The sequence below is a fragment of the Ambystoma mexicanum genome, chromosome 5q (assembly GCF_040938575.1).
Source record: "Ambystoma mexicanum isolate Mex_15411 chromosome 5q, UKY_AmexF1_1, whole genome shotgun sequence".
NCBI lineage: Eukaryota > Metazoa > Chordata > Amphibia > Caudata > Ambystomatidae > Ambystoma > Ambystoma mexicanum.
Window position 1 is genome coordinate 537,854,180 of NC_090933.1, and position 72,089 is coordinate 537,926,268.

The window sequence follows — 72,089 nt, forward strand, 5'->3', positions numbered from 1 at the left end:
AAGAACATATTCAAATGGCTAAGCTCACAGCCCATTTATATTTCCATTTGCAATTATTGGATGAGTGATTACAAAATGAAGTGGCTAGTTTGCCAAATCAGACTGAGAGCCTGAAAGAGTTCAAGAAAGCACTCACACAGTTAGAAGATAAAGCACCCCAGAGCCACATTTTTTAATTAAAACAAGAAAACTTCATTCAGCAACTTCAACATGAGGTGAAAACCCACCTACAGGCCAGTGCAGAGCGAGAGATAGAGTTTGCTGCACAGCACCATACATGCAAGGGAAACTGTGAGCCACCTTCAAGGACAATTGAAGGATCAGACGAGTTCCAGATGATACTAGATGGATGACATTATGGCCTTCAAGGAGATCATGAATGCAGATCATGAAAGCAGATCATGAATGAGTTGACATGGCAAAACAGTCAATTCATAATAAAAGAGATTGACTAACAACAGGAGTTTGACAAAATCCGTCAGGATTGAAACATTCTAAAGCAACAGAAATTACAGCTGATCAAAAACTAAAATGCATTAAGGTTGAAAACCAATGCATCAGTCAGGTTCTCAGGTACTGACCAGAATTAGGGAAGATACTATAGAGCAGGTGCAGCAGGCAGAAGCTGACCTATCACAGGCAGCACATTGTAGGGATGCGCAAGAGAAACAGATTGGTCCCTTGAAAGAAATCACTTTGAATTTACATGCTTAATACAAGACTCCCAAAGAGAAAATAAAGCATTTCAGGATGAAGTACGGGAAATTAAGGGTTGATTAGTGGTTCCGAGCAGGATGCTCGAGGCCAGTCAAGCCTTAGTGTCAGAGTTAAACATTAATTTCTCTGAATACCAACCGGAAATATGGACAGAGAGAAGCAGGTTTGAGAGTTTAACACATGAAATTGATAAATATAAACAGGCCTTGAGGCACCCTGACCAATCAGGGTATGGGAAAGGGATGTCTGATCAAGGAGAGATGGCCCTCCCATCAGGGACCTCATGCCAGTTATCCACCACCTCCCATGTACAAATGGGAACTGACCTCATGCATACCACCTTTAAATAACAGGGAAACATGAGGCAGCTGGTCTTACCCAAGCCTAGCCAAACTGACCCAGAAGGCCAGTACCTGCCTGACATTGCATCTCTACCACACAGAAGAGAAGAGGGCTGGACCAGTGTGTCCTGGGACACTAAAAAGAATCATGTGTGTACTTCTAACCCTAAAAACTCCTATGATGAGAAAAACAGGTAGTTAGATTTGCAGAAGATGAGATTACAAAGAAAACACCTAGCCCGCTTCGCTGGAGGAGAAAAGCAAGAGCTTCAGCTTAGGAAGGGCATACTAAAAACCTGAATACATTCAGGGGAATGGGAGGATTTCCCCAGACTACCAGGACGGAGGGATGAAGAGACTGTGTTTTATCCTGGGCCTAAAAGTGACAACAGGGAAAGTGACCCTGAGAGTTCACGGCAGCCCAGGTGAGAGGATTCCAGATCCTATAAGTCTCTGAGGTATTCCCAATGTTACAAAGATAGGGAGTGCCTAGAGGACATGAAATGGAGTCCAAATTGCAGCTCTGAGTCAGAAAGTGAATGTACTCAGGGACAGAGAAAAATAAAGACAGCAAAATAGGGAAAGGGTTTTAATAAAGACCTGATCAGGCAGATCAAGGCCATAAAGAGCTTAAAACTCCATATCATAAGAATGATAACTATTTGGTGTAGGAACACTCAAAACTTTATGAACAAATGATGTCATCATTTGAGATTAAAAAAAATTATGTCCATTGCACAGCATTTGCCAAATGGGCATTCTTACCTGAGCACTCCAGTTTCTTCACAGGACTGGAGGACCTGGATTATTATAAATGGTCCACCTATAAGGGGCCATTTTGAAACATTTTGCCACACATAGCACAAGAGGCACATAAGGCTGCCTATACTTTGCAATGTTGGGAAGATCAGGTGCCTTGGGAGTTCGTGCAGGAATTAAAACTGGCATTTGCACAGACTTTCAGCCGGGTAAATACAAATGGTAGGGAGTTTGTGACCACATATTTCTATGCTCTTTCCAAGTAAATAATTACTCAATTAGTGCATGATTTCCATTAGCAAAGAACACTGAATTGGGTAATTGAGCAAGCCACCAGGAAATATGAGGCCCAGAGCCCAACAGAATATAAAAAATCCCCCAAAACCATTTCCCATACCTGCAGCTGAGAAGGTGGCTAAGGTGAAGACTACCTCTCCGTTGTACATGTAGATAGGGGTCCTAAAAATATTCCTCCTGCCAACAAGCAGATGAAAGGCAGAGGGGACCTCATTCCCTGGCCCAATCAAACGACAGTCAGACAGGAGTCCAGAACAGTGACCCCTTTAACACTTCCACCTCTGTAAATCCTAGGTATATGGGTACTAAACCAATCCTGGGGTATGTGTACAATACTTCTACAGAAAGAGGGGGGGCAACCAGGTAAGTACCTCCCTGGGAAACGGCCATCCACATGCCCCCCAGAGGGAAGTACTACTCCATCTCCCATCCTGAATTGTTTCCACAGGTACCCCCAGAATCAAAAATTCCAGAATAATCATCTGTTTTCTCCCCGTTTCCAGGACAATAGATACCTCAACCAGGGAGAAGGGAGAATTAGGATGGAAAATTATGGGGGAAATTTCCTGTACCCAAGCTACTCCAGGAGAAGGGAAAGTTATCGTATTCAGTAGCAGCAAAGGTATGAATTGAGTCCTCACTACAACCCAGAAAAGGTTTTACAGCTGGAGCAACAGGTCCAGCAACTGATCAAAGACCAAGGGTGCATGCTGAAGGCTCAGTCAAACCCTCAACCTAGCAATGCTTCCCAGAATTCTCAATACCTGGGTTTCATGCCCTGAGTGCGATGATGGGAGGAAACATCTGACAAGCAGCAGGTTCCTGAGGATGGGGCCTGGGTGGAGGGGAAATGCCAAGCCCTAGAGAAAGCTTCCTTTCTCACCCAGACAGAACCCTTGGACACCTCTCAGCCCGAAAATAGATCTTCTACCCCCGGGAAGTTAAACAACAAATAGCAAATGGTAAGTAGGAGAGGCCCAAGAAGAGCCCATATTGTGTCGGAACACAAGATAATCCCCTTTGAGAGAGAAGAATCCCTGGAGGATTCAGGTAAGCAAATGTTCTTGTTCAGGAATGGGGGGATCCCTCTCAAAGAAAAATGGGTCCCAAAAAACCCTGAATTGGACAGGAGAAGTATGGAGACCGACACAGATCAAGAAATTCTTAGACTCTAACAATGTGAGCCAGATAATACCAAAAATGAAGAGGTATCCTCCGCTAAACTGGTTCTGAGAACTGTCTCCAAGTAAAGAGGTACATCAAAGAATCGGCGGAGAAAGAGGATGCCCCAAAACCACAAATTGCCTGATATAAAGGTTTTCTTACAGATTCCCGATCGCCGATATGGAAAATCGGCCAAGAGCACACAGTGTCAGAGTTCAATATCAAGACAATGGGCTTCATTACGGGTCGGGCAGTCCGGAAATAACAGTGGCGGTAAACCCGCCGCCACTGTTATTTCCGGACCGCCCGATCTCGAGTCCTGCAGGCTGGAGGTGGTGTTCCCACCAGGTCTGACCTGGCGGGTTTAACACTGTCCTCCTGCAGGCAGACGTGGAAACACCAGCACCATCACGAGATGGTGCCTGTGTTTCCACTTCCCCATTCCCATTGAGCCCCCATTCCCATTGAGTCCTATGGGACTCAATGGGAATGGGGATTTACCGAATTCTGCCTCCGGAATTCGCGGTACACCAGGGTCGTAATGCCCTGGTAATTCCGGGAGTCACGTAGGCGGAATGGTAATACGAGTCCGGTGGTAACCGAGCCGGAAAAACCGGCTGGTTGCCGCCGGACTCGTAATGAGGCCCAATGAGTGCTGAGCTGCCAAATAACCCACACTTTCCTTGCACCCTTGAGGAGAAAGAGGGCAGATTTTATGCCTTGGTCAAGGTACACGGTCAGTGTAAATTATCATCTCTGGCGGATACTAGATCCCGAGCCACCTTCCTGTCCAAAAAGGCATTTGATTAACTAAACTCAGAAAGGGAGAGGGTCACCATATTTGCAGCATAGCTCTTCCCAGACAAAGCCAACATTTCGATGGGAATATCATTCCCATCAAAGGGACTGGAGACCTGGAAATCAAAATTGGTCAACATCGGTTGAAACAGCCGGTGATAGTTGGGACTCCAGAAGGCACACCTTGTTTACTGCAAAACAATCTCCTTCGGAGATTATCACCTCTAATCAACTGTGTAAACAAGGTCCTCTGGACCCAGAATAATTAGCCTATTAAACTAACCAGATTTCTGTTTAGCAACCCTTGATGTCACAGCCTTATACTCTAACATTAGTCACGATTTAGCGATTCAGGCCATAGATCACATCTTTCATAACTCCTCTGTCTCTTATAATTATCACATACAAATGATCAAGTCTTTTCTTAGATTTGCTCTATCTAATAATGCATGCTTATTCAATAACATCTATTACCTACAAGTCAAAGGAGTCGCCATGGGTGCAAAGTTTGCACCATCTCTGGCAAATCTCTTTATGTCGCATTATGAAGAGATGCACATACTGAATCAATCAGAATTTAAAAGCAAATTGATCTGTTGGAAGAGGTATATTGATGACATTTTTATTATATAGCAAGGCACTTAGTCATCTTTTGATAAGTGTGTTACTCATGCTAATCACAATAACTTTGGTATCATTTTGTCTGGACACTGCAGCACAACTACAATCACTTTTCTTGATCTTTACATTTTTGTGGAAAACAATAGGTTACAAACCAGAACATTTAGGAAACCGACATCAGTTAATGCCACACTGCACGCCAGGATCTGTCATCAGAAATCACTATACTTAATATCCCTGGGGGAGAATTCTACAGGGCCAGAAGAAACTAATCGAAAGACACTGACTTTGATGCTGAGCGCATGCAATTGGTTGAGCGCTTTAAGCAAAGAGGATATTCATCCTTTACTGTGTGCAAGGCATCTTTTATATACTGTCATTACAAACAAAGTGATCTACTGGTCGCGAGACCCCCGACTGATACCAAAACCAGGTTTATTTCAATTATTACACAATACTCCAGAGATGCACCAACCTTGTATAAATTGGTTTCCAAACATTGGCATCTTTTACATCTGGACCCAGATCTTACACCATATATCACAGAGAAGCCCAAATTCACTTTTACTAAAGCCAACACTTTACGTAACAAACTTAGCCCTTCATTTTTAGACTCACCTAAGGACCATGCGTCTGTTATGTGGTTGAAGAAACCAGTGAGCTTTTTTCAGGTGTTGTAACTTTAACCAGTGACAATATGCCTATCCCAATTGCCAAGAATTTTCTGACAGTACAGGCAACACAGTTGCTATTAGAGATTTTATCAACTGCAAATCCAAATTTGTGGTTTATGCGATTATAAGTGTTTTTCAGAAGATATACATAGGCAGCACTATTAGGCAACTTAGAATATGCATCAGAGAGCATTTATCCAGTCTTAACAAGACAGATGTGAATTTACCCCTGACGTCACACTGGCAGTCAGAGCATCAATGGGCCAATAAAGCCGACATCCGCTTTATAGGTCTGATTAAGGCCAAGGGTGGTAAGCATGGTGGCAATCTAACCATTAAACTCAGGCAACTTGAAAGCAAATTAATCTGCCATCTATGCTGTACCAGCATTGGCCTTAACACAGACAATGAAATGCATGTGTTCCTATAAAGATGGGTGTTCATTAATTACTGCAATTAAGGGGCACTGATTTTCCCCTAGTGTGATTCCATTTGATCTTAAGTCACATGTGTCAACTCTTATGCTATTTCCTATAAGTTAAACAGTATGCTGTCTAACTAGTCTAAGTTTTGTTGTATTGCCCTTTCTTCTGATTTGTGCTATTTCCCATTCTTCTGATTTTCCGGCAAAAAGTTATACATGCCAATCTCAAAAAGCATGCAATCTTGCATTTTTCAATTACTATGGTGTTAACTGTATATCTTTCCGCTGTTATGCTCCAATTTGTCCTACTTTAACTCTCTGGCATTATGTCATGTACATTACTTTTATGAGCATCTCACCTGTAACTGTATTAGTATTGATCTGTTAATTGCCTCTGCATCCCTTGTCAACTTGTTGATCGTAATTTCCTCGTATTCTAATATACTAGCATCAGAATTTCACTTTACTGCATTTTAGATTTTCTCCCAGCTTTTCCCTTAGTCAGCTATGGTTTATCACCCATTTATAATTTTGTTCTATAATTATGGAATTGTGGTGGGAACATCCCTGGGTGGACACACCTTGCGGCTCAACATTGCATCCCGCATTCATTATATATAGGCCATCTGTCATTGCACTTTTAATGTCCAGTCTGCTTACAGCATTTTTCTTTCACAGCATATTTGTATAGTACTGTCTTCTTTCTTACAGTATCACAATAATTTAGCCTTTGATAAGCCATGTGGCTTCAATCAATAATTAACCGACTCACTTTACTTGCAGGCTAGTAGTCATTCTACCCTTTGGAACAAGTATTCTCGACTATTGTGACGTCACAGACGCTGCGATGATGCGCGTGACATCATGCGTTTTGTCTACGCATGACATCACGTACACTGCGTGCACATTCGTGATTTACCGCTCGCCATTCTATTTACACACAGATCGCGCTCCTTTCTCTCAATAGATTTTGCCGCTACATGTCCTGCTGATCATTAGCTTCATGCTTTTTCTAGGATTTCAACCTATTGGACTCTTTTGGCTCCACATTTTACAGTTACCATTTTCCACAACAGGGTAAGAGAGCTACATTATTTTTCCAAGTTTTACTTCTCGTAATTTTGCCATTGTTTTGCCTGCATTACCTAAGGATGTTGTGTTTATTTCTTTTAAGGTGGCTACATACTTTGCTTTTACAAAGCCATTTCCTTTTTATTTCTGGACTACATATAAGGACTTACGGTATGCTCTCAGTACTTAAATTCAGACACGTTTTCCTTTTCAACACGGATTTGTAATCCACACGGGTGATTCCTTTCATCCAGACCTTTTGGCAGTTAGCCAACAGTAATAATCACCAGTGCACATGTCTCTACCCATGGGATGTCTCCACACACTATGAGCATATATTATTTGACATATCACTTCTGTGACTTACAACAACCATTGGTAGTTTCTACCTAGCAAAACCGTCAAGTGTTTCTTAAGATTATGGTGCTTATCAGTATGGCTTGACCTTATTTTTCCTTTTATATGACCCCTTCTTTTCCATCATTTGTATCATCTACAACATTGAACACCTGAATCATGGTTTGGAATTTTATATTTTCTTTTGAATTTGCAATATTATGTCTGGTATTGTCATTCATATATATCTCATGTTTTGTTAACATTGTTTAAATTGTTGTGATAATGTTTTCTTTACATTTCCTAATTTTTGAGCACCTGTACAGCCTTCATAACAACCTTTCGGCTGTTTGTACTCAACATATGATGCCGATATAAAGACTCTGTTTACCGCATCCTCAGAACTGTTGTGCAGGACTTAATTTTTCTAAAGGCATTTGGATTGACCTAATCAATATCACCAAGGATTTGCATGTTAGACTTGACTTTGCTTTATAATTTGTATTAAACTAAGTACCAACTATGTAAGCTTAAATGGTACCTGCCATTTAATCGAATGACGGACTGAGAAAGTGGAATTCCATTTCCCGAATGATCAGTTCTCAGAGATCACCAGCATCTCTGTAGGAGAACACACTGGTGATAGGAACCCTTGTCCATTCTTGAAAATCAACCTTTCTCCCAGTTTTGAGTGGCATTCCATACTGGAAGGGAACATCCTGAAATGCTCCACCAGTCCAAAGTCAGAAGAAACCATGAGACCCCTGATGAAAGACGATGAATAACCAGCTCAACGTCTGACTGACATTAAGAAAAATGCTGAATAGTTGTGTTTCCTCATTCAGATACATGATGGGGATGAGCCTGTGCTCGCCGGAGTATGCCTGAATAATGGAAGAAGCTTCATCAGCGAAGGATTATTCAGGAAACTCCCAAAAGATCAGACCATTGCCACATTTAAATTGATTGATAAATGGGAAGTGGACCTGTAAACCCCAAATTCCAAACATTTCCTGCCTGGCAGGTGTATGCTAAACATTTCCATTGGCAACAAAAGCATAGAACATAATGGTTGGGTCATGGGAGATGTCCTTTATGCCTTTTATTTGGGTGGTGACATTCTCAAACAATTCGCAATCAATTTGGATGTAATTAATAATAAAGCCTTGTCACGACTGGGCTGCGACAAAACCAAAAAAGGATTCCGTCAGCTCAGCCGCTGCCTCATGCAGTTTAAGTTCAAGTGCGAGAAGAGGTTACCATCCCAAGACAGGTGCAACAATTCACTATTCCCCTCAAAATTAAGCAAGTACAGAACCTCAAACATCAGGACGCCAATATAAATTTGAATTCCCATCTCCAGCAACAAGGTTTCTATTTAAATCCAACACCTCTAGTGGATTTAGAACACAGCACGAAGGTATGGTATCAACAGTAGACACAGACACAATAGATGCAAGTTTTGAAAACGTTTATTTTGGTATTTTGGTTGGGTTGGTAGAATTCCTAACTGGCCCTAACTCTAAAATGGGAGTAGTCTCAACCACTAAACAAACAACAAACAAGCCCAAGTCAGCCTAGTCAAATTAAAATGGGATATACCAAAAAAAAAAAATACCTTGCCCTCCTTCTTAAATGACAAATGTGTTAAGGGAATACAAAAGTTAAAATGGTCTCTTAAAAGAAATGTCGGAATGGCCTAGGTAAAAACTCCCTTCCCCATTTTCAGCAGCACAGGGTCTCAGGAGTTTCTTAAAAAGAAAAGGTGAATGGCACATTTCTATTGGTCTTGCACACTTTGGCTTACTGGTTCAATTCAACAGTTTAGGCTTTGGCTTCAGAAATTTGTCAGTTCAATCAGTTCATTAGGCTTTGTCTAGCTTGCCACAAATACACAGTTCTACTCGTGATGTTCACATTGCCACAATACAACAAAGGCTTCCCTCTGCCGCGCTCGAGCCTGTCTCTCTTTTCTCAATTACCTTTTCACTTTCTCACAGTTCAGCACAGGCTTCTCTCTGATGGGCTCAAGCCTGTCTTTTCTCTTTGTGGGGGTTCCCTTTCCCACTGTCCTTCACTTGCCACAATTCAACACAGGCTTCCCTCTGCCAGGCTCGAGCCTGCCTCTCTTTTCACAATTAACTTTCACTTTACCACAGTTAAGCTCAGGCTTCCCTGTTGGGTCCCAGCCTGACTTTCTCTTTGCTGGGTTTACCTTCCCCATGATTTTTATCTTTATATCTTTTCACTGTCAAAGACTTTTCAAACTGCAAGTATTTTACGTAGACCTCTGCATGATCACTTCAACCTCTCTTTAAACAATTCAGCAATCAACAATCTTCATCACTTCACAATACCAATGCTACTTGGTACTTGTAGTTTCTTATTCTCTTTACTTTTGGCCTCCTGGCCTATTTCTAAGTTCACATACTTTGCTTTTCACTTATTCAACTTACATTTAGGATCACAGTTATTTTCTTCCCTTCAGTTTCCTTTTTATACACTTCAACTCAGAACATTTCACAGAGAATTTCAAATATGAGATTCCGCATAGAAGGTCCACTCTGTTACTTTGTATACTTTCCTCGGAGTTCAACAATTATCCTTTCCATTACGTGTTCTATTGGCACATGCGCAACCTTCAACTTTTGGTTACAGTTTCTTTTACTTTTAACACAAACCATGCTTTTGTTGCCTTTGATAACTCACTGGTCGTGTTAGTTGGACTTCTTTCTTCAATGTCTTTCATCTAGCAGTCAAGGACGTTATCCACACTTCCTCTGCTTCTCCCCAACTCTGTCTTTCACCCAGGAGGGAAGTGGGGCACTTTGAAGCACCTTGAGGTTTCTCCTTTTTCGCTCACTCGATTTCAGTCTTGGAATGTTTACGGCTTCCCAAAAGTGTGGAACTCTCATCTGGCTCTCTCTCATTTTTCACAACTGCCGATTAGCACCTTGGCCTCCAAACATCCATAGCCTGATTTGCCTCAGCCCTGAAAGAGCTGCTCCTTCTCGTACCCAGTGGCGCTCAGAGTGTGCCTGTGCCACCACCTTTTACACTAACAGGGAGTGTTAACAAGTGGCAGGTGTGTAATTAGGATGATGTGCCTGACTTTGCCTGGTCTCATTAAAGGTACAGAGCGATTGCAAGTCAGTAGAGGTAATCTTCCTGCCCTCATTAGTCATCTTCCTCGGCTCAGTAGTGTCAGTGGTGAGGAATTATGAGAGCTGTAGTATCCCATAACATAAGCAGTGGTAGGGGTTAAATGGGTTGTGGAGAAAGGGGTATACCATGTCTCACCATCAGGTGCTTCTCCCCACTCCCTGAGGACCCCCCATCCAGGGGATCCATCCTCGATTGTCCTCCCCCAAGCAATGGCCTTTCCCTGGTCACCTGAGTACGGGATCCACGTGGGCTAGGTTGTGAAACACACTCTGGTTTTCACAGTGGATAACAGCGACCCTCATAGTATCACTTTGGGCGGAGACACCTTTACTGGAATGGTGGTTGTTGCCCAACATTATTTCTATTCATTTAGTTAATTCAATCATCAAACCAATCCCAAACAACAGTTTCAACACCAGCAATGGTATTCCTCCAGAAAATATTTTTACCAGGCAAGGGGGAATTTCTTGGTGTACTCTTATTGCACTTGTGCAGTGGAAGTGGTGACCTCTAACATCAGGAGGGATGATGTAGTATTCAGTCAATAACAACTACCTCAAATCCATGGAACCTTATGTCCAGGTTAAGACCATAAAAAGAGATCTCTCTCCCCAACTGGAGAATACCGCTTAATTTGCCAAGCCCAAAGTCTTTCCAGGTTTCGAGCAGATGGTCGAAAAAATAAATCAATCTTGTTGGTGCCTGTGAGACAAAAGCTGAAACAGGTATTCCCGGGATTCCAGGATTTCTTTTCAGTGGACTCATAAGACTGTGGAACCACATCTATTCATTCAACCACCTTACCCACGGACACAGAGTTGGCTCTAGTGTTTGTGAAGCAATACTGGTACCTCTCGCATCCATGGCGTCGCTCACAGAGATTATTAAGAATTTAGGATCATGTGGGATAATTCGTCTGATCTACAGTACCTTTAACAACCCGCTATAGGGAATACTAAAACCAAACAGTCAATGGAGACTATGTGCAGACCTGAGGGATGGCCGCTTCCCTACATCAATCAAGAGCTAGCACAGATCCAAGGGTCAAATGTGTACACAGCCCTTGACTTGACAAATGTTCACTGGACGGTACCCGTGAGTAAGGAAGACCAATACCAGCTTGCCTTTTACTTCGGGGGGCAGCAACATATGTGGATCTGCACCCCCGTTGGATACATACAGTCTAGAAATGAGTTCAACATCTTTCTGCATAAGGCCATGCCTGATTTGGGTGAAATGCGAAACCTGGCCTATGTAGATGATGTTCTGATCAAGTGCTCAACTGTGGAGGAACATATATTGTTATTGTTATTGTTATTTTGCACTTATATAGCGCCTTATATACCGTTGGTATGGTCTGAAGGCGCTGGTAGGTTGAACGCCCTTGGGAACCGAAGTTCAGATCAGTAGAGAGAGTAGGGAGAGTCAAAACTCTGCTATGTTCTGACCCAGTTGCAGAAAGCTGGAGAAAAACTGTCCTTTCAGAAGGCATAGTGGTGTAAACACAGAGTGAACTTCTTAAGTCATTGTGAGAATCTTGAGGGTTTCCTCACATCTACTCCCCTTGGGACCTCTTCTCAGGTGGCCAGGGAAAAGCCATCACTTTTGGAGCACAACCCTGGGGTTGGAGAAGCGAGGGAGTATCTCCTAGAGGGGAGGTTCCTTGGGGATTGGAGATGAGATATCCTCAGGTGAGGCACAATACCCCTCATTTCCATTTCAGGAGTACCCCTCAATCCTAGATGCTGTTATGGGGTATTGCTACCCCTGTCCCACTGACCAAGAAAACCCCAGGTGATATTACCAATATAGAAGCACCAGGAAGTGGGTGAAGAAGAGAAGGTTTAAGGGTGAGAAATGCTAGACATGGGATCCCCCTTTCCCTTATGATAACCAACCTAAGCTTCCCCTGGCCTTTATGGGCTATTGTAAAACAGCTCCCCTCAGTTTTATGCATTCAACCTATTACAGTTCTGGGATGAGGAAGAGGTGACTAGTAGTGGTGAACACCAGTAGGTAATTTCACCACTCTAGTACTGAGAAGAGGAAGATGCCTGAAAAAGTATTGTAAAGGTCATGCAAGCCCCTTTAATTGCAGTTAGGCAATGCCAAATATAGAATTCACACCTGCAACCTGTCAAGTTATTGCAGGTGTATAAGAAGGGACGAAACCAGCAACAGAGAGACTGACAGAGACAGTGTTTCATGCCTTGAAACACTTGTGTATAGGCACACTATAAATAAAACAAAATATTATATCAGGGAGACAGACAGGGAGAACAGCAGGGTGTCGTGTTTGCGAGGAGGCAGTCATAGTGGGTCCTGAAGAGAAGCCAGGATGCTGTCAGGTGATCCTGAGGAACTGTGGAGCCCAGTAGGAGGCGGGCCATACAACACCCACATGTTTTGGAGCATCTGGCGCCAGAGATTTGCAGCCAGAGGTGCGGATACAGAAAGGGAAGCAAAACAGCTGCCAGCATCTGCGGAAGGGAAGCAGAGCTCCCGGCGGGATCAGAGAATGTTCAGAAATGTGAGCAGGGCTTGCGATGAAAGAAAAGCCAACAGGCAGAGAGGAAGGGAAGCAACGCAGCTGCCTGAAAGGAACGCAGAGGACTGGTGAGTGAAGGAGAATGTCACTCGAGGCTGGGGTGCTCCTAGGGGCTGGGTGAGAGTGAGCCGAATGCCGAATGACCCGAATAACGTGTGCAGATTAAAACAAACCAGAAGCCACGAGTTAAATGAAAATTAAGTGGTGAAGTAAAAAGTCCCTAAATTGAATTCCTAACTAAATGAAAACCTTATATATTGAATACCATACTGAATGAAACTTTATGGCCAAAGCTACGATCTGATGAGAGATAAATGTGTAATTGCCCATTGAAAATCAATGCAGCAATGCATGAAATAAGAGAGCAAGTGTGGAAGCCTGTGAAAGAGCCTGACAGAAAGGTGCAAAGAAGTAAAACTACCCTTAGGTGAACGTTATGCATTAATACAGTGAGCCAAGGCCAAAGACTGTCAAAAAGATATGTGACACATTGTGGTAAAGCCAAGAGGCCAACCAGGAGAGGCCAAGTGAGGGTGAATCTTCACATAAAGCCAGGAGGATGATAAGAAGAAGTAACGGTAGTGTGAACCTTGACACAGGGACAGATACAGAAGAGCCTGTGCAGGCTGAAGAGCCTAGGGGTTCCTGGTTGCGCAACTTGTGATGGGTGGACTGTGTGATCCGACAACTGCACCTATACCAGGGAACCCTCAATTTTGAAAGCCAAAGTTATTGTTGACATAAACCAAGAATACAATATTTAAAGTGAATTGTTAATCCAATCCAGAAGGAGTGTCAAATTGATCTGGAGTTGTGTTGAACATTGAAAGACTGAAATCAAGTATAATTTGGCAAGTTGAAGTTTTGAGGAAGGGAACCCTGAGACTTAATGATCTTTAATACTGTCTTGAGGAAGGAGCCCTCAAGACCCTTTTCCTTGGAACTGTGTTGCTTTGAACTTGGCAAAGGCAACCCCAAGGATTTGTGGAACTGTGTTGCTTTGAACTTGGGGAAAGTAACCCCAAGAATTTGTGGAACGTGTGTTAACTTGGGAAAGCTAATCCCGAGACTCTTGTTGAACTTTCTTGAACGTGGAGACGAGAAGCTGAACAGGAAGCTAGGAACTTTGTTTTGATCACCATTTTGTTTATTGTTGACATCCCTACACATTGTTTAGCTTTAGTTCTGAGGGCAAGGATAGGTGTTGGACACGGACAGACATTTAAGTGCAACTTTCTAACTCATAGTTTCCTTAGTTTCGTTCAGGTAGGCAAATTGCACCTTAGCATAGGGCAAGTTAGGTCTTCAACCATACTGACATTTTACTTAATAAACCATTTTGTTTTGAACTTTTATTCTGTTGTCTGTGTCTAGCTTCATGATGCCTTCACAGCACAAAATCATCCCTGAGGGTCCTACCCCCTAGGCGAAGAAGGTGGAAGCATTACTGAAATTAAAAGACTCTGCATGAAGTCTTCTTGGGTACACCAATTATAGTCAGAGGTTAATTGAAGACTGCGCAGAGGTCACTCGACCCTTGGTCCATTTGTTGAAGGCCAGAGTCAAGTGGGAGTGGGATCTGGAACAATCCGAGGCAGTTAAACAACTAAAAAAAGAAGCCTTTCCCAAGCTCCTTGTACTGCTTACACCATCAAGAATAAGGAGTTCTTCTTGGATATAAGGTTTTCAGATGCTTGCCAAATTGTGGTATTGTACCAAAAGCATGACAAGGTAAACAAAGTTATCTCATACACAAGCAAAACGTTGTCCTCTGTGGAGGAAAAATGCAATGGCTGTGCAAAGGGACTCCTTGTAAAGGTGTGGGCATTTAAAAACGACTGCCTATTCATTCAGGGGGAGACCATCATCATAGAGATGCCTCATCAACCCTTATAATACTTACAACGTGACAGAATACAGGCAGGGAATGTACGTAATTCCAGAATTACTTCCTGGATTCTGGCAATGCAAGGCTTTCCTGTGGAGGTTAGATATTGCCAAAACAAGAAGAGTCCTCTAGTGCAAGGATTGGATGACTTGCATGATTGTGTGCAAGAAAACTGTCTTGAGGACGAAAGTATAGTGACCAAAAACAATATGGAAGTGTTTAACTTCCCCACATAAGGTCTATGAAGAAGACACGTGTCAGGGGATGCCCACAGTTTATAAGGATGGGTGCTCCTGCCATGTTGGTAATAATGGGGGAAAAGAACTAGTGGCTGGCATTGGGAATACCTATGTGAATGATACCCCAGAGCCCTCTGCTGGTTACACAATAGGACCCTGAAGCAGACAAGTGGCAGAGTTGATGGCCTTTTATCAAGCCATCCTCATTGCAGTACACCACCAACTCAAAGAACTGGTTATGATTACCGACTCTGATTATGGCAGGGTTAGTGGAACACCTGATTAACTGGAAAAAATCAAGGCATGCTTTGTGCCAACAACACACCGTTAAGGCGTGGGATGCTGATCCAGTCAATTTATGATCTGCTGAACTCTAATGAGGAGTTATTCTTGGAGAAAGGGTTCTCAGATACTTGCCTAACAGTGGTATGGTACCAAAAGCACAACAAGGTAACCAAGGTCATCTTGTATGTGAGCAAAACGTTGTCCTCTGTGGAGGAAAAATTCAACGGCTGTGAAAAGGCACTCCTGGCAATGGTGTGGGCATTGAGAAACTACTGCCTATTCATCCAGGGGAGAACATCATCACAGAGACTCCTCACCAACCCTTGCAATTTGTACAAACTGACAGAATCCAGGCAGGGAATGTAATATCTGTTGTATCTGAAATTATTGCAGAAACCATAGCCAGAGCCATCATTGGCTCAAAAAGGGATTATTGTTGTAGCCTTCTCACCGGCATCAAACAAGTAGACACCACACATTTACAGATCATTCAGAATGGCAAAGTTAGGGTGGTGAAGGGTCTGAGATGGAAGGACCATGTGTCAGAGGCAAGACAGATCATGCAATGGCTCCCCGTCAAAGCCAGAGTTCGTTTTAGGATGCTGCTCATCACACATAAATGTGTCGCAGGTCACATGCTGGCCTATTTATCAGAGGCGATTGTAAAAAAACAGACCTCAAGATCCTTAAAATCCAACAACACCAATCTCCTAAAAACACCAGATCTCACAGACTTCTTTAAAAAGAAACTGAATACTTTCTTGTTCTGCTGTTTAATGAAATCTGAGGTCCACCTCACCGTTACTCTGAACTCATGTGCTCGACTCCATATGTGTGTTTGTATTGTTCTGTGTCACGTTGCATCCTTAAGCCTTCGGGTACCTGGACAGTGGTACAAATACAAAGTAAAGTAATGACATAGTTACTTCCTCGATTCTGTCCATGCTAGGCTTTCCTGTGGAGGTCAGATTGGATCAAAACAAGAAGAGTCCTCTAGCGCAAAGATTGGCCTACTTGCATAATTGTGCACAAGAAAACTGTCTTGAGGATGAACGTATAATGACCTAAAACTATATGCAGGCATCTAACTTCCCTGCACAAGGTCTATTTAGAAGAGACTTGTCAGGGGTTACCCACAGTTTATATGGATGGGTGCACCTACCATGTTGGTAATAACAGGGGAAAAGAACTAGTGGCTGGCATTGGGAATGGATGCGTGAATGATACCCCAGAGCACTCTGCTGGTTACAAAATAGTCAGGTGGCAGAGTTGATGGCCATTTATCAAGTTATCCTCACTGAAGTACACCACCAATTTAAAGAACTGGTCATGATTACCGACTCTAATTATGGCAGGAATGGGTTTGTGGAACATCTGAATAACTGGAAAAATCAAGGCATGCTGTGTGCCAGCAACTAACCCTTAAGGCATGGGAAGCTGAGTCAGTTGATATATGATCTTGGGAACTCTAGTGAGATGAGCATCCAATGGAAGAAGATATGAGATCACTCCAAAATAGAGATAAGACTAGGAATGACCTGGCTGTCCAGTTGGCTACAAACAGAGCCCGTCAGGGTGATTTCATGAATACAGAATCCCTGCTGGGTGTAATCAAAGTCAATGCTGTTACCAGGTCACAAACATGCGCAAACAGTGAACTCCCAACTGCCCAGTGGAGTGAAGATAACGCAAATGCAGATTTGAGGTCTGCAAAGAAAGAGGAAATGATTGAAGAACCTGTGTGTTTCCCTGTAACAGAATCAGATTATATTAATAAAGATGATTTCCGGGTGTTGATGAAGTTTTCCAAGAGGTTCTGCATCAAAGGCAGTTTGTTGGTATGGATATCCATATCTGTATGTGACCAGTGGATGGTGCCTACCTCATTCCTGATGTTGAATCATGTCCATGACGTGGCCACTGCCAGTCAGAGAGGATGTCACACAACATTGGAAATCGGTTACCTACTGTCCCCACATGGCCGGGAACCTCGACATTTATTTAAAAGGTTGTCTTGTGTGTGCTGAGTTTCAACCAAGTGCAGCTCTCCTAAAGACAAGGTGAATGACACTGCCTTGGTCAGATTTGTAAGTCGATTTCATTAGGCCAGTCATTTGCTCCTCTAGAGGAACAAGTTCATGTTGAATGTAACATGCTTGTTTACAAAGAGAGCAGAATGTCTTTCTTCCCTGAATTGTAAGGCAGAGACAGCTGCTGTGCTAATGATGAACCATATCTTCTCTTGTTTTGGCCTACCGCAAAGGATTGAGTCAGATGGAGGAAGTCATTTTAACAGTGAGGTGATGGCAAAGAAGAGGGAGATTCTAGGGTAAAAAGAAAATTCCACATTGCCAACCTCCTAGAGTGGGCGGGGGGGTGGCTGGGTTGAATGATACAAAAAGATGGTTGTGAACATCTTGAAGAAGTTCATGGTAGACTCTAGGCCCAGTTGGGTTATTCAGTTATCACTTGTCCTGATGGATATTAGGTCTACACCATCTTCTGCAACAAAAACGTCTTCATTTGAGCTTATGACTGGATGAAAAATGGTGCTGCCTCAGCATCAGCTCTATAGAACTTAGGAACAGACATTGATTAATGCTTCCACTACTCATTAATACATTGAAAATGTAAGGAAGCACATACAGCATGCTGTTGCTTATGCTCAGTGCAATTTAAAATAATCGGCTGAAGGAATGACAACATAGCATGACCTAAAGAACATGATGAAGGAGTATGAGGTAAATGGCAAGGTTTACCTGTACAATTTTCAGAGGAATCAGACCAAGGAGCGGACATTTCTTCAGTCTTGGTGTGAAAGCTTTGAAATTGTAGACAAAATGTCCCCTGCGATCTATATGATCTGCATCACAAAAGAAGAACAGGCGGAAGAGAAATGTGTCCATATCAATCAGTTGAAAAACTGTAATTCAAGACAAGCTTTCTGGGTGATTGAGGAGCCTAATGAAGATAGAGTTGAGCAACCATCTGAGGAATGAAAGGAAAGAATGAAAACCCTTGATGGAAACTAAAATAGGTATACAGGGAGTAATTTAATGAATTCTCGTCGGTTTTGAAAATGCAAAGTGAAAATGTGATCTATGTCGTATAATTCTATCAAATATCATATATGATAATTATGTGATGTTGTCTCATAGGTGTCTGTAACATTCCAGGGAAATGTGTTTCGTACAAAATACTGAAGTTCTCTTTTTACTCTTATCTATTGTAAGGAAGGCATGGTATCAAAGGAAGATATACAAAAGTGATCACAGTTCAAGGGTGTTTATTAAACTGTAAAATGGGTGAGATAAATGCCTAATCGAAACCTAAATCTAAGATGGGAGCAAGCTACGACCATCAAATAATAATAATACAGTCCTAGTGGAGTCTTGTCAAATAAAAACGGCCTATACAAAAAAATAATTGCCAATCCTTACCGCTATGCTACTAAAGTGTTCACAAAAGAATAAGTCAGGATATCATGGCCGGGGTCTCCCTTGACCAGTTTTCTAGCAGGGGATAAGTCAGGACTCTGGAGCAAATCACACTCCTGGGATTCTCCGACACACGTTTACAGTTCAATTTTCTTAACATCAGGGCCTTCTGGGCCCAAGTATCTTTCATGCAAAGTCTCTTGCTTCAGAGGGCCTGATATGCCATAAACAACAACAAAAAATGTTCCTTCTATTTATCTTCACGTCAGGTGATTACTGTTCACCCTTGAATCTCCCTCAGTCGGGCTCTGATCCTTCTCTCAATGTTAGCCTCCCACAGTCAGACTCATACCAACTACTCACTGTGGACATCCCTCAGACGGATTCACACTTGACATCACAATATTCACGGGTGTATTAATGCTCACCCGAGTTCACAGAAATCCCTCAGTTGGGTTCACACTTGCCACATTTACATAGTTCACTTTCCTTAGCTTTCTCTTGGCATCCCTCAGTCAGGATCACATTTGCCTCCACAACGTGTCAAAGACTTTTGACTGTATAAGGGGTTCGGCTTGACCCTCGTATGACCACTTTGACACTTCATGCAGGCCTCCCATAAGGTCTCTTGGTACTTGTAGTTTCTATAATAACCAAAGACTTTCGAATATGCACTGGATTTAACAAAACCTTCTGCAGGACCATTCTGATTCTCTTATTCAACACATTCTCCTTGTTCAGGAGCGGGGCACCGGTTAGAGTCCTTCGAATGAGCGCCAACGTGACGGCCGGCCTACTCTAACTCGGTTGCCAATGTTACTCACAAAATATATTTGTATTTTAGTCTTCTTTCTTCATACAATGTTGCTCTTCACAACCTTAAGCCCAACACAGTCCAGTCTAATATCAGTGCTCTTCAATTTACCGCTTGTGCCAAACTCTGTTGATGTCCTTGCCTCTAGAGTCAAGGTCGGTACCACGATGGCAACCGATTCTCCCCATGCTGGCTATCAGTGTGGGAGGGTCCCATGTACCGCTGACATCCTTCGCACCAATCGCCAGCTGAGATTCGCAGTCTTACTGTTCCCTTCTCGGAGGCTCCACAGGGCTGGCTTGAAAAGAACAAGCGCAACTCCCTCCATGTCGCCCTTTCAGGTCTCGCCACCTTTCTCTTCCATTTGAACTGCCATCCTGGAATAGCTGCTTCCATGTGCGTTTGGCCTTGCTCAGAGTGTGCTTTCGTGCTCTGCCTTTTATCCCTATGGGGAAGTGAAAGGGAAGTCATGTGTATGTAGCTATCGGCAATTGCCTGACTCTGCCTGACCCTTGTGTTGGGACATGTCAGGTATACGGTCCTGGTGTTAGTCAGTTGTCTTTCACAGTAATCTGTCTATGTGAAAGTGTTTGTACCAAGAAAGGGGGGTTGAGTTTCTAGATATTTTACTAGGTAGGATGGGGAAAAGGTTTTATTAGGAAGGGGATACTGCGTCTCACCCTTCAGTGTCCAACTTCCAAACCCCGAAGACCCATCATACAGATGATCCTCCCGCACTGGTCCACCCGCAGGAACTGGATCCAATAACGATGACCGTGTCCTGGTCACCTCTATGACAGATCCCTGGGGACTAGCGGGTGAGACACCTTGAGGTTTCTCAAATACCCTTCCTCCATGAGATGTAGCCGCATCTGTTTCACAGGGAAACCAGGAAAGGAAATCTAAATTCCCCTGGTCTTTATCTTTTCAGTGTTCCACGGTGAAACAACAGGGTTGCATGTCTAGGAACCATCGCATGACACAAGCGTTGGAGGGGAGAATGGTCCATGACGAGTGTGAACTTTCTTTATGAGAGGTAGTATCTGAGGTGGATAATGCCCCACTTGATGGCCAGGGACTCTAATTCCAGCACAGAGTAATTTTGTTCACGTGGGAAAAGCTTGCACTTGTATATGGGATGGGATGTTCTAGTCCTTCACAAACTTGTGATAGGACTACTCCTAACCCTGTAAGGGAGGCTTCCGTTTTGCAATATGAAATCTTTAGAGAAATCTACTACCTTTAGGATTGGGTTCTGGCACAGGGTTTGCTTTGAGGTGTTATAAAATATATTATACTTGTCAGTCCAATGGAGTTTCTGGGGTTTGGATTTCTTGAGTTTATCTATCAGGCTAGCTGTTTTGTCCGGAAAGTTTGGGATCAACCTACGTTAATATCCTATTAACCCTAGAAAGGCTCTGAGGTCTCTTTTAGTTTTAGGTGTAGTTGTATATAGGACGGCTTTCACTTTCTCATGTTGGGGCTGCACATTCCCATTCCCTAAAAAGAAGCCAAGGTATTTCATGGCTGATTGGGACAGTCTGCATTTGGATGGATTGGCAGTTAGGGTGCCATCTCTGAGGACTTTCATTATAGTATAAAGATGGAAAAGATGATCCTCCCAGGTTTTGCTATAAATGACAATATAGACAATATAAGCTCCACAGAAATGGGAATAGGGTTGCAGTAATTTATCCATGAGACATTGAAAAGTGGCTGGCACGCCGTGTAAGCCAGAAGGGAGGAATTTGAATTGAAACAGTCCTAGGGGTATTGAAAAAGTTGTCTTTATCAGGACCATATACTGGGTTTTGCCAGTACCCTTTTGTTAGATCTACGGATTATAGAAAGGTGGTGGTTCTGAGTCTATCGATTAGATCATTGATGCATGGCATGGGATAGGCATCAAAGTCCGAAATTGCATTAACTTGATGGAAATCTATGCAAAAGCTCCAGGAACGGTCAGGTTTAGTGACCAATACGATAGCGGAGGACCATGGACTCAAAGAAGGATTGATGAGATTTTCTTTCAACATTTTATTTACTTCCTCACCTACTATCTGTTTACAGGCTTCCGGGCGTCTATATGGTTTTAGATGAACCACTTTTCCCATATGTGTTCAAACACTTGTGTATGAGTGCAATAGAAATAAAATATCAATATCAATATCAATATCAATAGAGTGGTTTGCCCCTTTTATTCTTCCCGGTTTTTCTGAAAATACATCGGGAAACAAAGTCGCTACATCATTTAAATCTTGTTGTTGTTGAATAGATAGCTCTGGAGGAATTAATTCAAAGCTGTCTATTTTTTCTGGAGCCAGAGAGGATAGTACTTTGATATGGGTGGCTGACGGGTTCCCTTTCCACGCTTTTAAGAGGTATATGTGATACAAATGGATCTTTTGTTTCTTGTTCGGTTGGGCTACTTTATAACTACAGGGTCCCGTTCATGCTAATATTTCATGGGGCCCGTGGCACTTAGAGACAAGTTTATTTTCTGAGGTGGTAAGAGCATCAGCACTTTCTGTCCTATGGAGAATGATCTTAAGCTCACATTTTTGTCATAGGTGGATTTTTGTTGGCTCTGGCCTTTTTCCATATGGGTCCAGAACAGATCACAAACAAGTCTCATATGTTCTCGCATTCCAGTAGTGGTTTGCGAGATGGGAAGAGGTGCCTCTTCTTGTTCTTCCCAGGTTTCCCACAGCATATCCAGGACATCTCTAGGCTCTCTGTCATAAAGCAGTTCAAAAGGAGAGAATCCTGTAGAGGCCTGGGGGGTTTTCTTACTGCAAATAGTGCCCAGGGGATTATTCGGGCCGAGTCTTTTTCAGCCCTTATCTACCAGTTTTCGTAGGATTAATTTCAGAGTTTTATTACATCTTACTACCAAGCCATTAGTTTGAGGATAGTACACAGAAGTTTGTAAGGTGGTAATATGGAGTAGCTCTTTGACTTGAGGCATAAGCTTGCTCATAAAATTTGAACATTGATCGGTTAGTATTTCCTTGGGAAAAAGACTCTGGAAAAACTTGGTAGGCAGTGTTTGAGTACTTGCTGTATGGTATTATTTTGAATTGTGAATGCTTCAGGGTATCTAGTTTCATAGTCAACAATTACGCTGACATATTTGTTGCCTAGTCTGGATGTTTCTAGAGGTCAAATAATGTCACTCCGAGTCTTGAAAAAGGTACTTCTATGATTGGTAAAGGATTCAGAGGGTCAGGGAATGGGATGTGCATGCTGGTTTTCTGAAATATTTCACACATTTGAATTCAGGTCTTTATAGCAGCGTGGATGCCTTGCCAGTAGAACATACCAATGATACATCCCTGGGTTTTAGATTGTCCTAAGTGCCCCCCCATAAGATGGGAATGCGCAATCTCCAATACAACCTTTCGTGGGTCTTAGGGATTACTAACAGAGTCTTTACTAAGCCTTCTGTAGATGTTCCTCTTCTATTTAGCAACCCCTCCTTTAAGATGAAAAAAAGGGCTCCCTTTTTCTATACCTTCTCCTTCTGGAATAGCTTGTAGGAAAGCTTCAGCGAGAGCAGGATCATTTTGCTGGGCAAAGGATCTGTCGGGATAGATGGTAGGCTCTTCTCCCTTCCTTTCTTTGATGTTAACAGGTTTATCAGCTTTCCCAAAGCCTAATGTACCCCTTTCTGTTTTGTCTGGTTCACTTTCTTTAAACTGAGTAAATAGAGCCCTTTCTAGAATTCCTTGAGCAATTAGATCCCCACAATGTACTTCAAATGGGATTTCACCATGGTTATGTAAATGCACCTTTATGTCTCCCCGGAAGGTGGGATCGATGACGCCTGCTAAAACATCTATACCAAACTTCCATGCTAGGCAAGATTTTGGGGCCAACCTTATGTAACACCCCAGAGGGAGTATCAAAACCAAGTCTATAGGATTTATTCCTCTTTTCCGATGGGGGATAACAGCTTCCCTACTGCTACAGATATCAAAACCTATTGATTCTTTAGTGGCAACAGTGGGGCTGGAAGTTCTATGACTACATTTTTTAAATTGTAGGCGTCCCCAATTAGTTTCAATTGAGTCACATCCCATTACTGACACCATATGTAAGTAAGGCATGGTATCAAAGTAAGACAGACAAAAGTGATCACAGTTCAAGGGTGTTCATTAAACTGTACAATGGGTGAGATAAACACCTAATCTAAACATAAATCTAAGATGGGGCAAGCTACAACCATCAAATAATAATTATACAGTCCTAGTGGAGTCTAGTCAAATAAAAAGAGCCTATACTTAAAAATAAATATTGCCAATCCTTACTGCTATGCTACAAAATAGTCTGGGATAATGTTCACAAGAAGAGAAAGAAGCGTTTACAAAGGAATAAGTCAGGATTGTATGGCCGGGTTCTCCCTTCCCCATGTTTTTAGCACACGACAAGGCAGGACTCTGAGCACAGCACACTCCTGGGCTTCTCCGACACAAGGTTACAGTTCCTATTCTCAATATCAGGGCCCTGTCTGACCAAGACTCTTTCATGCAAACTCTCTTTCTTCAGATGGCCTGATATGCCATAAAGAACAAAACAAATTTCCCTTCTATTTATATTCACGTCAGGCAATTACTCTGCACCCTTGGATCCCCCTCAGCTGGGCTCCGATGCTTCTCTAAACGTTAGCCTCCCTCAGTCGGGCTCAGACCAACCACTCACCGTGGACATCCCTCAGTAAGGTTAACACTTGTTGTCACAATGTTCACAAGTGAATTACTGTTCACCCTAGTTCAGGCATCCCTCAGTCAGGTTCACACTTGCCTCATTTACATAGTTCACTTTACTTAGCTTCCTCTTGGCATCCATCAGTCGGGTTCACATTTGCCCCTACAACGTGTCAGAGACTTTCAACTGTACAAGGGGTTTGGCTTGACCCTCGCATGACCACTTTGACACCTCACATCTTGGTACTTGTAGTTTCTATAACAACAAAGATTTTTGACTATGCACGGGATATAACATAAACCACTGCAGGACCACTTCAATTCTCTTATTCAACACATTCTCCTCATCCAGGAGTGGGGTACAGATTAGAGTCCTTTGAATGAGCGCCCATGTGATGCCAGGCCCCTCTAACTCTGATGGCCATGTTCCTCACCAAAAATCTTTGTATTTTAGTCTTCTTTCTTCATACAATGTTGCTCTTCACCACCTTGCGTCCAACACAGTCCTGTCTATTATCAGTGCTTTCCAACTCACCATCTGTGGTGGAATTTGTTGGCATCTCTTGCCTCTGGAGTCAAGGTCAGGACATGATGGCAACCTCTTCTCCCCGCGCTGGATATCAGTGCAGGAGGATGAACATGTACCGCTGACATCCTACAGAAAAATTTGCAAGCTGCGTTTCCCAGTCTAATGATTCCCTTCTGGGAGGCTCTGCGGGTCTTGTTTGAAAAGGGCAAGAGCAACTCATTCTCCTTTGTTTGAGCTACCGTCCTGGAATAGCTACTTCTTTGTGCGTTTGTCCTCGCTCACAGTGTGCTTTCGTGCTCTGCCTTTTATCTCTATGGGAAGTGAAAGGGAAGTCATGTGTGTGTCGTTATCGGCAATTGCCTGACTCTGCCTAACCCTTCTGTTGGGACATGTCAGATATATAGCTCTGGTATTAGTCCATTGTCTTTCACGGTAATCTGTCTGTGAGAAAGTGTTTATGCCAAGAAACACAGAGGGGTTGAGCTTCTGGATATCCTACAGGGTAGGATGAGGCAAAGGTGTCATAGGGACGGGATACCACGTATCACCCTTTGGTGTCCCACTTCCACTCCCTCATTCAGGGGATCCTCCCGCACTGGTCCACCCCCAGGAACTAGGTCCAATAGCGATGGCCGTGTCCTGGCCACCCGGGACTAGCGGGTGAGACACCTTGAAGTTTCTCACACTATAGAACAATTAATCTCCTTCTCTTCCAGCCTGGGAATGGAGGTCTTCGAGTCTGGGGGGACCTCAGGGACTTGGGAAAGGAGCCAAAGGAAAAAAGAAGAGAGGGAGGAGCTCCATGACCATACCCCTGAATGCAATAACAAGGAGCCAGAGTTCACTCCCCAAGATTTTTTTTTTTGATTTTTTTTTTTATTAAAATGTTTTGTTTGAATTAACAAACTTTTCATTTGTCCACACCTATAAAAATTGTCAGACGTTACCATTCGAGTTATTCATCTACGTTTCCTCTAGTAAAGTCATTCCAAAATTTAATCACAGTAAATATTAGGCGTTGGTTGCTTCCTTCGAGAAGTTCCACCCATCTTTCCTCTGTTGTCGATTGTTTTTCAGAAATGTTAAAGAAATCTTTATATAAGTCTCTTTTCGCTTTCAAGGCTGGACATATCATGATCAGATGAAAGAGGGTTTCTGGTCTAACTTGGTTGCAGAAGCGACAGGCATCAGATTTATTATGTGTTTTATCTATCAATGCTTGATATTTGCGGGTAGGCAATATATTTAGTCGAAAGCGCAGGAACAAATCACGAATATTGCAACTGGGGAACTGTACCAAATATTTAGGTAGTTGATTAAGTGCCCTCACCTCTGTTTCTGCTTGAAGGTGCCGTTTGTACATTTTCTGCAATTCGACTGTTCTTATCCAATCATTCGTTTGTATTTTCCGTTTTGCATATTGTGGTCTATTAATCAACAATTCCTCTGAGATGTCTTCCGCTCTCTTTTTCACTTTGATTTCATTAGACTATTTCAGTAATGCTGCTCTTTTGAAAGCTTTGTTTTTTTCTTTTAGGATTTCCAAAGCTGGTATTTCATCTTCAGACATGATTTTTCTTAGCAAGTTGTTTTTTTTCCATAGTACTATTGATTGTACCGATTGTACGGCTAATTCGAATCTTAATCTGTTCATAGGAAAAGTTTTAGGTAAGGCAAGTGTTTTCCTCCAGAATAGTGCCTCATAAACAGGCCATCTCATTATTTTTTGATTAATGAGTGTTTCGCTTGCAAATGTCAAAATTGGAATGACTTTTTGTTTAAACTGCAGAATCGTGGCTTTTGCCGAATAGGTTCCGTATTTTAAGTGAAAGAGATGTCCTTGTTTCGCCAAAGATCTCGCTTTTGCTTCAAAGTGTTCTTGCCACTCTGCTTCGTTAGCTGAAGGATTGATTATCACCCCTAGATATTTCATTGTTTTGGTTGTCATGATCACTTGATTTTCTATCTGAATCTTCATATTCTGTTGTGTCTTTGTTTTTAAATTAATCAGTTTCGTTATTCTTGTTTTGTCGATGTTGATTTGTAGCTTGTTGTCGACCATGTAATCTTGTGCTTTATTCACTGTTTGCTGCAATCCTTTCAATGTTTTGTCCAAAATAATGATGTCGTCTGCATAGGGTAACGTTTGAATGGTTTCGCTATTGATTTTTGGTGGGTTCGCTAAGTTGGTTTGAATTTTTTCTCCGAAGTCGTAAGTAAAAAGGTTATAGAGACACACGGCTAATGGACAGCCTTGCTTTAGGCCGTTCTCGGCTGGAATGAAGTCAGTCACTCTTCCCTCTTTTGTCAAACGGACACATATTGACGTATTCGAATATAGTTCTTGTATTGGCTTCAGAATATTTGAAGGGCAACCCCAGTCTCTTAATTTAGCCCTTAAGAGTTGTCTATTAACTGAATCAAAAGCAGTTTTTAAGTCTATGAAGATAGCATAGAGTTGTTGTGATTTAGCCATTGCTTCATGTTTCAACATATTCATCAGTAGGAGGTTGACATTGGTACCTATGTGTTTGACAAAGCCTGTTTGTCTTTTGGCTTATTTATTATTGTCTTTCGCCCATAGATTCAGCTTTGTTTGTAGGAAGCCAGCAAATAATTTACCGAAAGGGTCCAGCAAAGCTATAATTGGCCGGATCTTTTCTATCTCCAGTTTTGTAAATTGGGATCAAAACCGCTGTAGTCCAGGACTGAGGTATCTTTTTCGTCTTTACAATTAGTCCTAATAGATGACTCATAAACTTGGCCCAATGTTCTGGGGCTGCTTTTAGATCGCTGTTTGCAAGCCCATAAGGTCCTGGAGCTCTCGACGATTTGAGTAAGTTGATGGTATTAATGATGTCTTCAATGTCCCATTTAAGGTCCCACGGCTCATCATCTCTTTCTCTAACATTCCTAACTGTTTGTACAGTCTTTTTGTATACTGTCGAATAGTGCATCACCCATCTGTTTGCATCCACTTCTTGAATCATATTCTGTCTTGACGCTGATATGTTCAACATTGACCATAGCTGACGCGTATTTTTTTGGTTAAGTGCTGCAAAGATTGCTTCTGCATCGTTCTGTTTTAACGATGCTTTCATAGCTTTTATTGCATTGGAATATTTACTCTTTTCTTGTTTTATTTCCACTTCAAAATTAGGAGCTTTGAGTTTCTGCAATTTTCATAACGATTTGTAGTGTTGTTTCTTTTTTGTTTGAACTTCAATATTGAAGTAATGAGGGTGAATTGGTTTTTGTTTATTCTTTGCACCCTTATTTTGGTATTTTTCTAGGATACAACCGTAATCCACTTTTATGTTGTCTTGGACTGGTGCACCTTCAAAGGTTGAGACTACTTCCGACATTTGGTTGAGATTTATCCTGAGTCTGTTCATCCCATTTGTTAGCTCAAGGTCAGGTAGTATTAGGCGTTGGTCACTTGCTGGCTGACTGGACCATTCTATCTGGATTAAATGGTGATCACTATCCTGCTGAATTGAGTTTCCTGTTGAAGTGGTTAAGCTTCTGATTCTTTCCGATGTAAATATGTAGTCGATAATTGAATTAGATGTTTCACCTGACCATGTTGGTAAAGGTTTTCCTTCACTGTCTGTTGGTTGTGTACTTAAATCTATGTTTCTCTGTTTCATTTCTCTCATCCATTTTTTTGCTCTACTCGACAGTGAGCTAGGATCTAACATCTCCCCTTTTTTATCAAATAAATGAAAGTTAAAATCTCCTACTATAATGAAATCCGTTCCGCTGTTATCGCTTGCCAAGTTGTCAACTTCATCATATATGGAATCGATAAATTTCATCTCCGACATTGCATTAGGGTTCCAATATATATTAAAGATGGATATCAAATAGTCATCAATAGTCATCCAAGGCGACCACTGTTTCATCCTTGTTGTCTGTTGCCATTTTGATGGTTACATATTGCGCCCACGGATGTATGTTTTTACTTGCTATGATTGTCCATGTTGGGAATATTTTTGATAGTATCAACATTCCTGTTGCGGGTCTCCCCTGTTGTGCTGTAATCGCCGGATTCATTAGTGTACTAAACCCATCGCAAATCACCTCTTCAGTTAGCCATGTTTCTTGCAAACAGATGATATCCAAATTGTCCAGGCATTTTGAGTGTTTTTCTAGGAGATGTTTATTTCCTCTTGTATTCCATTAACCCAGTGAAATTCTACACTTTTGGATTTCATTCTTTTTTCGTTGTTATAGATAGGTTTTCGTTCCACTTTGCTTAGTCTTCAAATTTGGTTTCATTTGTGGGATCTCGCGATAATCTCGCCATATGGCTTGTGAGTGCAGGTCATCTTGGGCCTGTATCTTTGTGTTTGGGTTATTCCGATTTTGAACAACGTTTATCCCTTTGTTCTGGTCCTCATTATTGATAGATTTCTGATGCCTAAATGGAGCCAGATTTTTTGTTTTTATTTCAGCTAATGCCCGAGAGACAAAGATTTCCTCAATTCCAAATCCTAGTTTCTCAAATTGATGTTTCGTTGCTAGAACCATTTGCATTGTATCTTGATTGTAAAAGTCAATTTGAACCACTTCCATATCTTGCTTATTTGGAAAGAGTACTAGATCTAGATCATCCAATTTTATTTTCTCCACTTGTGGGATTGCTTTGAACAACCATAGAATATTGGCTCTATTAATTATTACCGGGTCTTCTGTAATAGCTGTCGTTGGAAATAAAGCTATTCTATAGGCGGATGTTGTATTCTGTGGATTTTGAAATTTTGGTCTAACTAAAATGGGACTTGATTGTGACATCTGGCTATTATGTCTGCTATCTTCAGGTTTCATCTCTAGTGATAACCATGATTCATCGTTGGATACTATTGAATATTCCAATGCAAAGCTATTTGTTTCTTCCTCCTCAGATTCAGTTAAGGTTTGTTCTATCGGCGTATCTTGGTATTCATCGACGACGATCAGAGTCGCGTCTTGTGAATTGATTGATATGGAATTATGGTCACTCATATCATCAGCAGTTGATAAGTCTATTAATGGAGTAGGTTTTCCGAATTGACTAGGTATCTTGTTATTGATTATTTCCAGCAGGTCATCCAATGGTTCAGGCATTATGTTCATATCTACATTGGTCTGCTCTTTTTGTGTTACCGCCCTTTTTCTTTCAATGGTTGTTTGTTGTGAACCTTTTTGTTTTAGAGTAGGCTGGTTGTTTGTCTTCTTTGCCTCATCTGCTAATGTTTTCTGTGTTAACTTCATTTTTCTCAGAAATGCGCGAGATCCATTCTGTTTTTTTTTTGTTGTTTATTTTTTAATTACTCTTTGGTTTATTTATTAGATCTTGTCCCACAATTCCATGCTTCGAGAGATCAAATATATCAAACGGGATACAAGCTGGTGGTTCGGTATTAACTGGATGTGTGGGTATTGGCAAATATATTGGCGTCATCGGGATGATTTGGATTTCATATTGAGAACTTTGGTCTGATTTATCTTTTTTATTTCTAGCTTTGGTTTGCGTATGAATTGTTGCATGTTGTTTTTGTTCCATCATGTGCGCCTGTTTTTTTGTTTTATCATCCATCATTATTTTGGTAATTGATGACACCGTCTCCAAGAGATTCTGTTTTTGTCTACTCGGTCTACTCTTGCCAATTCAGCTAATCGCGATTGCCATACTCTAGATGCTTTGGCTTCTTGTTTTAGCCGTTCTTGAATAGTATTTATGAATGTTTCAAAATATGTTTGTTTAGTCATTATCATTGCCAGCAACGTTGCCTGATCTTTTGTAGAATCAACCATATATTCCTGTATCTTTAAAAACGGAATCATTGCAGTCAACAGCACTGCTACCAATGTATTTTGAAGGTCTAACATGGTCATTGGGATTCTTTGTTGCGATTCCGGTTCTTGGGATTGGTGTTCCTCTGTTAAATTCAAGGCGGATGCGTCGGATTCTTCCGTCTTAGGTTTGGGTGACACTTTGTTCAACTGGATTTTCTTTTTAGCACCAATTGAGCTGGAACTTGATCGCATAATTGGCGTAGAGGTCTTGATATTATTTGGGTGATTTGGCGTAATTACCCCATCAAAGACTTTGTTTCTTTTTTCCTGGGACTCCATAATGGCGTCAATTTCGGTGAATCAAGAGATAGGCGAGCGAATCTGAGTGCTATAGGTTTGTGGTGATCAATGTTGTTAATCCCTGATGGTGTGTATGTTGACTGCCAACGTAATTTGGCCGCTTTAGCTCGCTCTTGTAAGGACGGGGTAATGCAGTTATCTTCTTCACCTGTTTTCGACCGATTTTTCCCTGTTGGGTAATCTGGGTGTGATATATCATCAGATGGAGTCCTCTGCGCCACACATGTCTCTCCTTGGTTATTATTCATTAGTTCTTCTAGTTGCGGGTTCAGTGAATAACTATTTACAAGCCTAGAGTTGTTTGTTCCCTCAGCTTTAAATGCAATCGATTTTTGCTCATTGTGATTATTTAGTCTATTCGAATCTGTTAAAGCTTTTACAGCTATATTATCTTTAGTCGGCAACTGCCCTTTAAGAAATTGGAATACATTTTCTTTTTTCGGTATTGCTCTTACATTTATGTTCGGTGTTTCATTGTTTCCTTCTATGAGTATATGTTCTGTTTTGTTATCATCATGTGGAGTGTTTTCCTCTCTTGTCGTACGATCGGCGGTATTTTTGTGAATTTGTGCAGTAGATTCCTCTAACTTCCCTTGTAGCCTAGTTCTTGGTTTTTGTGTTTCCATTGCTGGGTTCTACAACTCAACTGGGCGTATGACACAAGAAGGGATTTTCAGATCTGTTGATCAGCACTTACCGCCTTAACCAGCCGCAAACAGCAGACAACAGCGCGCCCTTTACTCCACGCGGGCTTCACGCCGCAAGGGTCGCGCTGTTCTGCTTATGAGGCTTGCAGCAGGGGGAGTGGCTTCTGTAGGTCACGTGACACGGGTCACTTGTTGCAGCAGACTACCGCTCACTTCAACTGCTCGCAGCTGGGCCACGAGACTTACGTGATTCGGAGCGGCTGCAGGAATTCTCAAACGAAGCTCCTCATGTACAAATGGCAAGTCTATGCAATATCTTCAAACAGAGTTCTTGTCTCAATGTAGCAGCCGCACAGAAGCCAACAGTGCGCCCTTTACTCCACGCGGGCTTCACGCCCAAGGGTCGTGCTGTTCTGCTTATGAGGCTTGCAGCAGGGGGAGTGGCTTCTTTAGGTCACGTGACACGGGTCACGTGTTGCAGCAGACTACCGCTCACTTCAACTGCTCGCAGCTGGGCCGCGAGACTTACGCGATTCGGAGCGGCTGCAGGAATTGTCAAACGAAGCTCCTCGTGTACAAATGGCAAGTCTATGCAATGGGCCTCATTACGACCCAGGCGGTAAGTTACCGCCTGGGCCGTGACTTTACCACCATGGCGTAAACTACGTTTACGCCATGGTGGTTGGCGGACTTACCGCCCCATTCCGACCTTGGCAGGGCGGTAAGTCCCCAATCCCCATTTACCCTTCCCCATTCCCATTTTTGCCCCATAGGGCATAATGGGAGTGGGGAAGGCGTTAATTACGCCACCGTAAATTACGGTGGCGTAATTAACTCCATGGTCCCTTAGCGCCATGGATTTTAACACCCGCTAAAAGCAGGTGTTAAAAGCACCATGGCGCTAGGGGAACTCGTAATTGGCGGTAAGGGGTCGGCGCAGCTAACGCTGGCGTTAACCCCTTACCGCCAGGGTCGTAATGAGGCCCAATATCTTCAAACAGAGTTCTTGTCTCAATGTAGCAGCCGCATAGCAGACAATAGCGCGCCCTTTACCCCACAAGGGCTCCCCATGAAATGAAAAGGACCTGGACATGCTCCATGGGGAAAGTACTGGAAAAGAAAATCCCACGTTTCCCTGCTCTGTCCCAGAAGGGAATCAATGGACATGAGCAGGGGGAGGGGGCTTCTGGATTATTTTCAGTCCAGGAAAATGTACAGAAAGGCCAGGTTTGGCCTCTTATGCGAAATGCATTCTTCTTATAGGGAAAGGCACACTGGCAGAATGAATAGCCAGCCTCAAACTTTAACACAAGCAAGATGCCTGTTCAATGCAGATTGTGTTTTCTGCTGTTGAAACGAGTATGCTGAAAAGTAAAACCAGATTGCCGAAAGGCATTTCACTTGCAGCTGGCCCCATTAAGAAAATGCTATGTGAAAGAAGAAATACACTGATTCTAAAGGGTCTTGCGTGTGCATTTCGCAGATGGAAATAAAGACATTGGGCCTCATCACGACTTGGGCGGTAACGGTAACGCTATTAGCGTGGGCGGTATTAGCCCTACCACCAAACTCCCCGGCGCTAATAGTGCCGGATCACGAGTTCGGCGGTAATGTAAATCCCCATTCCCCACTGAGCCCATTCGGGAATGCCCCATTCCCCATTGGGCTCAATGGGGAATCTTCGCGCTAATACCGCCGGCGGATTTCCCGCCAGCTCAGAGCTGGGGCGAAATCCGCCGAAGCCCTGATTCGGCGGACCCTTAAATCCGGCGGTAATAGCGCTACTGCCAGATTTAAGGGTTACCGCTGAAGTCGTGATGAGGCCCATTGAGATGAAGGCTCTCTTCACAAAGTGAGCATATTATGAGAAGGACATTGAACAGTGATGGCGAGATGCAATTTATTAAACTTAATAAAAGGCTTCACCTGGAAAATACAGGTTTTATGGGTCTAAAGAAAATGTAACCTTCACAAATATAAGTGGCTGTCACTAGAGGCAGGACTGTAGGTTTTGATTCCTGAGAAAGAGTCAGTCGCTGGGCAGAATAGTCAGGTACTGATCAAGGAACTTCATGGGGCCTTGTCTCTGGGGAAAACTATATATTGACCATTAGCCATGAAAGAAGAAAGGCTAACGAGTTTATTGCAGGTTAAAATCAACATTGGAGCAGCAATGATGAGGCAGATCCCCACAGCTTGTGATCTGAGGGGAAATGAAAATAATTGGAACTTGGGAAAATTGTAAAATGAAAGTCAAGATTTGCAGACATGTTGAGGATTCACCTTAGTTTAAATGGACTAACATAACTAGTCATTTTCTCAGCAACAATAACTCACACCAAGTCCATTCTGGATTCCCTTTAAAGCTGCTGACCATCCCATTATTCTGATGTCATTTATATCTAAGTTCAATATGTGGAAACCCTGTAACAATAGAAAGTGTGTTTCTAGCTTCCCCGAAAAACCACAGTTTGCATGTGCAATATTGTGACAAAACAGGAATAATCTTCATAGGTATGGTAGGAGTAGAGAAATCTAAAAATATTGATTTTATTATGTTTATATGCAAAACGAAGAAATTTTCCACTTAGGACTTTTTCAGTGCAAAAGTACATGTTTAAAAAATGTCATGAAGGTGGATGTATCCATCTTTTGCATCACTTCAATAGTAGAACTCCAAAGGCCTAAGAGTAGAAGGGGGTTGAACCTTGGAAGAGGAGAGGACCTTAAAGTTGCCATGAAAGTTCAGTGCTAATAAGTTAACATATCCTGATCTCAAAACATTGGGGGTGGGACTTCAGGGTTAAAAAGTGGGGTGGGTGCAGAGTGACAGTCTTTGACAGTCATTTCCAGAGCCAGAGTCTGTCTCCAGTTGCTGCTACCTGAGGCAGAGTGTACTACAAATACCCACAATACCCGCGGAGCGGGACGCAGAGTAGGTGCAGAGTGACAGTCTTTGGCAGTCATTTCCAGAGCCAGAGTCTGTCTTCAGTTGCTGCTACCTGAGGCAGAGTTTACTACAAATACCCACAATACCTGCGGAGCAGGACGCGGAGTGGGTGCAGAGTGACAGTCTTTGGCATTCATTTCCAGAGCCAGAGTCTGTCTCCAGTTGCACCTACCTGAGGCGGAGTTTACTACAAATACCCACAATACCCGCGGAGCAGGACGCAGAGTGGGTGCAGAGTGACAGTCTTTGGCAGTCTATGGCAGATAGGGCGGCTGGAGGCGAGCCCCCTGAGTCCTCGCCCAACATGCCAAGTCAGGATGAGGTGCGGCTAAGACTTTGAAGTTCCGGATCTGTCCCAGCTATTTCACGTACTGCAGGTACTTCTGCTATATCAAACACAAACACATTACCTCTACCTCAATCAGGTCCCCCACCTTCTTCTAAATGCTATACGGGTTCTCTCCAAAACTTGAGGCTGTCCACCCTTGTTGAACGTGTGCAGCCATCTAAACCCGAGAGACAATGACCCAAGCCTAAACAACCACCAAGCAATGCATTGAATAATGGACAGCAACATGGCTTACAGTGCATGACCGTTCATGAGGCAGAGTGGGTGCTTTTTAACCGCCTGCCCCTGTATGTCCCTTACCTCATTGGAATTCCTGGGATGCAGATTTGGAGCTGGTGGAGGTCGGGTCTCTGGTGTCTGCGGCCACTCCCCCACTCACTGGCGGCGTTGAGCAGCCTTCCCTCGGAGTGGCGTGGGAAGTGGCTGGAGGAATTCGGAGTGACGCTGAGTCACAAATCAAGGAAGGAGGGGAGTGTCTCCCCGCAGAGCCCCCGTCGACTCCCAAAGTTTGGATCCGGAACTCTTGCCCGGCTTCGTGGAGCAGGCTGGGGAGAGTGAGCGGGAGGCTCTCGTTGGAGTCTCACCACAGCGCTCCGGTGTGGGCTTCGAGGAAACTGGGAGGGCGTGCCAACTAGTGCAAGAGATGATCCACGAGCATGCCCCATCAATACACAAGGAGTCGCCAGCTCCACCTAGCTCTACTATCCCCCCACAATTGGGTGTTACTGACTCAAATTTGGTCATCCACGTTTCGCCGCCACGAGCGGTGTCTTCAGACAGAATATCCAGACAGTTGATGAATCTCAATGCAGGAGCAAAGCATCGCGGCTCAGCCCATAACTTGCAAGACACGCTTTCGGGCCCTTACAATATAAGGAAAGACACTCTCAATAAAAGTAAAAAATCTTACACAAAAAAGCCTTCCGAGAAAGGTTCACTGTCCAAAACTTCAACCAGTGCCATCTTTGAGAACTCCCTTAAAAACTTTTTTTAAGACAGTCAAAACGAAAGCAGAACGGCCCGGTGGAGATCTCAGATGCAGACTTACTGGAGGCACTCCTTGAGCCGCTTGTGGCTACCCCACCCCCTCAATCTGCAAAAGACCGACAAGCCCCATTTGAGAGCAACCAAAGAGTCCAAGATGGCACTTTGACTGTGCCTCAGCTCTTCAGCCATCTTCTTACATTCCCCAGCTCACGGAGACGGGGCTTTTGGATCCGACACGGATACAAAACAAGAAGTCAGAACCAGCAAAGCAGACGGTGGCTACTGACTTCTCTAAAGGAGACACTCCTTTACCCACACCATCTTTCATTTCAAGGACTCCTCCCGCAACGTCAGGAGCAAAAATCCACCTTGTATCCTCAAAAGATTGTGCCTCTCTGGGCAAGGAGCCAACATCTGACCCTGGACCCTTCACGCTTACCAACCTCAAGCCCGGTGAGTCGGGAGGCCTCTCACGTGCACACGGACGGTCTTATTTCTCCTGACTCTCCAGTACGGCCCTCTTCAATAAATCTAGACCCGGCTCTTAATGAGCCCTTGGACTTAGCTTCCCCACCAGGTCTTCCGCGGCACAAACTCCCTCAAATTCAAAGGCCTGCCTCGCTACCTTCGACTCCCTGCACTTACAACCCCAGAAGGATGAGTGACTTTTCATACACCACTTTTAAAGATAGACCAACAAAGAAGCCGGATATTTTTGCAATCATGTCATCAGTTATCATAGCCTTGGCACCATTATGCAAGCTTTATGAAGCCATCAATGACACTCTCAAGGACCACACTTCAATCTTCGCAATGATGAACTCCAAGCTCATCTACCTGGACGGCTATATAAATGCCTTGGAATGTCGACAAAACAATCCTTGTACTTTGCCTCACACAAACCAGCCCAAAGCTGTTGGCGAAAATTCCCTGAAAGCAAATCATTTAGGTCCTCGGACATCCATAGATCTAAGTACCCAAACAGAGCCCTGGACTCCGAAACCAAATCTGTCCACCCCGAGTGGTGCGCAGCCTAAAGACTCGGCGACTCGCCCCTCTGGTTCAGAATGGCTCTTGGGAAACAAAACAAAGCAAACGCTACCTCCACCACTGGACAACAAGGTGACATGCTTGGATGACCCTCCTCTCTTGCCTTTAAAAAAGCTGGAAAGACAGCTTATGTCGAAAAAAACAATGGCTGTTAGGCTGCCCTCAAATGGCAGTGTAAGCGCACCACCTTCAAGTATAACTCAAGGCAACGCTCTATAAGTCTGTTTAAAAGTCGCCAACATGCTTAAACCTGTTGCACAGGGCCAAAAGAAGTCCCTGGCGAACCCATCAGTGATCAGCCAAGAGGACTTTCAGGCAAGTGGCGCTGAGGGCGTGAATTCAAATGAAGCTATGAACCTCCGTGAAGAAGCTATTTGCAAACAACTTTCTAATCACACAGTGGAAGACTTCCTTGCTCATCAGGAATTGATGGAACTAAGCCAACATCTTGAAATCCCAAACGTTAGTCTAACAAGGGTCGAGGCACAAACTCTAAATCTTGTTGCTCTGAAGCTTCAAAACGTTAAAGTCGAACCGCACAGTTTTCTATCCTTGAGTGATTGATTTAAAAACTTGCCGGATTCTTTTACGACAGCTTCCAGGCTGCACCATCGAGAAAGTAATCAAAGATCACCGGGCCCTAAAACAACAACTAATTTGACATCCTCAAAGTACACCATGAGGGTCCACATGACTAGAACTAGGAGGGCCTTGTCTATGGTCATCTAAGCCCGCATAAATCGCAAGGGCAAACCCATCACCATAGCCCAGAGAATGTGAGTCTTCTACAAAACAAAACAAAAAGGCAAACCGCATTACAACGAGCACTCTGAAAGGAAGGTGGGCCTCACATTCTCCCTGCGACAACGATCTGGAAATCTAAAATACATGGTGTTGAACAGACATACGATATTAAACCTGTTGCACAGCCTCTCATCGCTCAGAACCATTAAGTCTGACGACTTCAAGACAGTAGAACCTTCCCATGAAGGTAAAAAAGCCTCATGGCTTCTCTACACAACATCAAATGGGGTGGACAATTTACTAAGTAAGGCTTCTGACATGCTGTACAAACAATGTTTTGAGCTGACATACTTAAAAAAGAATGATAACGCGTTGCCAGCACAGGATCAACATGCGGGTTTACCGCAAGACAGAAGAGCACGACACCAGTCAGGGGATGAGTCTTGCGCTTCGTTTCAAGAAAGCGCAGTGGTCTGCCAACAAAGTGTCTTACAACCAACAGACATGCCTTCTACTCTGGAGAGTCTTAGTGCAAGTTCGCCACCTAGCCTTAGATTGGACAAAGTTTGCTTCTCACCAACAAAGGGCAACTCTTCTTGCCGGCTATATTGTCCTCAAAAAAGCATCAAATAATGAGTGGTGCCAGTCTGTGAAGCAACAGCTCCAGGGAAAGCTGCTGCTCATAGACTAGATTTACAGCAGCAATCGTGGTTGTGGCTCCCGAAAGCACTAATAACAAGATTGCACAAATAGCCATCAACTCATGTCCACAACACTCCTCCCACTTCCACGCTTTCTTTAGCCTGCTGGAATACCAGGGGATTTCTCCATTTAACGTTCCCCAGTGAGATCAACTTGGGAGCGTACGATATTCTGTGTCTTCAAGAGCTGTGGCTTAAAGAAAAACCTACTTTGGACGGCTTTGAAATAGCTTTATCACCAGCAATGTCAGGAGAAAAAGGTCGCCCAACTTCGAGTTTGATGATCACAGTCCGCCAGGGAAGTGGCTTAAAGCTTGAAAAAGTTATTTTGGAAACACTGTTTGTCTTAGCAGTTCTTCTCTCATGGTCCTGTATAGACACTGCCACGGGAACTTACTTCACCCCGTCGCTTTTGATCACAAACATTTATTGGAATCCAAAAGGAATTCGTACAGAAGTTCTATTTGACTTGGTGACATCTATAATGGACTTTTCATACTCTGACTGCTGATTTACTGATCTGTGGGGACCTTAACATTAACTGTTCTCCGAGTATTCTTGAGCCAAAGGACTCTACTCCCGCTCAGGCTAATCCACGAGGGAAGCAGTGGTTAAAGCTAATGTCAGCAAGAAACGTATTCAACACGGCTACTTTCTTGGCTGAAAATCCAACTTGGAGGAGAGGTTTGTCAAACTCTACTATCGACTATATTTTTGCGTCACAACCATTTCGAAACAAGTGTCGTACAAACAGCTCAAAGCAACCACAACTTTCTGTACATAAAATGGTCATCCACAAATCTTACGGTTGTCCCAGAATAATATCAAAGTCATATCAAAATCCTACAAGAACTTGAAAGATTTCACCAAAGTAGATTATAGACCGCTCTTGGAACCATTTAGAAACACCAAACTAACTTCCGAGAACATTGGCAAAGAGGAGACCTTTCATACTCACACCTTTGATGCTCTTCTTGTGTCTAAACGTAACATGGTCCGCAAAGCTAAAAGGACAGCCCTACGACACAACACCGAAGCAAATAGAGTTTGAGCGAGAGTCGGTGAAGAGCTACAAGTCTTGGCTACGAACTTATCGTCAGGCCCTCTACCAACAGGACTCGGAGGTCATGCTAAAACAAGCCAACAACAGAAACTCCAGAGACATTTGGAAGTTGATACGACCCCTCGGAAAAGCCACTGACACAATTCTAACTAACGGTATTTCGGAATCAAGTTGGACAAAATTTTACTCAACCCTGTTCAAATATCCAGAGCCCAACTCAACACCCTTACCAGTGCAGGCAAACGCCCCCTGGGTTGAGTTACATGATATTGACGATATAACACTAACCCTAAAAAACGTGAAAAATTCAAGGGCTCCGAGGCCGGACGGCTTAACCAACGAGAATTTAAAATCTTCTCCAGCGGAATGGGCTGAACTGTTGAGTCTAATCTTTGAAAGAAGTAGAACTGTAAAAAAAAATCTGCCATCAATGACAATGTCGTTGATCGTGCCCATCTACAAAAAAGGCTGTAAAGACGACCCCAAGAACTTCCACACTGTCGCATTACTGGACGTTATAGGCAAAGTTTACTTTTGAAAACACTTTCAATCTTGGGCAAAAAACACCCCCTGTGATGACCCTCTACAATCTGGGTTTAAGAAGGGGACAGGCACAAGCATTAACATCATGCTTCTCAGCATTCTGAAAGAGAAGGTCTAGGAAGGTAGCCAAAAAATCTATTTAGCCTTCATAGACCTCACTCAGGCCTTTGATCTTGTTAACAGATCAAAACTCCGGCAGAAATTAGCAGGCTGCAAGTGCCCGTTGGTGATCTTGGGCCCTTTGCAAGCACTACACACAAACACCAGTGCTCATGTCCTGATGAGCATCACAGGTCTGCTCTCTTCCACGATTCCAACAGCCAGAGGGGTCAAACAGGGCTGTCCTCTCGCCCCAGACCTTTCCTTGGCATACTTCGGTGATTACAAGGAAGCAAATGTCACGATCAGATCCTTTCCACAAGCACTTGGTCAAGTAAAAGTGCCCCAGATTTTAAATGCAGACAATCTAATCCAATTGGATCAAACTCTGATTGGTCTGCAGCGACAGCTTGACTCACTTTCCAAATACACTGCAGCCAACAACCTTGAAATAAACCAACTCAAAACAAAGATTCTGATATTTGAGAAAAAGTGTCAGAAACGAGAAAAATTGACCTGGTTCTTAGAAGGAGTCATAGTGGAACAGGTGTCAGACTTCATATATCTTGGGGTTTTGATGGACTCCTCCAAAAAAGAAATCGTCATGCAATTACACCTGCACGCAAAGTTGCACAATCTCATCTCCCAAGGCAAAATTTTGGACAAAAAATACGGCTGCTTTTCTCTGCTCCCGTTAATAAAGTTCTACTGAGCCAAAGGGATTCCTGCAATCACATACGGTGCAGATGCTATGCCGTTCCTCCTGAAATCACTTGGGATCACTCTGGAAACCTTGTTTTGGTGCTGAATTCTCAATTTACCAAAAAATCACACCAATGGTTTTGATTAGACGTGAACTGTCTTGAACGTCTCTTGCGGCAATTGAGGCTCGAAACAGCACAATGTTATACAGAAAAATTATCGATCCATCTAGCCCATCGATCTTTACAATGGCAAAAGCGGAGATGACATCTGGCCATTGCAAAATGCTGTACCTTTGGAAAATGTATGTAAAGCAAACTTGGCGGAATGTGGCAGCTCAATTGAAGAACTGCTTAAGAATCCAACAAAAACAAAAAAACGTCTAGATGAAACCGATTGGATTACAACTTTAGAAAAAACTGCGAACTACAAACTGAAATTGCATCTGCCACCAATGGTTAGAAAGCTAAACGAACTGTAACCATTCTTAAAGCATCCAAACAGAAAACTGCGATCAACCCTTCTTCAGGCTCGGCTCAATCTATTGCCATCAAACGAGATATTAAATATAAGAGGAATTTCAGCGAATAGCAGTGGTCGCTTTTGTGAATCACAGTCAACTTCTGAAACGATTCGGCACCTCTTAATATCCTGCACTGGAACAAGGCACTGCAGAACACCTTACTTGTCTCAACACTTGGCCAACGGTCACATAGCAGAAGAATAACTTTGGTGGGCCCAATTAATATGTGGAGTCAGACCATCGTGGGCAATAGCCAGGGAGAAAATCCTGGACCAGATCTTTACTGAAAAACAACAAACCCCTCTCCAGAGGCTGGCCCCCAGCACGACCTAAGAGATCACAGATCTACTTGCTTGTTTTTAAAAACAAGCCTTTGCTTCAAATCTTTTGACTTCTTCAACTGTTTTTTTTTTCTTTCAAATTCTACTGTCAGACACTTGTAAAAATCACCTTACTGATTATAATCTCGTAAATAAAAAAAATTAAAAAAAAGTGGCTGTACAGGACAGGAGGAGGGCTGTCTAAAAATCTTCAAGGACAGCATTTGCTTTAAAAACACTCGGGTGAATCCTATCACTACTGCCTAATACTACCTCGTTGGAAAGGCCTAAAGCATTGCTGTGGGATTAACTTGACCTGGGAAGACAACAATTGAGAAACACAAAAGAAGCAGGGATTTTTGCAATGAGAGCAGGAACAGAAGGATGCATGCTGGTGGCTATCTTTGACTGAAGTCCCTGACCAGATCTCTGTGTTCTCCAAGAGAGGGTCCTTAAATGCTGGTGTATTTTCAGGGCGTTCCAAAAACCGAGATTTCCAATGTAAGTAGATTAATCCAAACCAAGTGTGTGGGGTGTCTGCCTGCCTTAATATGTTCCCTTAATAGTAGGTGGGGGGCAACTGTGTAGAGCCATAGCATATTTTACTGAATGATAATGTAATTAACTCCCATAGAAATTGACACGGGGGGGGGGGCTATGGGGAGTTCAAAACATCTGCCCTGTTTTCTAGTAGGAAAGTAAGTCATTTAAAGTAATTGTGTATTTCTATTTTTCTTGTCAACCCCAGTCTTCTCTCAAGAAAAGGGACATCCTTGTCCAAAAACGGAATTCCTCTCACCACTCCCCAGACCTGGCACTCAAGCCTGGGTTTTTGGTGCTGGGTAGAGAAGTGCTGGGTTAAATGAAACCAAGCTTAATTTCTATTTGAAAAATGCACACTCTCTCCTGAGAGTGAGTAAGTGACCCTGATAGTAGAACGATTTTGGATGGCTTTCGGGTGAAGAAGGAAGAAGGGTTCTATCAATCAAAAGTAATCTCAAAAGTATCTGTGATTTCAAAACTGCTAGCATGTTATGGGTGCAGTGAAGCTAAATATGCAAACGGCTGCATGTGTAATTTGCTTTTGAACACAGAATAATTGACAGTTGTATTAAATCTAAACATTATCAAGTAATATTCATTCTCTAGTAATGTGCCATGGTATTCTTTAATTTTGACATCAAAGGGGTTCCTCAGAAAAGAGTTTTGACCTGTTTATTTGGCCTGTATACCCTGTACCTGAGACAAAATGGAAAAAGTGTGTTTTGTATTGAAGCTTTGTGTTGTGCCACAGTGAAGGTGGTGTATGTAACCATTGAGTAAAAATATTAAAATTATATTTTCTTCTGTATCCCGGACTGGTTCATGGCTCATTTCAGCACAGGGGGAGGGATCTATGTGGATCTATATGAGTCCTAGACAGGGCTAGCTGAACAAAAATAATCGATGTGTTGTGTGTCCTCTTAATTGGAGTAGGGGAATGAACTCCCCATGTTAAGAGTGGTCTCCCAATATATCATTGCACTACCAATGGGTGTTATGGAGAAATTCATATGGATAAGCATCAGAACAAGTGAAGATTGTAATTCTTGTGAAAGATGGTGACAAATTAAACAAATTATTTCTGCATTCATTCTAAATTGTATTTCTTTTTTCCTTTTGGGTATTTACTGGGGGCAAGCCCAGCTCCCGGACGCAACGGAGAGCTGTATATCAGTAGGGCTGCATTATGGTTACAGCAGGGAGCCATCCATGCTACCATCCATCCATACAGCATGGAACCATCCATGCAACGTAGATTTTTATTACCAGAATACCATCTTTGTAGCAAGGAAGATTTATTATTTGCTTTTAGTGGAGAAAATGTGCCATTGCTGAAAGGTTGTGTCTGGGATGATCAGATGGGCAGTTAAAGAGGGTGGTCATCAGGAGGGATACTAGACTGGGTTGATTCGGGTGGCTGGTTGGGGTGTAAATTATGGGGTATCAAGATAGTGCTCCTCAAATTGGAGGGCCTTGATTGTTCACAGGGAGGGAATAAGTCTGATTTTGAAAAGTATAAGGATCAGAAGTCTGGGTGAGAAGACCAAGAAGGCATGTTTCCTGTTTTAATTTAAATTTTATTTTTCTGCTTCTCTGGTCTTACCAGGCCCTGTCTTCTTGTGAGGTGCTTTCCGCCAGATATGGCATGTTTCTCTACCTGATAGGAGGCAACATGAATGCCAGAACAATTTGATGGCTGCGGGTGTTACATGGTCAAATTTGCAGAGATCTTTGGACGTGGGAGGCAGCAGCTTTGAGGACATGGCAACAACACATGTACTCTGACTGCTTCATTGAGAATCTTATGGTTAAAAGTAAAGTACCGTATGGATGCCAAGCACGACGTTTCCACGGTATTACAACAGATAATAGCACACGACATAAACTGGAAAGAGAGCAGACCGGGACAGCCACGATTCAGAGACTGGCAGCTGTGCCTGTGCTGCTCAAGGTTGAGGTTTAGATTTCAAATTGGCTTTGACGTCGAGTATGAGATGGCTGAACTAAAGGTCATATGAGGTGAGAAAGTAAATGAGGGAGATATGACGAGCAAATCAAAGGCAACACTGTGCAAGGCACACCACATTGAAGGCAGGAACCAAAGGAGTTACTACATAGCCCATTTGGGCGTGACGCACCGAGGCATGCACATAGCACTACATTTCAAAATAAAAATGCACACGTATATGCTACGTTTATGGAAATGGAATGCAACAGTACAACAGATGACCCTGAATTCGTTGGTACGGATGCATAACATTATGCAACGAGCAGTGCAGCAGTACACAATTAGAAAGGAACAACTTGTGTCCACTGTGTTCTAAAATGTCCCCTGAATCATTGAAAAAGTCACATTGGGTGCAAGCATGATGGCCACATAGGTTGCACGGTGTCCCAAGGCGATTTGGTACCAATTCAGGTTGTTGGCACAAGTCCATAGTCAGTAATAAGGAGCACTGCACGTTCGCTAGTGGAAATATAGAATTAAAGATGGGTAGCTATCAACTACTGAGATACTGTGCCCCCAGGAGCTACAAGTGGCATGTGATTGTCTCTGGTGTCACTCGGAAAGCTAGGTTCTAAGATATCCCCATAGTTGTAAGCTAAGCATTTTTAATTTTATTTTTTGTATAGCTCACTGTGTGCCCGTTTTAAACCCTCTGCACTATCCCAATGGTCCAGCATTGCAGGGGGCATGGAGGCATGAGTGAACTATATAAAGCATTAAAAAAAAAAAAATAGGTTGCATTTCACTTCGCCTGACAGCCACCCAAAAAGGAAAAAAAAGGAAAATGCATAGGGCCTCATCACGAGTTTGGAGGTATTGAAGAGGTAAATCCTCTGAAATACCACCAAACTGATTGACAATTACCACCACTTGGCCATGTGGATTAACCACAGTATTACAAGTGGTGGTAGGTGGTCCAAATCCTCATTTTCTAGAGTCCTTAGGACTCCATTGGGGATTGTTGGTGGAATTACCACTGGTGGGATTACAAGTGGTAATTCCGCTGATTTTGCGGCGTAGAGTGGGGAGATTTACCTCCAGAGTTTTGCTGGAGGTAAATCCTCCACTCAACACCAACACTCATAATTTGGCGTAGTGGTAAAATTGGAGGTAACTCAGTTACCTCCAATTTTACCACTTGCCGCCATACTCGTAGGACAATGCCATATCCCCCACTTGTGATGTCACAAGAGTTCCATATAAAGTTCACAAGCCTCTGTCATGACATTACAGCTGGAGTATACAGCAATCTGAACCACAATAGTTGGCAATCTATGCTGCTACGCAACTGGTGTGCTGAGTGGGAGCGCTTTTATATCCTGATCAACACTATCTGGATGCTTGGATTTGTGTTCACTGCCCCAGACAATTATTTTGCGCAAGTGGACCCCAGGGTTATTTCCTCCACTCAGGAGACTGGCTATTACCACCCGCTAGGAGAGTGAACACTACACACCATCCCTGTTCCCAGACCAGCTCACAATTGATATCTGTGTACCACAAGGCAACAAGTAATAGAGAATGGTATAGGAGAGGGCTACATCCTTGATAACATCTCCCTTAGAGGCAATCCATGTTTCCGGGAACCAGGATGCCAAACATGATGTAACTAGATGGAGAGTAAGAGGTTCAACCCTACATGCAGTAATGTCTGCAACCATAACAATTTATTATTACCGGGAGATCGTTATTGACCTCCTCTCAACCAATCAGAATGTTCTGAGCACAGTCAATAACTACTGGTATTTACATCATTCTGAACATGCTGACTTCAAAAGCAGACAAAACCACAATGCAATTTCTAGCGAGTACTTCATTCAACAAGACGCTTCCTGTGTGGGAGGACCTTGTTTGTGGCAACTCGCTGTTTAATACATTATAGAGAAAGCTAACACATGGGAATATGCTTTCACTTTTTTTTATAGACAAACCGTATAGTTTTATATGATGCCTAATGCATGCTCATGCTAAACCCACTACAATTTAACAAAGCTTGTGAATAAAATACTTTACTTTTGAAGACAACCTTATTATTTAAACATTCAAAAATAAAACCACATTTAATTTACTAACTCAGCTTGCCTATTTACTTTGCTCACTATTAAAGTTTAGTTTGTGCATCACCACCAAAACTCCAAAACATATATTGCTACTACCACTATATGCTAACTAACAGCTTTGCAGATCAAGAGAGGGGTCATTATCACATGATAGTGGTTCACTACCAAGTTGTGGTCCGAGGCAACATAAAGGAGCCCCAAACTCAGGAATGCTTTCAGGACCTGCATGGACTCTGACTCGTATTACTTTACATTTAGATGTTACCCCAGCCCCAGGCTCAGACACATGTTAGTGACACCTCTACGTCCATCTTACACTATAACCTTATCTAGCTGCTTACCCAACCTGTCACCGACTGAACCACCACAGCTCAAGGATAGCACCCGAATGGAGCACCTGAAGCAAAGGTTGCCAGTCACCGTAAGACGATTATACACATCCTTATATGACCATAGTACCAAAGGCAGGGTGGTGGATCCCCCATACCCCGTAGGTGGTGTCCCTTGGCAAGACACCAGAGTGATCAGGTTCAACAGAACATCCTTATAAGTATATTACACACATTATTAGAATCAATACAGACCCCACTAGCCAGTCGGCCGCAGTCTACTGGAGTTTATGGGGCTGCATGTTTAAAATACATGTGTGTTGACTGTTAGACACCTCATCAAACCACACATCCTTTGTGCATGCCTCTTTTTGTTTGTCTTTGAATTCACCATACCTTCTCTTGGTAGGGGACCCCCCATGCTCCCAGCCCCCACATGCTATTGTTGCCATGAGGAGCTCAATCCAAACCACATATGCCTTCTTTATTCCTGCTGCAGTGCACACAGCCACACCCAGGGCAGGTCCTCTGTTGGCCCCTTGCTGCATGTACGTTTTGAGGAAGAAGCACATTTCCTGGGTTCTATGCAGGAGTGTGAAACTGAAGGATGGCCACGCCCGTCAGAGTGCCAGCACTCACTGGGCCTTACCAGCCCTGCAAGCCCTCAAAGCAGAGACGTTTTTATGGGAGGGCAAAAGGGGCACTTGCCCAGGGCCCCCACCTTGGAGGGGGCCCCACAAGCCTAGCTGATCTGAAGAAGTAAGATTCCATTGTTCTGCAGTCTTAAAGTGCACATCAGGATATTTTATGCGGTGCTGCTGAGGCTCTAAACCCATTGCCTTTCTGTTTTGGCAAGTGCATTCTGCCTTGATCAATTCATCATGTATTGCTTTCTGTGTTCACTGTAATATACATAGTTTGCGTGTTCCTTATGACACAACTCTGTAGCATTCTTTCCTTCCTGTGGGAATTATGTTGATCATGTGCAATAGGTAATGGTGAAATGCATATTGATAAATTGAGTGCCACAATGGTTCAGAAGTTAGCTCAGTGTGTGAAGCACCCATTGCAGAGATATGTGTTCATATGCAAAATTAGAATATCACATTCCAGCAAGACTGGCTGAGCCTTTCCTATGTCTGAAGTTTATAAACCTGCCTGCATATGTACTTGGTTTTGCAGAACAACATCTGCTATTATCAGCAATGTACCTGTACCAGGTAGGGGTTGCTATATAAACTAATATATCATCCGTATGGTGAAGGTCTAGAAATTGGTTTGTTCAGATGGGGAATTGTAAAACCTAGGCAATCGCCTCCAATGATGGCATAAACTGTTAGTCCAAGAGGTGAATAAATATCCAAATTCAGGACTATGGAACAACAGCGTTAAAGTTTGTATCCAGGATTTGCCATCAGTCGATACAGTAATCCTGATCAAATTATCTAATATATCTTACATTACTGTGCTGTCTTCTGTGAGGTTTGCCTTCTTGCATGCTGCTGGTATCGTTTATCCCATTACTTGATCTTTCTTCTTATGTAGGCCATTTGGGTGGAAGGGTTGGTAGACGGAAGAGAGCGGACCATATGTTGCAGGCCTCCAGAGAGCATGTTTTAAGGTTTTAAGGTCTGCTTGTTTGACACAAAAAACGGTTTGCTCTTGGTAAAAGTCAAAGGTTTTTATGCACATTTATAAATGAAAATGTCACAAGCCATTGTTGTCGAAGTATTTAAAGCTTCAAAATACAAAAGACAACCAAGATTACATTTGTTAAATTACATCTATTGGTATGCTGGTTCTTATATACTTCTCTTGATGATGGAGAGAATGAAGCTAGAATCATTCCCATTTTGCATAACACCCTTCTATAATATTTTGTTTAAAATTGTCATGTTTGGTAATGTGATTCGTCTAATTTCTAAGTGTGTTTTTTTAATAAAATGAGATTGTTTTAGTTCATGGTAAGAACTGGAAAACAAAGTGTTCAAATGCAGAAATTGCAGAGTTGGCACAAATGCCAGCTTCACCCCTTCACCCCTTAACCAACGTGTGATCCTGGGCATCTCATTTAATCTTGTATTTCATAACCTTTCAATATTGCCAGTCCCTAACCTTTCAAAATTGTCAGCTTTTCTGAGTGATTTCCTTCTCATGGTATGATCTTCATAAAAGCCTTATTCATGGTTTCACTGCGTTAGTCGTGCGCATATTTATATTGCACACCACAGGCATTTGTTCCTTTGATATCTAAAGGCAATACTATGTGAAAACCATATCCCACTTCTAATCTCAGTCTGTTTGGATAAAGACACCTTCGTGGTAGTTTCTAATCTGCCTCCACTATCCATGCTGCGGTATGTGTAGCATTCTCCTTCCTTCCAATTGGTGGTCTCTATACATGCATGAGCACTTTTGCATTCTGTGAGGAAGCTAATGGGAGTTCTCTGTCTATTATGGGTTACATGTATCTTTTACATGCGGTCCTGTTTTAATACTACACCTACCATCCTATATGTTATTGATAAAAAGTATCCTGTATGTACTAGAACATTAACCCCTTTGTTGACTGCTAATGTTGGTCTTCAAATGCTACATGTTTATCATTCTGAGTGGACAAAAATGAAGAGGGCAAGGGGACTTAAAGTGAGTAAATGTGCTTATTACGCTGCAAGACAGCATATCAACCTATAGGTTGTGAGCGCAGCGGGTGGGGGGCGCGACCAGTATTCTTTATCCCTTAATTCAATTGGTTTGGTGGAGGGGGGGCCCGAAAGATGTCCGTGCACAAGGCCCCAAAAGTGCTTAAGATGGCCCTGCCTCAAAGTACAACGTGACCTGCTTCAGGCGCCAGCAAACAGTGTCTCCTGTTTCCGGATCCGCATTCTGCCACACTTGAGGCAGCACAGCCCAATCCTCTGGAGCACTGTCACCAGGGGAACGGGTGTCTTCCCCATCATGCTGCTTGCACTCTCCCAGGGATGAGAAGAGCCGGCCCCTCACAGTGATGGTCTCCCCCTCTTCTTGCCACATGGGTAAAGTTCAGAGGAGGGCTCCTGAAAAACCAGGCCTACTGGTTAAGGGCCCATGGTGGGGGTCCTCGTAGCCCCAGAGGGGGTGGCAGGGGTAGCAGACCCCACTGGCTATCGTCTCTTTTTAAGAAAATCAGTTTGTTTCTCCAGCCGTCCCGCAGGGTAATCAATTTTTGATGTCAACATTGCCCCTGTCTGGGTTACCATCGGAAATCCTTGTTATAAACAATACAAGTACAATCCTAGAACAGGAATAACCTAAAGTAATATTGTATTTAAATGAAATGGGAACTTATGATAAAACAAAGAGACTTCTGAGTTCTTCCTCTGTAAATGGTAATTAGTAACCCCCAGTAACACCCAGTAACTGGGGGTTACCCCAGTAATCCCCAGTACTGAGTTACCCAGTAACCCCCAGAAATGATGAGCTCAATTGAGCTATTAGTTACTCAAGCATGGGCATTGAACACCTTGTTCTATTCCTTCTCTGAGTAGCTAGTATTTCTTCAGTATGCAGCCAAAACGGAGATCAGAACCCAACGTTCTTCCAAAGTGATCCAATAAGTGTCTTGATAACAACAAATTCTTAACCTTCAATTCTTCACTTTGGTGAAAAAAGACATCTATGGTCATATTGAGACCTTGTTAAATAGTGACCAAACACACGTCTCCTGGCTTTATTTGCTAAGATATTTTAAACAAAAATATTAACCTTGCGGGATACACCATCTCCTCATCCCCTCAATAATTTGGAAGAAATAATGAGGAATTCAAGAACTACCTTTTCCTATACTATGGCATTTATATTACATGATTACTGTGGATTAATGGTACAGCAAATTATCAACAAGAAATTGATAAAGTAAAGAATTGTGTACACACACATGGGAATTAGAAACAAGGAAGAAGCCAAAGAATTGAAAAGAAATGTTTTCCAGTATTTATTACTGTTGCTTTATATAGTTGCTTTTTATATTTTGTTCTCTTTTTACGTTTTTCTTTGAATTTTATTTTTATTGTATTCTTGTTTGTCTCAATTTCTGGCACACATTTTTTTCTGATAGTTTATGGTGGTATTATATACACATTTTGGTGGTGTTATTTATGATTAAATAAATAGTCCATAGGCGCCCCTCTGCGAGAACGAACATGGCCCATTGACCTATTATTTGGGAAGGTGCCAAATTCGAGAGTCCGCAGCCACACTTTAGCTCACTCTACCTTTCACAGGTGGGAAATAACCATTTGCATATCAGTCTTTGTCCCGCCCACACGAGCAGTCCAGCACCGAAATCATATAGCAATTCCCTTCTGAACAAGAGTACCAACAGCAACCCCATACACGTGTTTTAGCCTTGTCGGGCCTCATCAGTGAGGTGGAGCTGTGCCTCTCTGAGCACAGTGAGCAAGGGGCCCACGTCTGAATGACCTGAGGAAACTTTGATTACTAAACCTAAGTCCCTTAAACAATCAAACAATAGTCCCTAGGCGCCCATCTGCAAGAATAAACACGGCCCATTGACCTGTTCTTTGGGAAGGTACCCACTTGAGAGTCTGCAGCCACACTTTAGCTCACTGTACCTTTCACAGATGGGAAACATTCATTTGCATATCACTCTTTGTCCGACCCACATGGGCAGTCACGCACCGAAATGCTATGGCAATTACCTTCTGAACAAGAGTACCAACAGCAACCCCATACACGTGTTTCAGCCTTGTTGGGCCTCATCAGTGAAGTGGAGCTGTGTCTCTCTGAGTACAGTGAGCAAGGGGTCCACGTCTGGATGACAATAGGAAACTTAGGGTGACTAAACCTAAGTCCCTTAAACAATCAAAAAATTGTCCATAGGTGCCCCGCTGCGAGAACAAACACGACCCATTGACCTGTTCTTTGGAAAGGTACCCACTCGAGAGTCCGCAGCCACACTTAGTCTGCAGCCATACTTTAGCTCACTGTACCTTTCACAGATGCGAAATAACCATTTGCATATCACTCTGTGTCCCGCCCACATGGGCAGTCCAGCACCAAATGCTATGGCAATTCCCACCGGCAGACTTTCCTTGGTCGTCGACGGCCTTGACTTTCTCCGGCGAGACAAAGCGGTCGACAGTGATGGCAAGGGAGTTCTTCATTCAATGTTCTTAGGCAAAGGTGGAGCGTTGCAGCACCGGTCGCTGAGCAGCAGAGCATCAAGCTGTACCCGCTTCTGGGCAACATGACTCGACTGGCTTCCAGTGGTTGATGGAATACTCCGATCCCCAGTCGATGATAATGGACTTGGATGGCCTCAATGTCCTAGTGCCTTATTTCAAGATTCTCAGAGGACCTCGTCTCCGGTCGACAACCTTTCGGGACTGGCTTCCAGGGTGCCTCGATGAAGCTCAGATTCTGCATGATGTTCCCTCGTAGCTTGGCGAGAGGCCTCCTAGACAAGTATGCTCTAGGATCAGTCCTCGATAGACTCGCCAGATTTTAGATTTGGTAAAAAGAAAGTAGCAGCAATTCTTCTTCTTGCAGCTGGGCTTCAAGGATAAGCAGCTTCAAAATTCAAATGCAGCTTCTGAACAAATAGGTAAGTGAGAGATCCCCAGATGTACACATCTGTCCCTCATTCAATCTGCTGAGCCAAGCTCAGTCAACCAATCACACAGAAGGGCATTCATGCAGGCAGGCAGCCAATCAGGCTCATATACATTCAGACTATTCACTTCCGCTCAGACACGCATAACAAGGAATGTGGATTGGGGCAACCACCTAGCCTTTCAGCACACCACACTGCATTCATGTCAGTTTTGTCTCATTCATTGTGTCAAACACACAGAAACCAGACACCCATTATATATAATGCATATTGGTCACACACTCCATTCACACAGCTCCCACCCAAAGGGTGTACCCACAACATACAGTCACTGGGAAAGCTACAGACAGTCTGGCCTGGACTTCCCCACAATACCATATATGGTTCTTCCACCCAACAGCCAGTCAGGGAAAGGGACAGAGTCAGGGTTTCCCAGGACTTTGGTAAAACAATGTAACAGGCAATATAAACCAAGAGGCTACAGGGGTCCTCGTGCCTTCCATCAGGAATCCACTGATTCCTATGACATGGTCTGGGTATCCCAAAATGGAGGATACTCAGAACACCTGTCAAATTCAGCATGGAGTTGCCACCAGCCTAAACCCTGCTCTGTGGGCAACACACAGGTGTCCAAGGGGTACAGGTTTGTACCCCCACCCATGGGTGCCATAAGGGGAACTCAAGGGCCTCTGTTCACTGCATCCAAAAAGAGGAAGAGCTGCACTGCCAGGAGTCCCAACTGGACTCCTATGCAGAAAACAACACAGAACACACATGATAAGGGATTACAGGACAAGGACATGGAGGCCCTGTTCCTCCAATGCATTTCCAGCATCACAATTCTGCTAGTATAAAAATATGTTTTAATGCTGGTAGTGCCTAATCACACCCATGCTGGCAACACTGGCAACACTAGTACAAGCCACACTCTACCCATGTAAGAACATATTCATGTTTGCACGGGTCATAATGTCTGTAGTGATACACTAAATCAACCTGCCCAGGACTCTCAATATGCATCCATTGTGTTGTCCTTGCAAATAATGCAAGTACAAATGCAATGACACTGTATGAACACATATCCATGTTGGTTGTACCAAACTAGACAGTTGCCACGTAAGAACACGTATCATGTTGAATTTGTTCATAGTGGCAGTAAAAAAGGCTCTGCCCACTAAGAAAATGTGCCCATGCTGGCTGCACCAATGCAGGCCAGTATGCCCCATAAGAACACACATGTCAGCTTTTCCCATAATGCTAATAAAAATGCATGTCTATCTAGGCTACACCAATGTAGGGACTCCCCATGAAAGAACGCCTATCATGTTGGATTTCCCCATAATGGTACTAAAAATGCCATACTACTGTAAGAAAGCATGTCCATTCTGTCCTTTATAGGCCCGTATCACTGTGTATAAACACTTATCATTTTGGCTTTGCCCATCATTTTAGTAAAAGGCTACTTTACAAAAACATGTCCATAGTGGCTGCCCCAACATAGGACAGAGGCCCCACACATGAACATGTATCATGTTGGATTTGCCCATAATGTCAGTCAAAATTGTATGTCACTATTAAGAAACATGGTTTTGCTGGCTGCACCAATATGTGCCAGCATGTTGCCCCTCACTGCCTGGAACACTCATCAGGTATCCAGACATCACCTACATTCATTCACTTGCACATTCACGTCACTCACGCACACATTTACCAACATTCATTCATTTTTATGTGTACTTATTTTGATTTATAAAACGCCTTACACCAAAGTGCTGGACAAAACAATAAGTGATATAATAACAAATGTGTACAATTAGGGTGGAAAGTCAGATCAGAGAGCTACAGATTGTCTTTGAGGTGGGTTTTGAACAAAGTTTGGCAGGTGATAGAGTGAATTGAAAAGGGCAAAGTATTCTAACATTTTGGGGCAAGCAAAGAAAAATATCAAAAGGGGGAGGGTGAGCATGGACAATGGGAAACTGGTAGAAGGAATTGAGATTGAGGGAGAGGTGGAGAGTAAAAAGAGATAAAAAAAGAGGGGCAAGGTGTTTCAAATTTTTAGATTCATGAGGGGATAGATAGAAAATAAGATGAATAGAAGAGTTATATGTTGAGTGGAGGGGGACATGTTTGTAAGCAGGGAGGCCAAAGAGAATAGAGGAGCCATAGAATAAACAGAAACAAAAATGAAGAAAGAAAATGTTCAGTAGCATGAGTTGTGAGAAATGAATGAGCCTTTTGTATATTTTACAGCTGATGCCGACATGATCAAGAAATTGAAGAAATTTGGAAGGTAAAGGAAAGAGAAGAGCTGAAAATAACACCCAGATTTTGGGTTATATGAGAGGGAATAATAGAGGAAGAGGGAGGAATGATAATAGGTGAAGGCGGAACAGGGACATTAGAAGCTGGTAAAAGATCACCTCTGTTTTTGAGGATTTGAGGTGAAGAAAGTAAAAAACCACCTTAGTCTGGATGGTGAGAAGATATGCAGAAAGGTTACATTGAATTTCAGAAGAAAACGAGGAAAAGATAACAAAGGAAAAGATAAGAAAGATCAGGGAGTCATAAGCATTACACTGGTGGGAGATTACCAAGGAAAAGATAATTGAAGCAAGGGTGCTAGTGTATATAAGACACAGATGAGAACTGAGACCGGAACCCTTGGGAATGCCATAGGTGAGAGGATGAGTCGGTCAGGATTGGTTGAGCCAAGAGACAGTGAAGGTATGGGATGATAGATATGAGGAGAACCAGTCCAGGATCATGCCACGAAAGCCAAGATTGTGAAGAGAGGAAAGCAGGATAGAGTTATCCGCAGTGTCAAAAGCCACAGAGAGATCAAGAAGAACAAGAAGAGAGGAGTGCTTAGAATAGTGCGCAGAGAGAAGGGAGTTAGAGACAGCAAGAAGAGCTGTTTCAGTAGAGTGAGAGGGTCGGAAGCCGGATTGGTGAGGGGGAAGAAGATAATTAGAAAGCACATGAGGGCAAGTAATTGATACACTCCAGATGTTTATATTAAAAACAGAGAAGTTAAATAGGGCGAAAATTGGCAGGAGAGGAAGGGTATAGGAAAGGTTTTTTTTGAGAATGGGGAAGATCAAAGCATGTTTGACTAGAGCTGGAAACACAGCATGTGAAAAAAAAGAGTTGAATAAAGCAGTGAGGAAGAGGATAAGAAGGGGATAAACTGATGGGTAAGTAGTGAAGCTAAAGGGTCAGTGGGTGAAGAAGTAGGATTGGCCATAGAGAGAACGGCAGAGACATCAGGATCACAGAGAGGACTGTGGGATACATTGACCCACTCAGCAGAATTCCCATCCATAAACAAGCTGCACTTCAGCAGTTAACAGTAAAACAGCTGTGCTGGCTCCTTTGAGCACCACTGCGTTGCATCAAAACTGCATTTTGCAGCTACAAAATGATGGCTGCACTGTTTTGCCAAGCACCATTGGCCAAGTTGGAACAGTGGGCACACCGAGAAAGGCTGCCAGGGTGTGTTCTTGTGTGTACTAAAGAAGCGAAGTGAAAAGCAGCGCTGCTCTGCTGCTTGCTAAAAATGTTTCCCATTGAAAAAGGGAAATATTTTACATTTAAAATGATGCCGCTCTGATGCTCTTTTCATCTGTTCTACATTACACTGCTTTTATCAGTGAGAGCCTGCCATGCCCATCCATATTCAGATGGTGCTCCAGTAGAAGAGAGCATTATCCCTGAATATCAGGCTGTGTCAGACCAGATCTGGGAAATCCACAGAAGCTTTACTTTCAGCCGCACGGAAAAATGCTTGGCTTTTGGGCTACAAAATGTCAAAAAGCCATGCTTCAAAAGAAACCCTAGCTCTAAGGGCATATGTCAATTTCAGTGGACCTGTCTACTGAACAGATTGCTGTATGAGAGAAACTGACTAGGGCTGCAAAACAATGTTGGGAAGTCAGATGAAAGAGAAAACCTTTTGAAACGGACAGCCAAGCAGACTCCACCACGTGTTAAAATGTGTTTTTGTAAAAAAGGAAAAATACCTGTTTTAAAAGCGTAATGTTGAATAAGGCCCAGTCCTTGCCTAGCAAAGTAAAGGGGGGTTTGCTGGGAAACATATATGGGATGTTTTATTTCAACAGGCTTGCTTCTGATTAAGAACAAAATAAAATAAAATAAAGAAATACATGGTTTGACTGTACTGGAAAATCAGTCCAAACATTGTTTCTACTATGGCTAAAGGGGCACGTGGGGGCTGGCAACAGGAATGCCCCACCCCCAAGAGAAGCCACATTTCTTTTCACCTCATCAAACACAACCCCCTAAACTGAGTCCTTGTGGAAGAGGCAACCACCATGGGCTGACGTATCCGGTTCTTGGGGGTAGGTCTAGCTTAGTTCTACCCAACAATACACCCGGTGATGTCACCCACATTTATATAAGGGGTGGAAGCTCACTGGGCAAGAGAGACTTTCTCCTGAGCGCCTGCATATTCAAATTCCAGATCCACCATTGCAAGATTCCAGATCCACCACTGCAGGATTCCAGACTCTACTGCCAGGCCAAAGCATAGCTGACCCTATCCCAGCAAGGCCATTGATCCAGAAACCCCACTAAAATCCCAATAACAAAGAGGAAAAGCTGTGGTACCCTTTTGTGGAGCATCCTGTGACCAGACCGGCTTTTTGCCCTCTACCTGCATACCCGCGGTACCCTTGCCATCCAGTGACCAGACTTGTGCAGCTGTTTACTGTAAGGGGCGTCCGCCATGCTGTTACCAGAGGCCCTTGAGCCCAGAACACGGTTGGCTGTCCCAAATCCCAAACTCAAGTACAGATTGTGAGCATTTCCCCATCCCATAGCCACTCATAGTCTACCCCATTTTGATACTTTGTCTTTGTCCTGTTTTCTAAGTAATCCTATCCATGCCTTGCTAACTTGTCCGAAACTGTCAGAACTCTCTGTGTACCCTGTCCTTGATTTTCTAGTGTTAGCACAATTCTTCCATTCATTTCTGTCTTGCATAAATCCTTAGAAATATTTTTAATAATTTAATTAATTTCTGCATAAAGAGACACACCGCATGAAGGGAGTTAATCCGGCCGCTTAACCTGTTTTCCTGGGCAGCGCTATCTTCTTGATAATCTAGTTTAAGTCAAACTTGCCCTTTCTTTCAAAACCAATGTTCTCTTTGTAACTGTTTTATTTCACCAAAATCGAATTTCTTTCACCTTGAAAATCTCATCCTATTATTCAGCTTTAGTCACTCTTTCACTTCTTTATTGTACCTGTGATGTGCATCTATTTCCCAGCCTAAAAACTGAATTTCAATTCTGTTTATTTTACCCATTTAAAAAAAAAACGTTTTGACATTTAAAGCTGAAAAAAAGTGTAAATACAACTTTACCACTTGTGATTTGACTGCACTGTGTTCTCACTTTCAAGTTGCTCTTGAGCTGTATGCTTTTTGTGATACATTGCTTTATAGTTGCTAGTGATATTACATCCCTGAGACTGTGATAACACATATGTACCTCATTATTTAACCACACCTATAATTAAATATTTTTCAAAATCTGAGTTTCATTTTGTGCAGTTGCAAAGGGTTTATTTTGTGAGGGAAGGCCAGATTTTAATTCTGTTTGATGTCTCATATACCTGACTCCCTGTGGCAATTTCCTATCCACTCAGAATTCGATTAATTGGGGTTTGAAAGAACACTGCAGGGGGAAACCTTAACTTGGGTGCTGGCTCCCCAAATAGAAAAAGTGTTCCTATTCATTTGTGCTTTGGATATTCTTGTAGAAGGTTACCCAAGTGTATCTCAGTGGTTTTCATTGTAATTATCACCCCATTGATGATTTCTGCCCAATATAAAATTGTGTGATTTTCTTTGAATTTTAAATAAATAAATATTGTGTTACCACCCACCTGCGTGGTTCATGGTCCATTGTGACCAGGGGTATGTGTAAAAGGGGGTGAGAGACGGGCTGGGTATCAGCTCAATTCGAATTCGTAGAAAATAAAGATAAAGCATTTCTATTAAGCCCTACATCCTAGGCTAAGACCAAGTGTCCCGGTCCGGTGTGTGACGCCCGATTGGAAACCTTCACAGGACAAAAAGAAGACAGCATAGATGGAGATGGAGGAGGAGAGTTATGAGTGCAAGGGGAGGAAGAACCAATAATTGAGCACAGAAGAGAGAGTTTAAAAGAGAAAACATTGACAATGTTGGAGGCTTTAAGGTTGGAAAGAGCAGCCCATTGTATCTCCTAGCGAGGAAGCAGAGCTAGCAGCGCTGCCATGGCCGTACTAAGAAGACCACCCACAAATCCACCAGAGGCAAGGCACCTCGCAAGCAGAAGAGCACCAAGGCTGCCCTTAAGAGAGCTGCCGCCAATGGAGGCATCAAGAAACCTCACTGCTACCATCCTGGCACTGTGGCTCTGAGGGAGATTTGCCGCTACCAGAAATCCACTGAGCTGCTAATCCGAAAACAGCCCTTGCAGCGCCTAGTCTGAGAAATCTCCCAGGACTTCAAGATCGATCTGCGCTTCCAGAGCTCGGCTGTCATGGCCCCTCAGGAGGCCAGCGAGGCCGGACACCAAACTTTGCGCCATCCACACTAACAGGGTCACCATCATGCCTAAGGATATCCAGCTGTCCCGCCGGAGGCGAGATGGCTTGAGGCAGAGCAGCACCAAAGGTGGCTCTAAATGGCCTAGACGGATGTTTCAATAAATACAGTGGCAGTACATCAAACGGTTCAATATCAAAGAGAAAGCGATACAAAAAGTCAGCAGTACACTATTTGCTCTCTATTATTAATCCAATCCAGTTCATACATTTTACGCTTAACTTTTGATCAGAATAATACCAACTCCCTATCATGGGATTCCACTGTCCTCGCAATATCTTTACAAGATCAAGACCAGTCTTCCAGGACTTTACAACTATGCAACTTCATCTGTTCAGTAAACTTGTGAAACAGCGTTGCAGAGAGTGGCACTACCATTTTGGACTATAGTTTCATCAATGTCCAGTTCCTGTGGGCTCTAAGGGATATCAATCCTAACTCATGACAAATGACACCTATTGGCACACAGTTAGGCAAAGCAATGCTCTTTGCCGAAGGATAGCTCAAATTGTATCCCAGTCTATCTGATTCAGACAAGATTCCGCCCCATACATCAATTTCGAGAGAATATTCTGTAAGTAGAACCACAGAAGAGGAGCAATGGACAACTGCCCAAACCTACGGTCGAAGATCCCCAATTGGACTGCTGCCCTTTGCATTAGAACACACATTATTGAAAACTTCCAATTTAGACGGAATAGATTGAAAAGTCACGCCTAGATATTTAAATTGTTTACATTTCTAACTACATGATTTGTTTAGATAAAAACAAATTTAGGTAACTTAGCACCTCTGGCCTGCACCGATTCCATTATTCATATTTTTGTTTTCCACAGATTGACAGTAAGGTCCAAAGATAAAAGAAAGTTATTGGCAGCAGCTAATGTATGTTGAAGACCAACTGGTGTTTGATCGCAGATGACCAAATCCTTGGCATACAGCATATATTGGAGGCACACGTGGCCCAAATTTGGAGGATTAGTACTTGCATTTGTAAAAGAGGCTGCAATGCCATGGATGTAAACATTGAATAAAAATGGAGCTTGGACACAACACTGTCGCAAGCCACACTGCGTTCAAATCCATCTAACAGAGTGCCTGTTCTGGTCTAAATGCATTTTGATCATTGTACGTGAGTGGAGAGCAATCAAGATGTTTAACAGAGAAGAGGGGCACCCCTTATAGGCCATTTTGTCCCAGAGCTTTGCCCTGTCTACACAATCAAATTCCTGCAACAGCTCCAAAACCGCAAGGAAAAGTGATCTACCAATCTGCTTGACTTCCGCAGCAAGAAGTCCTAAGGCAAAACAGTTTGGAGCAGTGACTTTTGAACCTGACCTGAAAACAAACAAACCCACCTGCTTTTATGGCCCATTCTTGAAGTTCTATTAGAACAAAGCCAGAAAATACCTTCTTGGCGTATCCAGCAGCGATATTGGCCTATAGTTCTTTGGGTCTATTTGGTTACCCTTTTTGAAGACAACAATAATCATGGATTGCCCCTGTGATTCTGGCAGAGACTGTGTTACTAAATTATTCTTAAACAACCCCAGAAGAACTTCTGCCCATAATTCTGTGTTAGCTTAAAAGTGGTGTTTGACAGACGATTTGGGCCCATAGTGCGAGATGATTTACATATTTTTATGAGCTCCAGGATTGTCTCATAATCGAGATCAATTCGCCAAATGTTGATGTTGAGCGAAGTAGTTGAGTTATGGGGCTCTTTGCCTCCATAAAACTTTATAAAGTGCTCACCCCAGAGCTTCTCCTGTATAGGCTGGGACTGTAACAAAACCTGGACCCCAAGAGCTTTCAAAAGAGCCCAGAAGGAACTTGCATCCTTATTCCACAATGATCTAATCATGGCATAACATTACTGCTTTGTAACTTTTAACCAATTTTGATATGCTTATTTTTACTGCCTTATCTCTGGGCCACACTCTGTGCTCCTTACACTTGGGGCCTGATTCATGTAACTTTTTGCATGGAAAATAGGGTACTTGCAAGGAAAACTGCACACAAATCCGCATTCGCCTTTATTTGCGTGGAGTTCAGGCAGGCTTGGGACGTCTCTGCGATCCATCGAGGGCCTTGCGTGAGACTCCATGCAGAGCATGAGCGTGGCTTCCACAGAGGGCTGGGAAGGGCGCGGAACACCAAAAATGGGGAAAAGCTTGCTATAAAGTAGGCATTGCTACGGATGGCCTGCAGGCAGTCCCTCGCACACCCACAATTGCACGGCACGAAAGGGTATTCATAAATTTGACTGTGCAAAATCTCGGCCGGGAAATAGAAAGCAAGTCCTTCATACTATATGCCACCTGAAGGCAGGCGTAAGTACACTTGCGCATAGAAATTGCAGTGCAGAGGTGGTGTTGCAAGTCGGATATAGGGATGTGTGTACACAACTGGGGTTCTGATCTAGCTTAAGGATGCGCATGCACAGTTTAGCAGGGTCCAGGGGTGCCGGATACAGTTATGGGGGACCCTGTGCAGGGTCCCCGAGATTCAGGCCTGTTTGAATGGTGCGTATATTCGCACCTGGGGGAGCATGCAAAGGTTGCTGTCTGTCCTGGCTGTTTTTGCTTTGCGTGTGGGCGTGTTCGGTGCGTGCTGGGCAAGACATGCGACTACAGTTACTTTGTGCAGCAAATTCCACGAGTACGTGGCCCGTGAATTTTTTAATCAGCACTCACGCTCGCGCAGTGTCCTTCTTGGCGCAGGGCCCCTCAGTGATTTCTGCGCACATTTCCATTAATCGGGTCCATATACTCTTAATAATAAACCACAGCTATTTCTTTTTCTCCTGGACAACCGGATCAAAGAGATCATTTCTAGCAGGCTTGGTCCTAGAGGAGTCAAGGTCTCTGCCCCTATTTAATCCTCTGAGTAGAACCGGGCCGTTTTGCATACAATGTTCAGGGTTTAGGAGGACTGAGTTGTTTGAATACAATTCCTTCTCTATCATCCTGTTGAATCGAGTGCCCAGACCTGGCCTTCATATAAGTCAACAGTTATTGACATTAGCTTCAACTCTAACATCCACATTTCTAACCGGGGTCACATCCCGAGCAAAAGACAAATCTAAATCCAAAATGCAATGATCACTTTTCTCAGTTGGAATAATGGACAGTGAATTACACTTTGCAGAGGCCTCTCTTGAAATAAAAATGTATTCGAGGGTGGACTTTTCACCTCTATTCTGCCAAGTACATTTTGGAAGTCTATCACCCAATATTTCTAGTTTACTGGAAATTCGACAACCGCAGGCTTTCGAAACTGCTGGGGTATTTAAGCATTGCTCATTTACATACCAGAACTACTCCAAACATTCACTAGTGAAATCCCCAAAGATGCCATCGATAGCTGCATTATCAATAGACCGGATTAAAAACAAATCAGATAAATCAGACAGCAAAGTTCCTATATCTATGGTCCTGGGGTTAAAGTAAACATTGTAGATAAAACAAGTTTTCGGTCAGCTTTAAAATACAAATCCACCAACACAAATGCACAAGCAGTACTGCACTGCTATTTGAGTAACACATAGATATTGAAATACCGTTGACAGCACATAGAAGGCCCCCATAAGGTTGCCTCTTAAACCCCTGTTGCGCTTTGACATTTACACACATGGAGTTACATACATGGATCCCGTCTAGCACAGGAGTCTCCATCAACCATGTTTCTTACAAACACCAAACAGAGCAGTCCAGAGCATGGATCTCATCAAGAGAGCAGGGATGAGGAAAGGGATGAGGAAAGCCCCTACTATTACATGAGATACGTTTTAAGGAAGAAAGCATTCAATTCTGACCCACGTGCTCTCTCCCCTTATTATGCAGTGTGTTAACTTTTTGCGATTCCTATTTCCTGGGAATTCCTGGGAATCCCAAAGCCTTCCCCATATCCGCAGCTGTCAAATGGAACAGTCTGTCTGTAGATCTAAGACTAGGAACAACCTTCAGGAAATAGCCTTGTTGTCTGATGTGTCTTCTTGTTGCGCCTTGATGCCTGCACATTTTAAAATATTTTAGGGAACAAAAATCAATGTCTTCCTGCACCACATCAATAGAGCACAAAGGATGGCAAAATAGGAATTTGCCATGTTTCCCCAACATAGTGAGATTATCTGTCCCCAAATGAATAGTGCTCCATCACCAGTGATTCTGTTATGATCTACTGATGCAAGTAATGTTATTATTGAATGTGCAGATCACATTTCCTTCAGTCCTTTCCACAGTAGGCAAGGTTATGCCAGAATGATAGGGTTCAGAACAATATTTCTTTTAAGTTACCATTCTGGGATTTCTGTTTGCATTTTGGAAACATTCAAAGTATTCAGCAATGTTTTTTAAAAGGTCAACTATCTTTATGTGTCCCATTACATGTTCAGTGTTAAATAATATGATGATGCAGAATGTCAGGATACATGTACCTTCTAAATAATTAAGACTGCAAGGCAATTTACGTGGCAACATGTGACAACATTTTAATCTGTAACTTTTCATCTTGTCATGTTGAAACAGACACACACAGCTCAAAGAGAATGCACATTTCATTGCAAGATATGAGTTGTAAAAGAAAGTCACCAACAATGGGCTGTGCGGAGCAGCGCCCAATGAATGAATGAATAACTTTATTTTTGCATAATCTTAAAAAGTCAACGTTAGAAACACATAAGACATTACATAATCAACTTGTTCTTAAAATTCATAAAATAAATATACATTTAAATCAGTATCTGATATATCAGCAACTAGATGCACAGCTATTTCTGTCTCTTCACACGCACTGACACGAGGCTATCACACTCCACATGCTCTAACCACTGATCTCTAACTTGCACTCCATAGCGGTCTAGGCATCTGAAGTGAGACTTCAGTGTTCCAGGGGCCAGATTACAGAAACTTTGCACCGGTGCAAGTGCAAAGTTGCACGGTATTAGCACTGGGGCAAAGTTTTCCCTATTTCTAAAAAAATTGGAACATATTAGAAAACTATTATACCATGACAAGTTCAGTTTGGCATGCTATAAGCACCTGTGTAAAAAATTGCCCTAGTGCAAAAAAGATATCTTTTCACTTCATTTTTACATCAGGGCAAAGTTTGCCCTAGTGCTAATACCATTCCGTGTTAGCACTAGGGAAAACTTTGCCCTGGTGCAAAAATGTAGTGAAAATGCATCGTTTTTGCACTAGGGCAATGTTTGCCCCAGTGCTTCTAATATGCCAAACTGCACTTGTTGAGGGGAAATGGTTTTTTAATGTGTCCCAGTGTGTTTAAAAATAGGGCAAACTTTGCCCTAGTGCTAATACCGTGCAAACTTTGCCCTTGCACTGGTGCAAAGTTTCTGTAATCTGGCCCCAGATGTGCATTCGTGTGAATTGCTGGTGGCCTCTGCCCACTGGGTTCCTGAAAGTAGCGCGTAGGTGTCTCCCCAGGCGGCAAAGTCTGGCATCTGTAGAAGAGGAAGGCATCAAGTGAAGTGTCATGCCACATGTACATATGGACGGTTGTGGGAAGAAGTGTGTCAGGACTTACCAGGTAACCATGCATTGGCATACTGTGCTGCCTCAAATTGGAATGTAATTACTTGGTGATGGTAGATGTATTTATCATATGTGGATTCAAGGTAGATCGCATTCACATTTTTGATATTGTTGCTGGCATCATACAACATGTGTATATTAATGGAATGCCAGTGTCGCCTGTTTCTATACAGGCGTTACCTTGCGAGAGTGGGTCTAGGAGACACGTGGGTGCAATCAATGACTCCATGCACCCCAAGGGACCATGCAATGTTAGAGAATGCCTACTTGCTTCCTGACCTTCTGCTCGCATCAAGGAGCATGCATATGTATTGCCTGCCACAATCAGATTGACGACATGGAGGGGGGCTCTTGGCTGTGAGGGCGGCAATATCATTGCTGTGATACCAGTGGTTCTCTGGAAGGAACCACTTGCAAAGAAATGAAAGATGCTGCTAACTTCACTGAGGGCATTGTATGTCCTTGCTTGGTAAGTGCCGTAAGGGCCCCTCACACTGTTACCTGGGTTGAATGCAGTATCTCAACATGGCCTCTGCATCTGCCAGTGCAATGGAGAGCACTCTCCCCCATATATTATTTTCCTCCTTCCCATGAGGTGATACAGCAGCATAATGACCCCTGGATCCCCATTTTCGGAAATGTCTTTCTGCTGGAACATGTAATGTAGTGTAATGTAACAGGATTTGTAAAGCACTGGCTATGGCTCTGAGGCATCTACGCACTGAGGTGAAACAGCAAATGAAATAGGACCTCTTACGTACAGCCTGAGATCAAAACAATATTTAGAAAAGGTGAGTTTTTAGAGCTTTCCGAAAGTCCAGATGGTCACTCATCTCCCGTAACAGAGCCGCGCGAGAGTTCCACATAGCAGGTGCCAGAGTCAAGAATGCTCGACCTCCTGTTTGTGTTCTCTGGAATCTAGGGACTATCAAAAGTTTCTGAGACGCTGACCGGAGGGTTCTAGGTGGTACATAGGGGGCCAGAAGGCACTTAGCACCGGTCTGATGAATTGCCCAGTGAGCCATGCAAATTATCTTTAAATTTAACGTGGCTGTTCACCCGCAGCCAGTGCCCAGCTGCTAAAGCAGATCCTGCCAATTTAAAATATGATTACCTCCTAAAGCCAACCGGGCTGCAGCATTTTAAAGTAGCTGTAACTGCTGGATTAGAAAGCCAGTTTGGCCTAAGTAGATACTATTGCAGTAATCTATGGATCCTAGAATGGATGCTGACACTACCTTAGCTTGAGATTCAACCAGGAACAATTGCAGTCTTTTTTTCAAACATTTTAACTTCAGGAAACTTGAGTTAAATAGCATAGAAATGTGCAACTCCGGGGAGTCAGAGGATAAGACTTTTACACCCATATTTGTAATGGATCTCAGGGAGTAGGACAAAGTCCGAGAGATTCTAGCCAGAAATTCGTGGTCCAGGCTGCTTGAGCTTTGACCGAGCCTGTTACTGTAATCTCTCTTTTCTCTCTTTCAACTGAAGATAATTTATGGCCATCCACTCCCACATTGCCACCAGGCAGTTTCTGAGCTTTAAGGGTGCTCAATTTCTGGGGAGTCCAAATGAAAAACAATATGTGTATCGTCACCATATGTGTAGAACCGTAACACATGATCATCGATAAGGTCTGCTAGAGAAAGAAGGTAAAGATTAAAAAGAAGCAGGGATATAGAAGACCCCTGGGGAACATGCAATTACTTTAATACTGTGTAGAGTGTTGTGGCGGCGGTAAGTGTGTCACTTCATTTGGTTGTCAAATGACGTGCCCACTTTTTTGTCGCTCTTGCTCGAATTTGTGATTGAAACAAATGGTGATGGGAATTTTTGGGAGAAAATCATGTTGTGCTTAGGGACTTTGGAGCAGTTGGTCTCACTTTTGATGGGCACCCCTTTGAGCATGCTTCATTTGGCAATTTGACATGCTTTATGCCCTCTTTGCACCTCTTTTGCCCTTATTTTACATATATTCTGTGTGCTTGTATATCTTGTAGATGCGCCTGTCTGTGAATCAGGCAAACACAATTCTAGTGCATTTCTTGTACATTTCTTGTGGATCTCTGATAAGCATAAGAGAACAGTTTTGAGAATCTCCAACTGGAGTTTAAAAATATGTTGTTTTTTTTCATCGGGTTTTCCCATTATAAAATCGCCCACAAAGACAAGTACGAAGAGTAACAAAATTCAAGTAGAGCATGCTTGTGAATACTGATAATACATGCAGAATTACACACACATAAAACAAGAGAAAGAGTAAATAAGTTGAAAAAGTTACTACCTATATAAATCCACTATCTCTCCAATATTTGCAAATTTAATCCAACTACAAATATCTATCACTACTTCAAAACATAAACTTTAAATATGACATAGATCACATCAATATGCCATTTTATGTTAAAAGGTATTTGTAATGAGCAACATTCACATCGTCCATGGATTATTAATGCTGATCAGTGTCACGATGCTAAGGGGTTGTTTTGACAGAGATAGGCTGGCCACAGGGAAGGATTCTGCAAAGGGGAAGCAGCCGTGCTTCATCCCAACACCGTAGAACAGCAACATGCGACTCTACAGATGTTTTGCACTACAACGCCGGTTATCCCTAATCGTTGACTATTCTGGCTAGGTCTGATTGGATGTGTTATTCAAAGCATCTTGAGAGCCAAATGCTTCAGAGCCTTTCCCTAGAGCATGATGTGATCAAGCCTTTAACTAAGTGCTGAACAGGCTTTGAGTACTTACACCACAACTGGTTGTCAATGTTCTGGTTGTTGTACTGCAACAATGCATAAGAAACAGAAGAGCACATTTCTTTCTACTCGCTCAACAGGCACTGAAAGAACACAAACTACCAGATTATATAGGCAGGCCAGCTGGATGGAACAATAGGCATTCTAACTGATGATTGACGGTGAACTGTGGCTCCTGTGGGAGCAATGCCCTGGACCGAAGTTCCCCAGAAGCTCTTGGCATCTGCTAGGGGCCTGATGGCTCTATTAATGTGGAAAGTTGGATGCCACTCTGAATAAGACTGAAAGTTAAGCTGCATAAACCACCCTTTTCTACCCTCCTCAACCTGGCCTATATGTATCTTGTCCTGTTAAAAGCAAAATGATCATCTTTCCAACAGGTGTCTGGAGTCAACTCTGCTTACATTCGCAGGTCTGCTTTCAACATGAATGCCCGTTTTGAGCCACTATATGCATATTATTTATTTATTTTGGTGTTTTGTGTAGTATTACGTATCACCTTCTAGCTGCTTCAAAAAATGTGTTGGCCTTGTGGATGGCGTCACACCCGAATGTTCATACCCCACATTGATAGGTCACCCCAATTGTCTTTCTGGTTGATGGTTTAATTCAGCTGGTATAGAGATAAAAGTGGCCATTTTCCACATGGTGTGATGCAGTCCCTTATCATAGAAGGCCAGGGGGTGATTACTATCTGGTCTTCTAATGGGCACAGGGTATACTTTTGTTCCTGTACCTGCAAAACGCCTGGATGGCTTAGAAAGTAACATGACAACATGAAATTGTGTAACATAATTTTACATAAAATAACATAACAGAACCAAGCCTCAGCTTGTGTAGAAAGCAAGCAATATGTCCAAAAATGTAAGGAAAAATAAACATCTTCGTACCACTCTGGTTAAAGTGAGTGTTCTGTGGTGGTGGCTATTGTGGATTAAAGTTTATTATGTAGTTCGATGGACTTTGCTGGTATTTTGGGAATAGTTGATTTGGACTGAGTGTATCTTAGTGTTGGCATTTATATGTTTTTAGACTTTATTTTGAATAGGTTCTGGGTAGTATTTGTACCTTCCTATGAATAAAAAAAGTTTTCTCAAATGAAAGGATGCACTCAAACAGATAGTTAGTGTGAAAGCACTGCAGGGCAAAGGAGGTAAGAATGTTTGAACAACAGTAGAATGCAATAAAACAAAACAAAAACGTGGGGCTATTGTCTGCTTGATGCCATTGAGCCAGAGTTGGACAGGCAGCAAAGGAACATCAGAAGGCATTTGACCACTGATAAAACCAGAGGAAGGTGCGTAATAGCAACTACACACTTTGACATCATCATCACATCCACGTTCATGAGGTTGTAGTTTATTACACCTAAATTGATAAATATTGCAAAACAAGTACACAAACATCAGCTACAAGTAGATTTAATCTTACACATTATGTTGTAAGATTGTTTAAATGATTGGTGTCGCAAAGCAGTCTACAGGGGTTTCTATGTCAGCAAATGTTATCCTTGTTTGCCAGCACAAGCATAAGTGATGCCTTTTCCGGGAGTGTGCAGACGCAACATTGGCATTGCAGTGATAAGTATCAGCATGTGCTGCCACATTTACACATATTTACTTCTCTTTTGCACTTTGCATATGATGTATTTATTACCTTTGCTCGTACTACATTGTTGTAATTCCCCTCTTACGCTTCATTGTCTGTAACCCGAAGCACTGAAACCAATCTCTTAAGTTCAAGCGCCTAGATACCTCAGGGTTTTGCCCACTATACAAATAAACAAACAAACAAACAAACACACCTCCCTGGTGATCTCTTGCCACTAGATGACCTAAAAGGCCTGTGAACAGGAGTGATTACAGAGTGGAGATATTTGGCATCAGGTCCTTATGCAAGAGGAAGTGGGCTCTCTGGTCCTTGATGAACTGGTGAAGCTTACCAGTCCCCCCACTGCGGTGCCGCGCAACCTACGGCGATGTATAGAGCAAGAGCTGGGAGGTCTGGTCAGATGGCAGCAGGAGCAATGCAGGGAGATTTAGATTGCATTGGCCCTCATTACGACCCTGGCGGAAAGTGACTGACCGGACCGCCACAGCGTAAATAGCGTTTCCGCCATTGCAAGAAGGAGCAAAGTGCGGCCCATTCCGACCCATCGGGCACGAGCACCACGGCATGGCGGAAGTGCAAAGTCCGCGATGGCGGAAATGAACCCAAAACGGCCCACACTGGCGCCGTACGGCGCCCTAGGTGCAATACCGCCACCCATCACAGCGGACACCGCAGTGTGCGCCTACCGTAAAGTACGGTGACCGGAAATATACGGAAACGGAAGTTAAAACACGGGCCCGGAACGGGAAACAACCCGCCGTACACCTATAAAACCACTAAAACCACACAACCACTAAAATCACTACCCTGAGACACAACCCAACCCGTCATCCACCCTAGCGAAACCAAGAAAAATGGGAAAAGTAGCGAAGAAAGCGTGCGACCGCAAGCGGCAGGTCCACTTCTCCCGTGAGGAACTCACCGTGCTAACAGAGACCCTCCAGGAGAATGCTGCCGTCGTCTTCTCCACGCAAATGACCAGGACGGCACTCGCAAACAAGAAGGCCATATGGGCTCTGGTGGCACAGCGGGTAAGTGCGGTGGGGACCGCACCCCGCACCCCAGAGCAATGCCGTAAGCGATGGGACGACCTGCGGATACGCGTCCGCAGCATACTCTCTGCCAACCGCAACATTGCCACAGCCACCGGGGGAGGGTCGGAATCACCCATCAAGCTGACCCCCTGGGAAGAAATCTGTGCCTCCACCATCGGAATGGAGAGCATAGAGGGAGTCGGAGGGATGGAGAAAGGAGTGCAGACATCCGAAGAATCAGGTAGGTGGGCCTAATGAAACAATGCCAAAACCACAAAGTTCATCCATGTGAAGCACCATGTGTCCCCATAGTGCAACAGAAACACATGTCCAGGAGAACGTCCACACACATCGTCCTGATAGCGCACGTTAAAACCCACAATAAATACATAAATAATTAAAAACCCCTAAAACACGCACTACACGTGCAGCAGGCACACCCTAACTGCAGGCTGCCAAACAACTGCACCCTCACTCCACACACAAATGGAAGCACCTCCAAGGCCCCGACCCAAATCACCCTCAGGTACCACCCCAATGCATGTGATACAATGCCATTCCAATTCCCACAGACCCACCAATAACCCTCGCCCTCCTTTACTCCACCACAGGGTCCGATCCAAACGACGAGCTGCAGGACACCCCTACCAGCACACCTGCAAAGAGGGCCAAGACCAACGGCCAAAGACCCTCCACCTCAGCTGCACGCATCAAGACACGGCAGCAGCACAAATCAGGTGGCAGCACACAGGAGGGAACATCAACAGGCACCCCAGCAGCCAGCATGCCCACAACACCACCACCACAGGTCCCCCCAACGGATGCCACAGAAGGCACTGCCTCCGGTGGCAGCAGCACCATAGGTGACACCCCATTGATGGCAGCATGCTCCGACACAGAAGACGGGGATGTCGAAGTCAGATCCATCCATGACCTGTCCCAATCCCCCTGTCTGTCCCATCCCGTACTACATGAGGATACCACGCAGGGGCACCCACAAGACGACGACTGGCCATCCCCCACAAGCCCTGTGGCAGGGCAACATGAGGACAACAGCCCCTCTGTGACACCCCCGCAAATGGCCATGGCCCAGCAGAGGCAACAGTCCCTCGACCAGTTAATAGTGCAACAGCAGCAACTGGCCACGCTCCTCAAGGACCATGCCGATGAATGTGGGGGCACTAAGGCAGACATAGAAACATCAACTGAGACACTTAGGGCAGAAATGGAGAGAGGTACAGAGACACTAAGGGCACAAATGGAGAGTAGCACCGAGAGCCTGAGAGTCCAAATGGAGAGAAGCACCGAGAGCCTGAGGGGGGAACTGCATGCGACGTCCAAAGACGTATGTGGTGAACTTGCCGCAGTGCGCCGTGTGCTCACTGAGCTCTCGCAAACCCTTAGGGACATGCATGGACGTGAGCAGGCAGAGACATCATCCGTTGCAAGTTCCGTCCAGGGCACCCCCCAACGTAGATCTGGGAGGAACCTGCGCTCCACAGGCAGGGGTGCCCCTGATACCCGCAGAGGGGGCTTGCAATAGCGACTGCCCACTGACGATGAGCATCTTTGGACACTGGTGTTCAGGGGGGAGGTGGGAGGGTGGAGGGGGTGTGTTGGGCTCACTTGGGTGGCGGGTCGATAGGGTGTACAACATGATATCACATATGCCATAAAAAGTGCACGATCAACCAATGAGATGTGTGGACATTGATCTTTGTGTACGAGGCCATCATAGGCGTACAGTCCATATTGTGCATGTCCCAGACACACACAGTGCCACGAGTCCCGTGTCCATGTATCAGCCACCAGGCGTGAGTGCTAGAAGCATACATCAATGAGATGCTGACGAATGTCACGGGCCTCCGGTGCCTCGCAGACTCCCTGAGGTGCTGCCACATCCCCACCCTCATCATGACCATCTTCAGGTGCTTGCAGTTCTGCGTCAGGGGGCATGGGCACATTTCTACGTACGCACATGATGTGTAGCATGACACATGCCATCACCATCTTTGCAACCTTCTCATGGCGGTACAGGTGTGCCCCGCCAGACCTGCTGAGGCAGCGGAAACGAGTCTTCAGTAGGCCGAATGCCTGTTCTATGACTACACGGGTACGTGAGTGGGCATGGTTGTAGTCCTCCTCATGCTGGTCCCGTGGGTTCCGGACTGGTGTGAGGAGCCATCTCTTCAGTGGATATCCAGCATCACCTGTATGTGGACGATAAACGTATGATGTGGAATGCCATTGCTACGTACGCACACCCCCCCCGCCCCCTTCCTGCCAGGTCATTGCCGAATCACATACCCCACATCATCATGCATGAAA

General features: G+C 43.4%; 1 pseudogene; it reads left to right on the top strand.

The window, feature by feature from the left end:
- The first annotated feature begins 37,177 nt into the window (after positions 1-37,177).
- Positions 37,178-58,906, top strand: LOC138498288 (histone H3-like; annotated as a pseudogene).
- Positions 58,907-72,089: the final 13,183 nt, after the last annotated feature.